At 39.2% G+C, this 72,089-nt stretch overlaps 6 protein-coding genes across 6 annotated transcripts in view; 1 reads left to right on the top strand and 5 right to left on the bottom strand.

Moving 5' to 3' along the window:
• Window positions 1-1,431: 1,431 nt before the first annotated feature.
• LOC137286354 (sialate O-acetylesterase-like) lies at window positions 1,432-6,066 on the bottom strand. Its single transcript, XM_067818162.1, has 9 exons — window positions 5,924-6,066; window positions 5,389-5,723; window positions 4,747-4,885; window positions 4,286-4,448; window positions 4,012-4,097; window positions 3,701-3,831; window positions 3,155-3,309; window positions 2,747-2,942; window positions 1,432-1,732 (listed from the first exon to the last, which is right to left on the bottom strand). The coding sequence occupies exons 1-9, from the start codon at window positions 5,958-5,960 to the stop codon at window positions 1,493-1,495; spliced, it is 1,482 nt and encodes a 493-aa protein (XP_067674263.1). The 5' UTR covers window positions 5,961-6,066; the 3' UTR covers window positions 1,432-1,492.
• A 1,006-nt stretch (window positions 6,067-7,072) lies between these two features.
• LOC137287944 (uncharacterized) lies at window positions 7,073-8,871 on the bottom strand. Its single transcript, XM_067820315.1, has 2 exons — window positions 8,850-8,871; window positions 7,073-8,112 (listed from the first exon to the last, which is right to left on the bottom strand). The coding sequence occupies exons 1-2, from the start codon at window positions 8,869-8,871 to the stop codon at window positions 7,073-7,075; spliced, it is 1,062 nt and encodes a 353-aa protein (XP_067676416.1).
• A 14,579-nt stretch (window positions 8,872-23,450) lies between these two features.
• On the bottom strand, window positions 23,451-25,122 carry LOC137287622 (uncharacterized). Its single transcript, XM_067820000.1, has 2 exons — window positions 24,429-25,122; window positions 23,451-24,001 (listed from the first exon to the last, which is right to left on the bottom strand). Exons 1-2 carry the CDS (start codon window positions 25,120-25,122, stop codon window positions 23,451-23,453), a joined length of 1,245 nt encoding a protein of 414 aa, XP_067676101.1.
• Window positions 25,123-33,064: 7,942 nt separating this feature from the next.
• Window positions 33,065-38,736, bottom strand: LOC137287304 (sialate O-acetylesterase-like). The gene is made up of 9 exons (XM_067819542.1): window positions 38,676-38,736; window positions 38,062-38,396; window positions 37,693-37,831; window positions 36,894-37,128; window positions 36,335-36,420; window positions 35,467-35,597; window positions 34,409-34,563; window positions 33,675-33,870; window positions 33,065-33,402 (listed from the first exon to the last, which is right to left on the bottom strand). The coding sequence occupies exons 1-9, from the start codon at window positions 38,710-38,712 to the stop codon at window positions 33,163-33,165; spliced, it is 1,554 nt and encodes a 517-aa protein (XP_067675643.1). The 5' UTR covers window positions 38,713-38,736; the 3' UTR covers window positions 33,065-33,162.
• A 1,183-nt stretch (window positions 38,737-39,919) lies between these two features.
• Window positions 39,920-49,441, bottom strand: LOC137286553 (sialate O-acetylesterase-like). Its single transcript, XM_067818478.1, has 9 exons — window positions 49,336-49,441; window positions 48,532-48,866; window positions 47,542-47,680; window positions 47,269-47,431; window positions 45,322-45,407; window positions 44,626-44,750; window positions 43,420-43,574; window positions 42,897-43,092; window positions 39,920-40,939 (listed from the first exon to the last, which is right to left on the bottom strand). The coding sequence occupies exons 1-9, from the start codon at window positions 49,370-49,372 to the stop codon at window positions 40,697-40,699; spliced, it is 1,479 nt and encodes a 492-aa protein (XP_067674579.1). The 5' UTR covers window positions 49,373-49,441; the 3' UTR covers window positions 39,920-40,696.
• Window positions 49,442-70,405: 20,964 nt separating this feature from the next.
• LOC137286603 (synaptotagmin-9-like) overlaps window positions 70,406-72,089 on the top strand; it is a 67,210-nt gene continuing 65,526 nt past the window's right edge. Inside the window, exon 1 of the mRNA XM_067818551.1 lies at window positions 70,406-70,665. Within this exon, the coding sequence (XP_067674652.1) occupies window positions 70,647-70,665 (19 nt within the window). The 5' untranslated portion in view covers window positions 70,406-70,646. The remainder of the gene's footprint in view (window positions 70,666-72,089) is intronic.

The raw sequence follows: 72,089 nt of genomic DNA on the forward strand, positions 1-72,089 counted from the left end.
GAAATATTTGATCCATCCGATATCGCGCAAAGGGATTCGCAAGGACATTTGGTGTATCTCATGTGTCAAGACCAAAAATTTTAATTATTAATGTTTACATCTGTATAAGTCATAATGGTGTAGTAATGGAAGTATCGAACGCTGCAATATACATCTCGAACATCTATACCCTAGGAAGTGTTGTTGGTTAAACCGCCTAGCTTATGGAAACGTACAAGACACTACATTGTTCATCATTGATTTGTTGAACTCTGCAAGTAGCGCTATTTCGGATTTGTTTAAGACTAAGCCTCTGCCCGAATGACTTAATTTCTGTACAAGCAATGGTTTGCATGTGGTGAATGGCAGAAAAGTTAATGTGCTATTTTATTGTTTTTCAGCTCACATAATGGGAGAAAAGTTAAATCACATTTGTACCAGCCGCACAGATCATGTGAAGTAATTTTAGGCAATGTTTAATGCACCTCGCCGACCTTTCTAAAACGTCTCACATCTTAAGGCCATGTAAGAAAGAGATACAATATAAAATATTGGATAATAGATTTTAAAGGATTTTAAAGAATGATAGAACATGTTTATGTCAATAAGACGTTCACTGAACACTGAAGGGTTCATGCTATGTGTGTCATATGAATGAACCTCATGGTATGCATCTCAGGGCCGCTCTCCAAGTAATACCTGAAACCCACGACGTATATTCAAACCACGTGAACATACAACTTCTATTTATTTGTATGTACATGCCTGACCAACAAGGTTATTTGATGGTGATGCATTCGATATTGTACCATGGGCTCCTTTTCTAAAGCGACCTTTCCTAAGGTTAAACGTTAGTGAGTTTAGTTTTACGCCGCTCTCAGCAATATCCCAGCTATATGGCGGCAGTCTGTAAATAATCGAGTCTGGTCCAGACAATCCAGTGATCAACAGCATGAACATCGATCTGCACAATTGGGAACTGGTGATTTGTGTCAACCAAGTCAGCGGGCCTGACCACCCGATCCCGTTAGCCGTCTCTTACGACAAGCACAGTAGCCTTTTATGACAAGCATGGGTTGCTGAAGACCTATTCTACTCTGGGACCTTCACAGGCCCTAAGGTTAAACGCAACTCCCATTCTTTAACAACGTAAGTCCTAACAACTTTCAAAGTCAATTTCGCTCAACCATACTTTTTGGTCGCAGTAGTTTTGTTCCTTTATATTCTGGCTAAATCTTCCTATCATCGCCAGTAGCTGAAGGGATAGTGTAAATCCAGCTAGGTTCCATGCATTTAGTCCCCATCGTCCCTAGTATGGTGATCTACCTTCAGTTGTTGATGAATGCTAATTTTAAGTGGTCAAGCGTCAAATTTTCGAAAAGTACCTGTAAAGTACAGCGTGTGTGTCACCAAAGGGAGGTTATGGGAAGCAAAGAAAGAAACATAACAAACCTGAGTAATGTAAGCACTTGTATTTATCAAGGTCATTACAAATGTTTGCACTTATTTTTGTCTAAAACCCTCTTGTTGTGATGTATGGCGGAGCTGGCAAATCTGTATCACTTCCATATATGGCACAGTCTCTGAGATCACAGGGACTTGTGCGCCATTCATATCGGAGACCAACTGGCGACTTGCTCTCACAGCCAGCTACTGATACCGATACAGAGTTTGTGTCCTGGTCTGTGATTGGTGCAGCCACCCACTCATCTGAGTCTGAGCATTCGGTTGTACTCGTGCTGGAACAGCACACCTGAAAAAGATCCACAGGGAATATTATGTCCTTTTGAAAACAAAAAGAGACAAGGCATCAGTAGGTTATAAAATGATATAAAACTAAAATAAAACTCGTGGTTTGCGTATATAGCTCAGGTCACAAATCATTCGAAGTAAAGGTACGCTGAGCGCAGAAAGTCCTCGGATCGTGTTTGGCAGCATGATTAGTGAGAGTTTGTAGGACTTCGATCCTGCTCCTCAACGAAGCACATCTCATAATAGTGCTTATGATGAAATTGTGTTACAGTACGTCTACAGCGTGCAGCTTGTAGGTGAACAGTCGCATTATAAATTCACACTTACATCACCATCGACTCTAAGCATTATGTTTCATGTTCTACCGTAATCTTAACGTAAAACATCTACAACGTCGCGTACGCCTTCGTTTCATACCGACAATATTTTTTACATTATTTTCATCTTTGAAGTGGTTCACGTTGTGCACATTTCATAGGATCACTCTTGTGAGTTAGTATCCCAGTTGCCACGATTATTTGGCCACCAGCTCACCTGTGCTGGTGGGAAACATCCAGCCTAACATTTATCTCCCATCACTTCACATACTGTTTTCCTAAAACACTAACTCACAAGGATATCATAATCGCAGCTGTTAATGTGTGAAACTAAGAAAGAAATATAGAAAGTAACTGCTGATAGAAAACCACAAAAGAGAAAAAAGCCCCCAAAACAATAAAACCTGACCCCCCCCCCGAAAAAAAACACAAAAAACCCCCCCCAAAACAACAACAAACACACACACAAAAATCAAAACAAAACAAAACAAAAACAACCAAACAAAAAAGTAGTATCTATCTCTAAAATTTATTATATTAATTATTTTATATGAACGTATGAACGAGCAATAAGCCACCAGCAATATGTAATGCGACATAGCAGCATGAAGATCTTGTGATCTTTTTAATCTGGACAAATATTTGTAATATCTATATTTCATCATTGGTCCGTTCAAGAAAAAGGATTGAAAATATACCTCAAAGCCGTTGTTGTTGAGAACCTTTACAGGGTTGTCGTCTCCGTAGTTCACGTTTAGGATGTTGTTGACGTTGTTAAGGCTGAATGTTTGAGGCAGAGGACCCTGAAACTTTACCGCTTCCTCTCCATAGGCCACAGCCCTTGCTCCGAGCACCAGACGGGTGGCGATATCCTGCTTATACCGTGGGTGGATTCTGGAAATAGGTAACACCCGTGAAGATCGAAATTGCGCTTTTTCCAGTTATAATTGGAAGTCTAAACCTCTTATTTAGATTTGGAATGATGGTTCTAATCTTTCTTTGCAATAAATTGTATTATCAATGCGATTACATATTCTTTTGTCGAGAAAAGTGAATTCCTAGACAGTGAGAAATGTAACCTCCTTATGGCTTTTTAAACTACTCACGTCCCAAAAGGAGAGTCATAATCAGGGAGATCAATAGCTACAGCCATGAATGTTTTAGGCATCTTGTCGTTGGGCACAAAACCGACATCTGCCGTTTGAGACCACCTGAGTGCGGGGAAACTTCCAACGTCCGTCGATTTGGCATTTGGAGCGAGCTGATTACAGAAGTAATTTTGAAACTTCATGTAGCTAAACGAGCAAACTTTGAAAAATAATCTAAACACTGAATGTACAACGATGCATAACCAACAGCAAATAACAGATGTTATGTATTGCTGATTCTAAAGAATCGTGACAGGACAATCCCTTACACCAAGCTGCCACCATGCAGTGGTCTGAAGTTTAATATTTGTTCAACGACCTCCGATGTAAAAGTATGATACAGGTATCTTACCGGTACACATACAAGAATGTTTGTGACAAGCCTCCATGGCCAGGCTTCAGCTAACTAGGTTCAACACCTACAGTTTGATGTTTGGGTGCATATTTGTCAAAGAGGTTAAAAGAGTTTGGCTTTCAAAGGTTTAGTTCACAATCCTGCACTACCTGGACAAATCCAAAAGGAAACTGGCTGTTTGTCTCCTGTTCTGAACTGGCATGGAATTTTTCTCTCCAATCATTTATCATGGCTGGAAACTGACATTCATAAAGATCTGGATTCCCCGCATTGGACTCCCCTGTGAGAAATAGATCATGCACGACAAATCAAGGTAATGAGGTGACGTAGCGTAGCATAGCTGTATTAATTTCCAATTTAAGTAAAAATACACGCAACAAGTGTAATTTGTAATGTTCAAAGTAAACATTATTCTGGCATCCTCCAGCGTGAGGTTTCATAAAACCAAATGTTGGATTACCTTGATACCATAATGCACCAAATATGGTCATGTCGAGAAACGGGTTGATCATAGCATTCCACAATACTGATTTATCACCTGGGGCTCTGAAAGAAATGGAAAACATCAGAGGTTATATCATTCACAATTTTATCAACATCAAGCAAATGTTACTCCCGTAAAAATCAGATAGAAATATGTCTTTTTCTACGGTGAACATGTGCACAAACCAGTTTCATGGAAAGGCAATAAAGAATACTTGTCAGACGTGTGTTTGAAAACAGTGTTCCCATACCTTCTGTTGTGTGTAGGACATTTGGCAATGGCGTCGGGTGAGGACCAAGCTTCAATGGGCGTCCCACCCCACGCCGAGTCTATCAGCCCAAGGGGATAGTTCCTGTTAGGATATAGATACTCCCCAAACAGCATACACAGACCAGAGAAGGACGACACGGTGTCTGTTCAGCATATGTACACCATAGTTATATTATTAGTCTCAAAAATGAAAAACCTTGTTTGGCTGTAAAAGAGTACGAAAGTACATTTAACTGATTCAGTGAGACTAAAAAGAGCACAAGCCACTTGGGAGTAAAACATTTCAAGATGGAATAGTTCATCATGCTGTTTCAGAGTTCGGTTATACTTTTATATTTTTCTTTTCATAAATATGTATCATAAACCTGTCTGGCATATGCAAAGACCCCTCATAAATATCACTTCTGCACTGGGAAGCATGTCAATGTTGAGATACTCAACCCTCAGTTGGTTCAGTCCATTGTGTGGCAATACTCTGTAGGTCTTCCAAAGGCGTTGTTGATTCCACTTGTGACGTCTTGAAAATTCTGATAGTCTTGAACTTCAAAGCTTCAGCGATTTCCACCGATGAGTTAATGATCTGGAACCAGATGGAAAGTTCGGCTGTGGTTAGTATTTCTTCAGTATATGTTTTCCAACTATTTTCTTCATTTATTGGCAATTTCCCAGCTTTAGACTGATAACTGTTTTCCCAATAGAATGAAGACACAGTGTTCCATTTCATTAGCAGGTACTACTGATCCAAGTATACGATATTAGCAGGACCTGGAGCTTGCATGACAACTGGATATACAACACCGGTTGTCAGTGGTTTGGCATTTAGAAAGTTCTTATCCCTGGTGAGTGAGTTTCATAGTTTAGACTTTGATTATTATTCAAGCTTGGAATTGTCACAAATGAATCACTGAAAGAATCTGAAACGGCAACATTTGAAATGAGATTGTGTAGTGGACACCTTCACTTCAAAGCGATGTACATGTATTACTTTTTAAAGAGCATAAGCACGGGAAAAGGATATTTTGACGTTAGCAATAGACTTTGAATCTTCCCTCTGCACCTGTGTATCAATGACGACTCAGCTACCTGACTCATTGTAAACACCATGTTACTTTGTCCAGAGCACACCCATACGTCACCAAACAGGACGTCTGTCAAAGTTAAGTCTCCTTCCGATGAAGACGCTGTCAAGGTGAAGGGACCAGGGTCAGTGACAGCTGGTAGCTTGGCCTTCCATATTCCCTCATTTCCATTAGGGTCCTTCACGACCTTGACCTTGACCTCTTCTTGGCCACTGACAGTGACCGTAACCTCGTCGCCAATGGTTGCAGCATAGCCCCAGACTATGGCCCTCTGGGGTCCTCTTTGAAGAACCATGTGGTCAGCATAGTATGACGCAAATTTCAGCACGGCGAGCGTACCTTGCCGGAGAAAAGATGTTTTTCAAAGAACATGGAATATATTTAAATAAAACCATTTCTCTGCTCATGCTCGTACGAACTGGAATCTTATCTAATCTGCGTCTGGTTTTTGTTGTATCCTTAAATACTGTTGTTTTACTAGTGTTGCCGATAAAAGATTAAAATACAAATACTGTTAATGATATAATTATTATTCTTACTTGATACGTGCCAGAGAAGTAACAACAGCTGTCTCATGGTGCGAAGCACGAAGTGCTATACCAGCTTTTCAGATACAGGTTATCTTTTTAGGGCAACATAACCGCGTGACATCTGTTTAATCAATGCTAAGAATTATGGGATTGAGAATTTCTTCCACAAAGAACATTTGATCCATGCAGCACTGTCCAAAGGAAGTGAAAGTATCTTATCTTATGTGGAGTAGGCGGTTCAAACGGTGATTCAAACGATCAGCCAAGTGATCAGATATCTATTCTCACTACTTGCCACCACAAGAATAATTATTGAGAATCTTTAGTAATCTGGTGTATTCTTGTGTCAAGACTAGGTTTCTAAATAAGGTTGAAATGCCAGAGCTTACATCTTTACACGCCACTCTGAAGAGTAATCGTAAATTTACTTCAAATCTCTACAAATTATTGGCCCGTTATTGGCATCGTTATGCTACGTTTCTATATATCCCAAAATGACATTCCAATTTTTGAAAGTGTAAGTATCAGACGAGGCAATACATATTCTTATATATTGATTTTTGAGTGTCGTTCTTTTGGATTTGCCTTAAGCCACACGACTCGCTGAATGATCACACAAGACATCCTTTGATACTTATGGCTCACATTATATTCTGAATACATTGTGTTTGATCACAGTCTTTGCAAGGGGCAGACAACTGAGATGTCGCTATGTGAAGACGTATTTAGTGGAAACACAGTCCACGAGATGCATCATATCAAAGGAAAAGTCCTCAGACCTTGAACCGTGTGTAGGTAATAGCAAGGAGGCCTGGGAAACAGGGGTGCTCAAATGTTTTCATTTCATCATTACACTACAACTGCCTGGTTCAAATAAAAATGAAAACGAGTATTATAGCTGTAAAACGTTGCATTATTAAGAAATAAATACACACACTTATCTTTTGACCTCTGCCCGAACATCACTTCCGCAAGTGATGTTCAGGGCATTCATATAACGAAGAAGAAGAAGAAGAAGAAGAAGAAGAAGAAGAAGAAGTTTATTCTCATAAATCACACGAAGTGACACAGAGAACATACAGATGATTTACAATATGAACAGTATGGTTTGTGCAAGTCAACACTAAAAAGAGAATTACAATTTTGCACATGGCAGTCTCATTTGTACAGACATAAACCTTCCTTGATGTATTTAGCTAATTTCAAAGTGAGTGGTTTATAATGTGATTTCATTATTGAGATGAATTTATCTAATGAAGGATTATTACAGAAGTACCTAGGCAGATATTTATTTCTTATCGTTGCTAGACCTGAGCATATTAAAAGGAAGTGGTATTCGTCGCCCACTGCATCATTACATAGTGTGCATTTCCTATCAGAAACAGCGATACTTGTCCATCTTCCAGTTTCTATAGGTAATCTGTGGTTAGCTGTCCTGAAGCGTGTATACCATATTCTAAGATTTGGAGGCAGTTCCAGAAGATTGGGATTTAGATTAGGTACTTCTTTATAAAGAATGTAATATTTGCCTTTTGAGGAAGCATTTGCTGTTGCATTCCATGACTGATAAAACTGATCAATGAGAACCCGTTTAACATTAGTTTTTAAAACATTTGGAGAAACAATAGACTGTGACATCCATACATGGTAAAAGCCAGTATCTCGTAAGATATTTTCTATTGCCGAAAGTAAGTTAAACGTATAATTAGGACAGGCTGACTTCAGGTTATACATGAGAGAGTATATTTTGGATAACAGTTTGTGTGGGAGTACTAGCATTTTACACCAATGAGAAAGCATTCGGATTTTTATAGAGATATCTAGCGGGTATCGGCCCAGCTCGCCGTATACCATGTAATCAGGAGTTGTCATTTTAACCTTAAGAATGTATTTACAAAACTTTAGATGGAGACGTTCTATGAGCTGTGTATTTTCGTATCCCCATACTTCTGAGGCATACAGTAATATGGGTTGCACAATTTGGTCAAACATTTTTAACTGGCAGTCTAGTGGCATATCTAACATTCTTATTTTTCGCAATACTGCATACATGGCTCTGGAAGCTTGAGCATGAAGTCGTTTAATACCTTTACAAAAACGTCCATTATTGTTAAACAAAATACCAAGATAAATGCATTCTTTTACAACCTCAATATTTTCATCATCAAGTTTGAAGAGGTGACATTTTTTACAACTTCCTTTGGAAAATATTACAGCCTTAGTTTTTGATATATTAACATTCAGTTTCCATGTTTTGCAGTATTCTGAGAAAATATTTAATGCATGCTGAAGATCATCACTTGATTCTGCAAGTATTACAGTATCATCTGCGTACAACAGGAGAAACAACTTAATGTACGAACCGATATGATCTTCAAACATACTCCGAGTTGACTTCAGACCAGTAAAGTTGTGTTCAGCAAAGAAAGATTCTAGGTCATTCAAATACAGAGCAAACAGAAATGGTGACAAATTTTCACCCTGTCTCACACCAATATCACAGGAAAAGAAAGGGGATTCGATTCCATCAAATACAATACAGGATTTTATGTTTTGATACATGTTGCGGATAACTCGAAAACATTTTCCATCAATATTATTTCTAATTAATTTTAGCCAGAGACCATAGCGCCAGACAGTATCAAATGCTTTACGAAAGTCGATGAAAACACAAAACAGTTTCTTCCTCATATTTTGATATATCTCTATCAGAGCTTTAAGAATGTATATATTATCTATTGTGGAATAAGATTTCCGAAAGCCAGCTTGTGATTCACTTATCAAATTCGCATTGTCTGAAAACTTTTGTAGGCGCTTGGATAGGATTGCCGTGAACAACTTGCCTAAGCAACTAACAATGGATATCCCCCTGTAGTTATTGGGGTCGGCTTGGCTACCCTTGCTTTTATAAATGGGCTTTATGTAACCGTCTGACCAAGCTTGAGGAAAAACTCCATGATCTAGCACCAGGTTAAACAATTTAACATAGGCTGGTAGCATTACATCAGCAGAGGCTTTGATATATTCATTACGTACATTGTCTAAACCACAGGCTTTGTTGTTTCTTAAATCTTTAATACATGCCGTAATCTCAGCTTCAGTGATCCGGCTGTCTAACACAGCTATCTCAACTGAAAACGCATCACTCATTTCTATATTATCGTTATGGACATCGGTATTCAGGTTTTTAAAATGGTTAAATAATGTGTCGATTTTAATTTCACATGGCTGATCTGCGCTTTTACCAAATGATTTCAGGATACCCCAAAATGTTTTAGGGTCACTGCTTTTTGTCTCACGCAACCGCTGTATACATTTGTTTTTGAATAATTTGTAAGACTTTCTTATAGTTTTTCTGTAGAATTTACTGGCCGAAACGAATAGCTTTCTTTCAACATTGCCTTTATGTAACCCATATAATCTTTTGCGCTTATGGTAATTCTTTCGGGCCAGTTTACATGTTTTATCAAACCATGGTTTTTGATTTGATTTACGTCCTTTTTGGGTACTTTTACACCCAAATGTATTCTTGGCTGCGTCAACAAGTGCTTGTGACATGACATTCGTAATTCCATTTATACAATCTGATACATTACTAGAATCGATAGAGTCAATTAGCTTATCGATTTCATGCAATACATTACTATCAAGCTGGTTTACATAAACGTCACATTTACAGGATTCCCATGGATTCATTTTTATACGTGTAGTACCCTTTTCACTTACTTGTGTAGGATTACATACCTTCACCTCACATCTTAACTTGATTGAAAGAGCACAGTGAACATCTGATAATATTCCATCAAAATCACATATTTCAAAATCCTCTATATGAGGAAAGAACAGAGTCGACACTTACGTGCCAACTTCACTCCGACGCTACAACTAGCAGCAATGCCGGCATGGTTCAAATTCGCGTCGTGCATCTGTGATCTGTTCACGCCCTGGTGACAGCCACGAAACCGCTGACTGCGACAAAGAATGTTTAAGCGTGCAAAGCGTCATGGTCCTCATGGTGCTAAATGCGGTCCTTCGTGGCGAAATGACTCACAAATAATGAAATATAAATAACAAAAAGTGTGTACTACTCGTACCTTGACGCCAAAACGATACCAACAACTGAGGTCCCAGCTCGATCAAATATCACACACTCTGCTGCTACGTGCTCTGTGGCAACATCCTTTGTCACATGTCACGGTAACTTGAAAAGTGTCAAGTCTGAAAAACCTCATTAATGCAGCTTCAGTTGAAAACCCTTTTGGAGTTCTAGACATGCAGGTCACTGTCCTAAGAGGACAGCAGGAGGATTATAACCTCAACACATTCACGTCAAAGATCGGTTGTCGACTTTATTGCAGTGGAACTGCAGAGGATGAATAACTTCAATGAATGAATGAATGAATTAATGAATGAAGAGGTATATTTGAAACGTACAGGTAACTGTATAGAGATAACTGATTGTAAAGGAGATCAAGCTTCCATTTTGGAAGGCTATATTACATCGTCCTATCCCTCATAATACCAATCCTCAAACTGTAGATGTTTGACATAACATGCACGTTGCATTGGCACTGTGCAACCTATGTATATCTCCCTCTTTTGATATCGGACAGTCAGATTTTCAGAATCTGTACGATCAAATTTTCAAAACCATGTATCATCAGGGGCGACCTCAACGGACGCGTTGGAGAAGTACCCACACTAGCACTATAGATAAATTCCTTGAGGAATTAATTTCTGATGATATTATTAAAAATGATTCATCCATTAATGGGAACATATTTATAATTATTCAACCCAAAAAATGATCCATCGTTATCGAGAAGGAACTTTGCCGGGTCCAATTGGTCATGACATGAGACTGTGTTTTGAACACTTCAAACATGACCTTTCCAGGAACAATGAAGATGCTATTCAGTCGTTTTCCGACATACTTAATGACATTACTGACAGAACAATTCCAGTCCCCTGCAATTCTACATATTCGTAAACCATGCTTTAATAATGAATGACTGTAAACATGCCGCAAAGCGAAGGGAAAAAGTCTTAATTTTCTTTCGCAGGCATCCTAGGGTACATAATTTAAATAACGGAAACTTGTTAAATGGCATGGTTCAGAACGCGCCAAAAATAAGCGTCGATCTTCGAGTCACTATATTCCCAAGATAAATTCCAGAATGTCGATTTCAAAGGTTTGGAACATGATACAAGGAATGGTTGAAAACCTACTGTTCACCATCTGAAGGGTGGGGATAATTTACTGCCAGATAAAACCGACATTACCAAGACCTTGGTGAAACTCTTGCCAAGCATTCCTCCTCATCTAATTTTATCCCCTTGTTTCAGAAACATCACAAACAGCAAGAGAAGAAAATAATTGACGGTACCTTACACAATGGAGAAGACTATAATGAATTGTTTTCATTACTTGGGCAAGCTCATGATATAGCAACAGGGGCTGATAATATTCACCATCAACTGTTGAAGCTTTTACCCGAATCGTGTGGAAAATGTTTTTTTAGATATATTTAATAAAATATGGACTTTCAGGAAATTACCACCTTCGTGTCATAAAGCCATCGTTGTCCCAATCACATAACGTGACCAGGACCATACTGATGACCATGGAACGGTTAATAAACAACAGCTCACATGGTATGTTGAAACTAATAACCTTGGAACCAATGTCCAGTGTGGTTTGGGAAAAAAAATCGCAGTACCATTGATCATCTGGTATGATTAGAATCCTTTGCTAAAATGGTGTAGTAAATAATAAACCAAAAGCTGCATCGATATTCTTTGATCTCAAGAAAATATATCCTATCACCTGGAAGAAATGGCACTTCAGAGGATTCACATGACTTTGAACTGAGCGGTCGTTTACCTCTTTCTATATCACAGTTTTAAACAGAGATGCAGTTTCATTTTCAAGTGTGTATAACCGTGTCTGATCATTACAATCAAAGCCAGGGGTTCTCGCAAGGCCGTATTTTGTCTGTCACAATGTTTAGTATTAAGTCAGCATTTTGTTAAAGTTTTGAAATGATTTAACGATGGATAACGGTTTGTGGATGATTTTAATGTTTCTTGTCACGGTAAGAATATGCAAGATGATGAACGACAGCTGCAGCTGTAATTAAATAAAGCAACAGGATATAAACTGCATAAACACCCAGACTATTTTAAAATGGCATTTCCATGAAATTTTTTAGTCCCATTTATTACTTTTACACCAAATCCCTAAAAACAAATGACTGGAGGCAGTCTGTTTATTGAATGTCGTTTCTAATTCATAGTGGGGGATCAAGCTACCCTTCTACACTTATTTAGGTGTTCGAAGCTTCATCATGGATCCATCACATATGGTGGAACCTGAAAAAGCAACCTAAACTATTGAACTCTCTGTCTTGGGTCCTTCAGAACAGTCTCTACGTTGAAGCCGATGACCCATCTCTTGACCAAATCACGGGTAGATTTACTTACTTAAGTATTTGATAAGTTCCGATAAGATATGTTTTTTGTTTGGTCAGGATGTTGGCGATTTCATATAGTATATATACAGTTCCTGGAATAGACTAGTTGATAGTGATGAACAGTATTTCTGGTAAAATAAATCAGTCTTCTCCTTTGATGTACTTTAAATGAATTAAGTCACTTTTGAATGCTAAATATCATGTCAGTTCCATCAAACAAGTAGCTGTTAGAAGAAATATTTGCCTTCTTAGATTAAATGTCCTCCCTTTACGGTGTAACTTAAGAGGTGGCTTCTACACCAGTACTGTCGGAAGTAAGTGTCTCTTCAGATTTCCAGGAACTTGAAAAATATCTTGACCTGAAATGTAATAAATTTGTAGGTGGTAAAATTGTTCACTTTCTACATCAATGCGAAAAAAACCGGACACGTTTCTTTGAAAAATTAGATATTGTTCATATCTCTAATATGAGTTTGGACCGTACCAAATCAAATAAACCTCAGTTTTCTACAAACTTAAATGAACACTAGGCGATGGTAACTGATGTTGAAATAAGCACATCGCTGAGGAAAATTGTCGTGTAAGACCCAGAAGAGTTCATTTCTCTAATATTTGTGAGACGAAGGAAAGGTAATTCTGTTAGAATGTTTCTCAGTTTGAGTGATTACGGTTTTATGACGCTTTTAGCAATATCTCAGCACCGCAGGGCAGGGACCCCAGAAATGGGCTTCTCATATTGTACCCATGTGGGAAATTGAACCAGGATCTTCGGAGTGACGAGCGAACGTTTTACCCACTGCCCTGCCCTTTTCAATGTGCAAAGACGTAACCAATGTATTGAATACATGCTTTTTAAAATGGAATGTTTCCACTCTGGGTAGCATCAATCGCAAATCCAGAATCCGTATCGAACGTGGTCCTATTGTTTACGTTTTGCTGGAACTACGGCTACCATGGAAACGGAACGAAGCGGGAAACATTGCCCTCTTCGCCAAGGTCTGCAGACTGGAGCGAGGGATCAGATCGTCTCGCGCTGTCTATATACACGTTTTTGAACTCGTTCTTCTTTAGATGTTTCTTATTTTCCAGAAGTTCCCTTGTATGATCTGCGCTCTCAAGTTTGATCATTACTTGTCCAGGTTTATCGCCCCTGCGAGATTTCCGTTCTGCACTGATTGCACGGACATCACTCAGTTTAAGACCGTCCCTGAACTCTTGATTGACCCGAGACGTGCTCAGAACCGTACGAGCGCCCGCTCAATTAAACGCAGGGAATCTATCTATTGGATGAGACAGAAACGAAAAAAAACGAGCGAGGAAATAATGATTTCATATCTGTGTTTTTTTAAATATGCATGACAAGACAAGACAGTATGAGCAACAGTCTGTGTTTGATCATGTATTGTCCCTGGATAGTTCTGGAAGGAAAGCTGAAATATATATTTTGCAATATTTCTGTACTAGGTTACTGAAATCTGAGTGACATGCAGCTTTAGCAGTCTTTGAATGTCTAATGTTCGGTTAATGGAGTCATCTGAAAAAGGCCAGCCAGTCTCCTGGCCATGATAATGCGCATACTGCAAATAACCTTCCCATTTGTATAATTGTGGGAAAATGAGCCATGTTTCATATTCTGTGTCAAGCTAAATGTCTATGTACTATACGATGACTGCCTACAATGTTGTGTCTTCAACATTAGATGCCAATGAGATGAGTGAATCTTTAACGTCACATCGGCAATATCTCAGTCATATCGTGACGAAAACAGTTAACATTCAAATGGTATATATGCATATTGTAAAAATGTGTCTACGAAGGACTAAAACAATTTGAATTAAAACTAGCATGGAAAGTTGAAACTAATATCACTATTTAGACAATACAAGATAAAAACAGGATATAGATTGCCAACAATAGGAGTTACATCAACATACTAGGAACTCAACATTACAGGGGTTAAAGGGGCAGCACGATTTTGCATGATTGATAATGTCTCTCAATGACTCTGTGGTCACAATCTTTTGCTTCTTTTAATAGGTTTCCTTTGTATGCAGAAATTCATGTTTGGCAGCTTTTATTATGTTATAATGCTTAATCTGTTCTCCATTTACGGTATACTGGACTCATGCAGCTCCTCATAGAGAGACTGCACTGGTGTGCCCACGAAACAGGCAGCTTTTAATGTGTTATAATGCTTAATGTGTCCTGCATGTGCAGTATACTGGACCCATGCAGCTCCTCACAGAGAGACTGTCACGCCTCTCCAGCAGCACTGGTGTGCCCACGAAACAGGCATGGAAATCTGCTGCAGATTGGATGACTGAAAAAGGCTTTCACCTCACAGGACCTGAATGTGACAACAACTTCCGTAGCATGAAGTCAAGATATTTTAAATCATGCACTAGTTTCAGCATTAGAGCTTCACGTTCAAATTAATCGCACTGAATGCAGTTTGTGTTGTTTGGCCCAGAAAAAATATCTTGCTATCCAAAGATCGAGACACCCGACATTATGGATCCATGAAAAGACAGTAATAACAGATCAAAACGGAATAATACTTGCATCTTTCTTACTGTCATCTTGTCAATGCCGTTTCGTAGGCATAATACATGCTACACTTATATACATTCCATAAGAGGAATTATACAATTACTCATATTAAAATTACATATTCTGATTACGATTTTATCCAAATCGAGCTTTGTTGGTTTACTTCCATTACCATCAAGAATGTTGACTGATAAGAGATTTACGCAACAGTGCGGAACTGTACTAGTTATGAACGTACATGTGCCATCACTGTCTTTTTCATATTCCAGACATTAATGAAACAATCGTCCTCACCCCGGACCGTAGAATACTCGGAGTGGCCGATCAACGTGGGGATATATATTCACTCGTGGAAGATTTGTCACAGGCTGGTGCTGTAGTGGAGCCACTTGCCACACATACACAGAAGGAGAGAAGTGTGGATGTGGAAGAGGAGTTCACGAAGAACCTCAAGCTACTCCAGCTCCTAGACCGACGAGATCATCATCTAGTAACAGGATTTAGTCGGCCATTCTGCTTTGAGGAACTTATATTTTGACATGAATGATATATTTCGAAGCAAAGGGAGGGAAGTACGTTGCCAATCTTTGCTCTCCTCGCTCGCATTTAAGAAGAGTGGCCATATTCTCTATGGTGCGTAACCCCATTATCGCTACAGTTTGCCTATGCATGAAGGACTCCCTTGATAAAGCTACACAAAATGTTACAGTAATCAATGGTATTTCTCGCACTTTTCTTACGTCAAAGTATTTCAGTTTGCAAAATCTGCCCTTCGTTAGTACAAGTGTAAGCGGACAAGGCAAATGCATAATCGCAAGGTGATACTAAGAGCTCCTTAATACACGAGAGTCGTGTACAGATCCGGACAATGCAGAAAGTACGGCAAAAAAATTGAGTTTGTTGTCACACACACCCTGGAAATGAAATTCATTCAGTTAGTAACTTATTTACCCGAAAGGATGGTCTCATCATCCTGAAGTGGGCTCGAAACCAAAGATAGCTGTAGCGGGCAGCGTTTCTACAGTACGGTATGTTGCAGGAAACCTCTCGCGTCTCATCACGGAGTTTTCTTCACGAATGACTGATGCAGCAGCCACAACATCAACAGCATATGATGTATCCATCGTTTCAAATAGTTCGGTTATCGCCACTTGCAAGACAGACTCTTCCAGTTGTGATGCCAGTTTGTTTATTGTAACCAACTGTTCGCGTCCGTTCAGGGTCGATGCGAGCGCTCGCGGGTGGCAATAGCACTCGCGGTTCCGAAGACGCCTTCATTTACACAGAGAGTTTGGGTCGTCCGGCTGACGTTTACCCACCCTGAGTAGAGTTTGATTTCACGCCACATCGGCATTTCAGATCACGTTTGCACTTTTTACCACCCTAACCCTGATATGCCCATCACAACACAGTACTGCCTGCCATCCCCTGTTATCACAGTACTCGGTTACGAGTCGATCGAGGCAATTCTCTTTCTACTGTGACACGATTTTCTATGGAATCGACTTGAGTCATCATATCAGAAATTAGAATGTTAATCGCACTCATTACATTCGCTTTCGATATTCCCCGCTCAGTGTTTGTTGCGACAGGGTTTTGGAATGTTCCACAAGTGCATGTTTTCAGACGTTTGGAAGCACTATGTTCACATATAATGTCACTGGGCACCGATTCGTATTTCTTAGACATCCCTGCATCCACACAGGCTTACGAATCGCACATTGTGTCACAAAATTTTCAAAGTTTAATAAGTCATCAAAATGAGTCAACATGGGGAAAATAGACACCCAGAATGTAGCAGGAGGGTGTGTTTAGTATTTTCAGTGCAATATTTACCACTTTTGACAATGAATGCCTGTTAAAAACGTGGATTTAAACTTCAGTATTCGTGAGCGAGGAAAACCACGTTTTGTCAGATCAGGGGACCTAACTCTAATAAATATAACAGAACACAGCTCTCCACCCATCATTGTTAATTAATCCTGTCAGCAATTAAACTTTTGTTCGACCTCATGAGCAGTGTGCGCCCTCCTATTGCTGCTGCAGTATCCTAGCGTGTTGGATTTTCGATGGATAACGGCAAAATTTACTCGTGAACAAAAAGGAAATACACTATGTGTATATCCTTCAGCCTTACTTTAGACAAGATGCCTTTATTTCATAAACTGTTGCATTCTCATGAATGTCGTGGGTTATCAATCGGTAACCCGTCTCAGCAGTCGAAACACTATTAAGGTCTCACCGGACGTGACGTCACATCCACCTTTCGATCCACTTGGCTGACTGGGTATTTTTAACGATGTTGTAATAGTATGGTACACCATATGTATCAAAACGCTCATGGTTGATTCTTTTATTTGGGTTTGTTGGCCTTGGTCCCATGTACATGCTAAGAAAGTGTACATTTTCCTGGAATAGGAGTAACTATGCAAAGCAATTCAATTAAATGTCTAATGTTGTAATATTTTTCTAAGTAAAGGTTTCTCTTTGATGTAATTAGAACCATTTTCAAGTGTATATCTACAGATACTAGTTAATATACTGTGTTAGCGACGACTAAATTTAACTGACTATTTACAGGAACATCTCTATTTCTTATTACAGTGTAAGCAGCACACTCAAACAAAAATGTGTAACATTTTCATTCACCCTCATCTTCACACATTCTACAAGAGATATCTACATTCGCATGTCTTATATTACACCTTAAAGGGAAGGGATTTAACCCGAGAAGGCAAATAGATCTTCTAATAGTTACTTGTTGGCGACATTTATATAATGTTCAACATTTAAAAGTGAGAGAATTTTATAAAGTACATCAAATGAGAAGAGCTGTAAATCCATGCAAGGACCATGCAGGTAGCAAAAGTAATGTAAGTCCCCATGGTCCCTAGTGTGGTGATCTATCTTCGGTTGTTGGCAATCTATAGCCCATTTTTATATTGTATTGTCCTCTATAATTAAACTGTTTTATATTTACTTACTAGTGCTATCTGTGATATACACTAGTGGTTTTACTGTTCTTCGTCAACAGGGTTTTAGTTTCTTATCTTCATTCATACGACAATGTCATTATTACTTGTTCTCGTCACGACATGGCTGCAATATTGCCGATGTGACGATAAATTTTAACTCACTCACTCCAAAGAGAAGATGATTCATATTAGCAAAACGATACTTTTTCTCACAATCAATTAGTCTTTTCTTAAAACTATATATGACCTTGGAAATATCACCTGCATCCTGACTGTACCAAACAAAACCAAACTCTTAAGAAGTTCACAAATATTTAACAGAAGTAACCCACGTCTCTCTATCAGGTAAATATAATTTCCTCATGAGTAAATACGACTGTTTTGGATAACGATTCGTGGACAACCTCAAGAATTTACAAAAACAGCTTACACAGCTGACATGATAATCAACATACACATTTAATCTAGCCCAGTCTGCCAAAACTCCATTACTAGAATGACGCTGGAACAATATTGTCATGTTGTATAGATAAGACAGAAATTCCTCCTCCGTATCACTCTTACCAAAAGCCCAGCAGATATGATGACACACCCAACAAATTCTACAAGTGTTATGATAACAGCCAGACTTTAAGACTTTGAGTTCTACTGATGAACATCAGAACTACTTTGAAAAGGAACGAGAAGTCTATTCCTGCTTGATTCCAGTGATACTGATTCGTAACCACTCGACCCTTTCCGTAACTTCAAAGAAGACTAGATCCGGGTAGAATAGGTCTTCAGCAACATATGCTTGCTATAAAAGGCGACTATGCTTGTTGTAAGAGGCGACACATGTCATCGGCGACTCATGTCATCGCTTCCCAGATACGCAGATCGATGCTCATGCTGCCGATCACCGGATTGTCTGGTCCAGACTCGATTATTTACAGAGCGCTGCCATATAGCTGGAATACTGTTCAGTGCGGTGTAAAGCTCGCTCACTCAAAGAAGACTCATCCCCTATCGATGCTTGTTACGTACGAAAATACAACAAACCAATCAGGGCGTGAGTAATGGCTGGGGTACTTTAATAAAAATAATCCAGACTACGTAAATCATTTATGTTATGTTAGTGTTCAAAAATCATGAAACATATGTACTATAATATAAACACTAAGAACGTAGCTAACGGAAATGAGCTGTCTAATGTGAAGTATTTGGTAACAACCATGCGATTGACGAGGAGTGATTCAGATACATGAACATGCTTTTGTTGCTCGCACTTGACCAGCTGAGTGTATTTCTGACGATGTTGCAGGCTTGTTGTGCAGATTATACGTGCGCTGCTAACAGTTTTAGGAAATATAATAATATGAATCGCTACGAGTTTCCAAATCATAATATTATATCTATATGTCACTGACCAACCTCAACTGGGAGTTAACTAGAAAGCTGTGTTTTAACACTCTTTACGAACTTATGTTTTTATGTGACCGATTTGATCCACCATGTTTTATTGAGACTTGCCCGCGAACATTTCCACACAGAGATGAGATGTTGTGAAAAAAACTACACATGTATCAGAGGACAGAAGTGAAAAAAGAAGTAAAGAATGAAGCATTGTGTATATATGTAAACGTGTATTGCCAAAATCTGAAACAACTATCTTCTTTTGGTAGCTATCTGTTTTGGTCCAGCCCCGCAGCGTAGTCTGTCCTGTGATATACTACAACAAATTGTAACCTCCGGGGTGATTACGACAAATTTTAACCTCTCAGGTGATTACATGTGACTTTTCATTCGCTGCACGTTTCATGATATCCTATGCTGTGAAGCATTTCATTATGAAAGATTATTGCTTATATAATTCCAAAATATTTGAAATTTACAAACATCTTTAATTTTGAACGCCTATGTTGTAGTTTCTTGTTTTATAGAATATAAACCTGTTTGTCAAAATATATGTGGAACATATTTACAAAAATGCGGCAGTTACCAGCAGTTATGTTAGCCATTCTTGTCATGCAAATTAATAACAATACTGTGTTTGCGTTTTTATGCAGAAAAAGCCAAATTGACAAAATACATTAGCCTAACCCTTAAGTAAATATCAATCCAACACGAACCATTGAAATGACATTTTTACACGTCATTTCTTTCATTTTGCGCCTATGTTCATAGGATCTATACTCTTGAACCAATTCCGAAATTACTATTAAGGTAATCACCAGTTTGATAAGTGTACAGCCTTGTTACACCCTGCGTAATACCGGTACGTAATGACGCCATTCGGGTGAGGGCGGTGTTGGGTAACCTAGTGGTTAAAGCGTTCGTTCGTCACGCCGAAGGCTCGGGTTCGATTCCCTCAAGGATACAATGTATGAAGCCCGTTTTCAGAGATATATTGCTGGAATATTGTTAAAATGACTGTCCATTTTAATGAGGGCGTGGATGCAGCAATCTGCTTTTCGGCACCACTTGAATTACCTTCTCCTTTTTCACACCAAATGTCTTTACTACATAGACACACTACAGATTTGAAATTGCATCATTGATATATTTGATCTGAACAGGTAGAGTAATTAAGCAATTGCAACTATTTGTGAACTATCATACAGACATATAGTTCACACAGACATTGTCATATCGACATGACTCGACGAATTCATTGTCCGTGATCTTCCCAAACCTGAACTTGCAAGAGTCGCTTTAATATAAATGGCACTTAAACTGTTTGTGATGAATGCAACTGTCTTTTACAAGAACTAAATTCTTCTGTGTTCTCCAGCACCGGGAACATTCAAGCGTGCGAATCGGTACGGTAGTACTAGTGCCATATTATATTTGTAACTATATTGAACAGCAAAAGAAAAAAACCCTCAAATTTCGAACAAAATGAAATCTCTTAAAATTAATTTAAGCGTTCATGTTGGTGTCTTCCATTGACAAAAATCAGAGCTGCGTTACTTTTGCTGTTCAGTATATGTTATCTGTTTGCATGTAGACGTTCCAATCGTGGTGGAAGATTCCAAATGCATGTGATGTTTGTGTTCGCTCTGAAACGTCGTGTAAAGAATAAATACCGTTGTTTTCCATAAAACGTCTCACGTATTCTAGCTTATAGAACTGTCAAGAGCTGTTAACACTACACACTAGCCGCTTACAAACTGACATACACCTGTGCTAGTGAGACCTTTAAATTCTATGTTTTGCCATCGAAAGGTGCCGTCTTTCTGGTCATATCTGCGACAAACTTGCAGCAAATACGATATGTCTGTGGCCTCCTGTCATAAATTACGAATCAGCCATACATGGATATCTCGCAATCGTCTAAATTTATCTGAGGTGTGAATTACATAAACAACCTCATGATCATCGAGTTAGCATTCCCGTTTGCTCCAAAGGAGACGAGCAGTTAGTTTGCAGCCCCTGTGTTCGTCTTTGGATGCTAATATGCCTTTAATCAATTTACTGACCCGACAATATAAACGAGAGGGAATGCATATGCACGTTTTCCTGCATAAAACTGTGCTCAGCTTGTATCCTTCTGTTCAGGAGTGCCAGGTCACATTATCAAACATCATTGCAACAGAATTAATTATCTTTATAGCCCCTGGAATAATCACGTGCCAGTATCGCTCTCACTAGGCACCCCTAGGTCAAATCTTCCAAAGCGAGCGTGTTTGACACCCTCGACTTGGCTCTTAAACCCTGTCATCGCTCCCTTGTGGCTGTATCCTTTAATGGAAAAGTCTAAGGTTGTAAATATCACAACGTAACATATTGTGACTGGCGGTTATTTTGCGGGTGTCTTCTTGTATGTGCAAGATCCTTCTGGGATCTCCCTTAGGTAATGTCGTTCTTTATCTTCAACACCCTACGGGCGGTTCCCTTAGGCAGTGACCAGTATCTTCAACACGTTACTGGCAGCTCCCTTTGGTCGTATTCTGCTGTGTCTTTACCAACCTACTGACAGTTCTATCAGGCAGTGAGTATAGCTTCAAACTTTAAATACATATGTGAATCTTCTATCATGAAGGCCCTCAGCCGAAATATCAGTTGTGGACAAAGACAAAACACAAGAGAATGGCACTGTACAAGGTAGTATCCTAAACCCAGCCCATTTAAACTGTAGATTATAAGATGACCTTTGTGAGTGATTATCTTCTTAAGTAAAAACTTCAAACAACTTTGTGTCTACACCTAATAAAGCTTTCCGACTGGCACTAAGTTAAGTCCAATCCCAGGCCAAGAAATATGTTTTAGTGGACCATGAAAAAATACCATATGCACTCAATGTATCCAAAATATGAACCCAAAGCACACTAAGTACCGCTTGACTGTTTGTAGTGGAAACGTACAGAGGTATTATCGCAATTTCAACCGAAACGTAAACCAAATAAAGTGAAATTAAGATTGAAAATCCTCATACTTTTTACCTTGCCCATTGAAAATTTAATTTAAGTGTCAGAATTTTATTCAATTTAGGATAAAAGTTGTTTAACAACTGATACATATTCAAACGGTTGTTATTGGTTTGTATGTGTAGTAGGTATAACTGTGAAACAAATGCACGAAGGGTACGTGATGAGCGTTACTCCTACTTGTTCTCGGTGTTTCATTAAATGTGCATACCCCTTGTAATACAAACAAATAAAACGATTTGAAACTATGGTCGTTTGTTAAATTCCCTTTATCCTAAGTTGAATAAAATCCTGAGATTTAAATGTTCATTTGGCAAGGTAAAATCATGATGATTCATAATTTCAGTTCCACCTTTTCGATTTACCTTTTTAAAGTGATATTCATGGGTACGTTTTCACTGGAAACAGAAAATAGGCCATACATTTGGTTATTACCTCACCCGGAATACCCGTGTTTACAAATTAATAAATGGCGCCTAACATGTAAGACCTAAACACCCACCGCTCCCAATTAAGCCAATCAAAGCACACTCAGCTTTGGGCTGAGTATAGTGGCAGATGACTTGGATGTCTTGGGCTATGTTGATGTGCCCCCTTATGTACTACAACTGAAGCGAATCGTGCATGCCTTGAATCAAGCTAAGACTGTGCTTATCCCGTTCCCGATTGGATTATATCATTGTGCATGTTTTGATGCAATATTATGCTTATTTAGGTTTTATTACCACATAACATATAGTGAGCAAATGTAGTGGAACGTGAGTACTTAAGATGAACATCACATGAACATCTGTTCACAAATTGTAATCCTGTTGTGTTCATTCTTCTGTTTCATTTTTGCTACTTTAAACTCACCAAGGGCTTGTAACTGAACAAAACGCCTAATCCTTGGAAGAGGATGTCGATTAGATTAGATTTGAATATTCCTCAATACTAGGTTTTTCAAGCATCACAAAGATCGGGGATACTTAAAGGTAAGTAAGTTCGAATAAACTATGTTAGTGCGTGTTAGTACATCATTTCACACATGAGTACGAAGTCAAACGGCGCTGTTTATATGATTTTCGTATTCCTTTTCTTGTCTCATAAAAGCTATCAAAAGAGTCAGTAAGACAAACAACTCCAAGATGTTTCACCACAATCCTTTATTTTTCAGTTCGTGTAGATAACTCAGCAGTAAATTTGCTTTCGCTACATTTATTCCAAGTCCATAGTGCTCGCCATCAAAACTCGCCATTCCATCGGTCATGCCAAAAGTGTTGAAAACAGGAACGTTCCAAGATTTAAGGAAAGGATCCATGTTGTTATTGAAGCGTTTAACGCTATCATAAGATTGGGACGACACCTTTGGAGACTTCATGATACCTGGAGCATGACTAGCTGCCCATAGAAACTTTGGCCAAGGTCTGGTATTGTTGTGTATGTACTTGAGTGTTGGTAGCACATACTTCTGTTGGATTACTTTGTGGTCGTAATGACTGTGAATTCCTATGCCAGTAAAAAGTAATGACTTGTTGTTTAATGTTTCGACTCGTTCTTTCAAATGTGGACCATACCCCGCAAAGAAGAAGTACTTCATTTCTAAGTAAACTGTACCATTGCAGGCATGAATCCCATACTTTAGATGCAGCCGACATACTTTTTCTGTGAACATGTACATTCCACTACACATGTTTCTGATATCTGAAAGAAATAAATTTGAATTGATTAAAAACATTTAAATGTGTTAAGGCAAATGCAGCAATTGAGCATTTATATATTTCTTTAATCACCAATGAAACTGTGTATCAACTACTTATTGAGTAATGTCTTTCTGATCACATATGTGAGTGAGTGAGTTTACTTTTACGCCGCACTCGGCAATATTCAGGAATATGGCTCCGGTCTGTAAATGATCGAGTCTGGATAGACAATCCAGTGATCAACGGCATGACCAACGATATACGCAATTGGAATGCGGTGACTTGTGTCAACCTGGTCAGCGAACCTGACCGCCCCATCAAGATAGTCACCTCTTACGACAAGCATGGGCTGCTGAAGACTAATTCTAACACTCTATTTAAGGGTAGAATTATTCTGTGAACCGAACATATCGATATTTTCAACTTACCTGGTCGCACATTATCCCTCATAGCTCCATCTTTCATATTTCCTGTAACAATAAGCAGCATAGCTGTGTATACATGACGAACCAGAGAATCCCCAGCAAAGAGAACCGTGCTACCATTGAGGATGCTGCAAGCCTCATCGGCGCTGTGTTCCTTGTAGACATATTGGGCGTCTGATGGGATCCAGGTGGAATATTCAGCATGTTTCTGGTTCCTCATGTCATAACAGTCGGGACAGACACATTCTTCCACAGACTTCATGGCACATTTGTTGTTGAAGCAGCAAGGGGTTGATCCTTTAGGATCACACAAGGCTCTTATCCACTCAGCAGATTTAGATTTGATGTGGGTAACATTTCCACAGAGGCCGTCAGTCCTTTGATAATTCGTGGGGAAACGGTATCGGGCATTTGCGTCAGAAAGAAATTTCGATATTTGTTCGTCTTCTGTTTTCGTCAGAGGTCTTGTTTTCCAGTTTCCCGTCAATAAATGGGACAGGATGCTCGATTGTTGATTATATGAAGTGGCGATTTTGGATGACGGATATACCGGTGTACTGATTGCGCGACGGTTCTGTTCAAATGCATTGCCTGATGATTCGCTTGGTACACTTGATGAGGAGTACAAGTATTTGACAAGAACCACACACCATGTTATCAGTATCATCATCATAAACTTCCTCTTGTACGAAGCCATCGTTCCGATTCTGTGAAAGCAAAGAACCAGATATTTTATTTTCATGGCATTTCTCAGGATACATTTTAAATACGTTTAGCAGACTTTTGTATGGATCTGGACTTAATTTCCTATCATTGTTTGACATTCTGGGTTTTTCACCGAGAACAGGAAACCAAAGGAAAACTTGCTTCATCTAGAGATTGGCGCGTATGTGCGCGCGTGCGCTTGGGAGTGCGTGTGGCGAAGGGACTGTGAGACGGACTAACTACGTTCTCCGAAATTCATTACAGATATTTTCATGGTTTGTTTGGCACAGGTTCGAAAATATGCAAGTTCTCATGATAGCGCTGAAACATCGCTGTTCATTGAAAGATCAACTGTAAAATATGATTCTCCAGTTTTGCCTCTGTATTCAAGTGTATTTACTAATCCGACAACGTCTGTATGTTCATGGAATTCTGAACAACATAGTGTGACGATGGGATTTAATTGTGTTGTAGCCAGGACAATATCCAATCAGTGACTTATTGATCATTGTGATTATAGGCTTTTTGTACTTGGTAACACGCCGATGTGTAGAAAAGAAAATCCTTTTTACCAAAATATTTCTGCTTGAATCCCTCAATCTGTAAATTCATTTTCCTCATGAAATGTGATTATCAACCACTCATCCTCAAATTATACAAATATATAAAACAGTGTTTGCGCCGCTTCAGATGATATCGTGAACATTTTATTTATATTTACATACACCTGTATGTTCTCCATATGCCTTTTTGCGCGTTTATTTTTGAGAATATAATTCTGATCTCTGTTGGTCTGTTCCGCAGTATACCACGATTAATCGATTCTGGCCAAATGTGTATGCTGTGGATGTATAGTGTATACGTATTTGCTGACATACTATATGATGTGGTCACAGGACATTTACAGAATGTATAATTGCCTAGTTTACCTTCACGGAAATTTTCAGCTCACCAATTTCATTATGGCTGTTACACGTTTGGGTGTTTGAGACATGTGCATTGCACCAACAGCCCTTGTAACATACAGAAGCAAACATTGGTAGGTACTGAGTTGGCGGGGATCTAGTAAATCTCTAATTTTTGTTTGTTTGAATAAGTAAAGAGGTATAGAGTTTGTGACAGCATCAACCACAATAAGAATATGCGTGTATGTCAAGACCAAATTGTTCCGATCACAGTATCATTCGGGAGCATGTCCTAATCTTGAATAACAACAGGTACATGAAGTTCAGAGATATTTTCTTTTTTTTTTCATCTCGGGATATCTATTGGCAGAAAATGATAAGATGAAAATGGACATGGTGAACCAATGTTAATTTTATGTTTAATATTCATAACTGATTGTCGTACACGAGTGGTTGAACAACTTTTACCCTTTTATTTGATGCAGGGTTTATTTGGATAGCGATATGCGCCCTGGTGTTTTTTTCACCATTAAGATTGCTCTTTTCAAACATAAGGGATTGATAATGTTACATCGAAAAGTATCTGTTGTCAGTATCGTCCTATTTCTGGTATTTGGTGTTAAGCTTTTAGATTATTATCACACACTTTACTTTTCCATCCCGATTTTGATATTGCTGTGTCTCATTCGTTGTTGAAGGTTTTCACCCATGATAGCTTGAAAATGTTTGATTTGACCCACTTGCTAAAATATTTATTTTGTTTTCTCTATTTTATTGCTGGATTAAACCCGACCTGCCATTTTCGTGCCCAGTTTGACGTATTCTAGTGATACCCTTTGCTGCAGATTGTATTCTCTGTGCCTCCGACAATATTTGTTTTTATGTAATTTAAACTTTAATATTTCGATTCCGAAGTGTAACAGTTAATGACTGTTTAAACTCTGTTTTCTAAATAACCTTTGAACCATGTCAGAGGATCTCCTTGGATGCCGTAACCGCTAAGTTTATGGATGAAACCTTCAGACCATACCACCCCTCACACAGCCCCTAACACACACCCCTCTCACAGCCCCCTCACACACACCCCTCACACCCACACACCCACACACCCGGCTCTAGTTTCTAGGCATCAGGTCTGTTCATCATATACTTTTTACGGAGCTTCATTTCCACTAAATGCAGTGGTACTCTGACGCTTTAACATTGCACTTGTTAGAGCTGTTCTTCTCATACACGTCATAATGTGATCATGTATATTCTAAACATATTGTGAACGATTACATTAATTTTATATCTATAAATTACCGGTTAATTATGAACTACCAATCCTCTCATAGACTAAGCAGAAAACATTTGCTAAGGGTATGATTGTTTCCTAATATGTATCACTTAATAAAACACTGAAATTAACGCAGAAACAATTACGAAATATACGAGTTACTTACGATCGGCACGAGAGTGGACGAATGAGACGGAGAACGACAGAAGAAGTATTTGGTCTGTAGCATCATTTTATGTAGTATGCAGTGTATGTGCGATGAGCTGGAACTGATAGCAGTCTGTGATATACGCAACCGGTATATACTGTCATTGATTTTGGTACTTACCCGGGGGATATTAATCCCGGGGCAGTATTCCCCTAGGGCAGATGTGTCGATACTTTTGAAGACAACCTGTGCACCCTGTCTTCATGCATTGATTAACAGTTTTGGCTGAGGGGTAGAATTTACGTCCGATTCCATGAGTTTCACAATAAACTAGAAGTATGTGTGATCGGTATCATGTATCCAAGACACAATATCAGGCCCCCAGCTGCCCCCCCCCCCATGCATTAAGTCAGTTTACTTGCCAAACTATCTATTAAACGTGTCGTGCACGAGGGACTCCTAATTACCCTTCAATACACTACGTGTTACCTGCCCGAAACTCACTACCCATCAGATTATCTTTAGAAACAACAACGACCTACCATATTCATCTATACTGCCGACATATTAAGACCAAGTTGACAACAATGCCATGTTGTTAGAAACAGGAGTGATTTAGGAGCTAATAGAAAGAAACGGCCTGGTAATGATAATTTTAGAGTGAAAATTTGAGATGAATTTGCTGACAAGCTTGCCAATTTATACATGGATTTCGTAGCCTGATTCCATGACGTTTACAATGATTTTGCGAATTAATTATTACGCTGATAATGCATCTGAAGATATGTCTAAATCATTGAAAGTAATATTTGTGTTTTTTTTAATAGATTACTGCCAAAATGTCGCTTCGTCCTACCAGTACTTAGGACAAATATCCATCTTCTACAATATAACAAAGTACTTCAGGCATTTTTGTTTGTAAACTGCCGTTTTGGAAAGCAACAGCGGAACTAACCACAGACACTGTAGGATTGATTTCTTTTAAATGTCAGTAATATCAGTTTTCTGATATCCATATGGTAATGAAAGGCACTTAGTCATGCTATTATACCTGCCACACAGTCGACAAATTAAGCGCTGTTACGTCACGTCCTTGACCAAACGACGATACGGTCAACCGTGACCATCAGCGCCCTATCAATATCGACCTCACTCACATGTTTTTGTAAGGGTTGCAGGTATTTTCCTTCCTCCCCCACCACCCTTGTCATTACTGTTGTTCAGAAATGAGTCATCTGTATCTTCTCTAATTCACGGGTACTCTCCCCATTCCCGATTGTTTGGCATAGAACCCCCATTTCACAAATAGTCAGTCCGTCACTGTCATTTAGGCTAGTTTGGAGAAGCTAAATGATAATCATACATGACTAAGAAGACAAACAGAAACCCCTACCCACCCTACCCCAACTATTGCTGAATCACCATGTGAATGACTAACGCCCAAATGTATGTAATGAAAGACAATGTTCTATACATATTGGTTCTCAATTACCATGTGCTATGTACATATTGATTAGTTAGTCATCAGACAGAATTTTGTTCATCTACTTATTACATACCCAAATGAGTACTACACACTTCACTACGTTATAGCTGTCATTCTACACCATTTAAATAATCTTATTCAGTGTAATTATGAATGCATTTTGTCTTCATGTCTTAACTGTCCATAGAAATCCACAGGACACAAGGCATGATATAAGTCTAAAAAGTACTAATGTTTAGGCGCTGGCCATGTAAGGAAGAAGGGAACATATACAGAGTTAAACTCACAGTATGAACCCTGAATGAGTGATGAGTGAGGAGTGATTTATGTCTAGGGGTTATGAATAAGTATGCATGAGGAGGTAGTAGAGTAGTGATGAGAGAAGGGGTGTCAGCTGTAGGAAATCAGGTACAGGGCAACCACAGGCAAAAGAGCCATCACGCCATTGCCTGCGGACCCTGGAGAGACACCAGGTGTTTGTCGCTCTACGGCAGGGTTAGCTGATGGATTCCACCGTCTACCTGTCCCTTGGCCACGGACGGGTCCACAGACGTGCTCGATACCCATGGGAGAGTGTTAAGAGCGATCATTCACTCTTTCGGAAGTTCCGGTAGTATAGGGCCAGCTAACCTAAGGAAAATGTGAGTAGATGGATGACGTCATTAGAGGATAAGGTGAATACACTTGAGTAGTCTTGGGTTGAGGCTGAATGGGTGCAAAGAAGGCACTATAAAGAGTGAATGCATAAAACCAAATATATAAACGGCCAGTACTCCAGTGAAAAATAAGTCTGGTTAAGTACTTGTTTCCTCTTTTCATTTCCCACGTTTATACCTATTTATTTTCAAACGTATTTCTAGAACTATATACATTTTTTATGCAGAAAATCAACCACGCCACCTCAATCAGGCTCCACCCCACTACAGCCAAAGACTGTACCCGTCTCTTGGGGGTCAGGTGTAAGTAGAACTGGTTAGGCTCCCCTCTCATTAAATAGAAATAGTTATGCTTCCCCTGCCCCCACCTTTCTATTTGTCGCCGCTTGATCGTACCTATACGGACGTCTGCAAGTAAACACACAACATACACACCAATGATGGTCTGTCGCATGTACATCATTGGCTACTACACATTTTACATACCATTGTTTTGTCACTTATTGTCATTGTAGCATGCACGTGTGTATATGTTATTAGTTGATATTGTCAAAAAATGGATCCACGGTCTATCTTGAAACCTCCATTTATGTCCATTTTCATATGGCCACTAATAGAGTTTGTCCTCTATGACCACCAAAAAACTTACTACGTAAATGGATTGTATAAAACCTTCCATGTATGTCTATCTTATATTGCAATTAATTGATGTGTCTTCCATGTCTATCACTTCAAATTATCATGTAAGTGGAATATGTCATAACTTCCATGTACAGTCGAACCCCGTTTATCCGGACGTTTTGGTGTCACTCGAATATCGTCCGGATAGCGAGACGTCCGGTTAACTGGATCAAACAACCAAAACGTGAAAATTGAGTGAAAGCCAAAACAAATCACGCACGTATATCAATAAATCAACAGTAAGAAGTAATAACAGTGAATCATCATAACATATAGGTGTACTGATAATACATGGAAGGCGTAACGCAGGTTACCATTTGTCAGGTTGTCTCGGACGTAATTGTGTAGCGTGTGGAGCTTCAGATGGTGAGTTAGATGAAAAACATATATCGATGACAAAAAGTTTCTATTTTGCCAATTGCATGTTTTTATTTTTGTTAATTTTAAATGCCCTAAAAACATACGACATCGCGTCGAACTGATGCTGTCTGCAGAAAGTAAACTTCCGGACGGGATCACATGACTTAGGTCATGTGACAGGCTATTTTTAACTTATATACAGTTCAGTTATAGTGTAGTTTTCCTTAATCATACTAAACATGTGTTTTCTTTACTGATGAGATGTTCTTACACGCGCCAAATCCTAATGAACAACCCGAGTGACACGCGTCACTAGTGTTTTGATGGCTAATTAATCAGTTTTCCCTCGATATGTTTTTATCGCCATGGATTTTATTTGTCAAATCTATTCTAGGTGATTGTGGTTTGTCCTATGTGTGGTTTAATCCTTACAATTCTGAACATCAATGGCAAACTTCCACAGTTTTCAAAAGATTGTCTGATCAGTTTACACAGAAATGGCAGGCTGACCGGTCAACTTCGCATGAAGATTACATGTACTGTTGTATAAAACCCACGTTCGGTTTGGAGGAATACTTATTTCTTTCATCAAAATTGTCCCGCCCTCTTCTTAATCTCCGTACATGTAATCATCATATGCCCGTGGAAACTGGTAGATTGTCAAATATTCCTTTTGAAAACAGATTGTGTGAACTGTGTGATACGCCACACGTTGGCGATGAATTTCATTACCTTTTCCAATGTCAATATGTTAAGAAAGAAAGAGAGTTGTATATGCAACGTTTCTATTATGTTAATCCCAACTTTCAGAAGCTTGAATTGCTACTTGGGCAACTGTCACACCACCGCATATCATATATCCGCAAATTAGCCAAGTTTATAAAATGCATACACTCCACCTTCATCTAGAAATATTTCTGTTGTCCCCACAAGACATTGTAAAAGTGAACAGCCACATTATATTATAATTATAAACATATGTACGTTTATGTACCACGGTGAGTGGTCTTTGGAATAAACTTTATTGATTGATTGGTAACTGATATTAGCACTGGTCCGTGACATACCATTGTCCCTGGGTAATACCCGTCATAGTTGCAGGCAGCTAATAGGTGACCAGCCGGCCCCCCAACTGAATATGAACGTGTTGGCCGCTAAAAATAACACGGACAAAAGGACCAAGTCCTTACAGGCATTGTAATGAACAAAAGCAATCACGTTAAGATAACATATGCAACGCACATTCTGGCCAGTTAATAAGTAGGGACCAAATTAAGATCACTACCGATGGCCCATCACTGACCGGGAGCTAAGGGGGAACAACTAGAACAAAGACCAAGTCTGACCAACCTTATATAACGTCACAGGCAATGGGCATAGGGCCGAGAGAGAAGCTGTAGAAACGTGTGTGTACCTGACAATTGTACTGTCTTACCTCTAAACAAACCCTCTTATTCTGATTATGAGAATTAAGAAGAGAAACTGTAACAGTGAATGACAACACAGCTTTGTACACCAGCCTTGTAATTCTTTTGGACTTTGGGAAATCTTCATATTTGAAGATATTTTCCCAGTGACCATTTCTTGACAGAGGTACTCTACTCACCCAGAGTATAGGAGATGAATAGGCATAAACAATATAATCTAAGTATAAGCTTTGATTAAGCCTGCCTGCTTATACAGAGAAGTTGGCATTTAGTAGTTTGCAACTGTTTCGTGAAAACTTGATAAGCGATAGAACAGAAATAGATGGGCCACAGTGTTTTAAAAACTGGTCGTGCTACGTTTGACAAGTGTCGAAACTGACTGTTTTTGTAAAATTTATGGAATAACCAGATGGTTAGCCTGATGGCTTATCACTGCACCCCAACACCCATACACCCCAACACGACTTGCGCATGTAAATCATTGGTTTGTCTGGTTCAAATTCAATTATTGCTGAGAGGGGTTGGTGACCAATTATAAATTCTTGCAGTTATGTCTCGCCCTTAATGTGAGTGCGTATGCCTTTGGCAATGTTTCAAGCAATATCTCATGAAGGTAGGGACATGAAGGTAGTGTAATATTCCTGACAATTAATGGTAGATATTTCAACTTAAATCAGTACTTACTTAAACGAAGGCTTTACGTATTCCTACATCTGATGGCGTGATTTGTTATTATCGAAGAGTGAATTATAGTAACAACCTGTCCATATCCTTGCTTTATATAATGCTGTCCATTCAGGTAATTACAAGATCAAGGCAGGAATTGCAAAAAACTTCACCGGAGAGGGTATGTGTAGCCCTTTCACTGAAGCTTGGTAATATTGTGTTGAAGGTCTTCGCTGCTTTGAGAAGACGAAAGATGTACTTCATTTCCGAGAAAGAGAACCCAATGATGTAAATATGAACATGATAAAAGGAACATAACGCATGCGATTGGGAATCCATTACCATTTGTGAATGGAAAGGTTACATTTTTCACAACGCGTTAGTCCGAAACTATGGAAGATTGTATTAGAATTATATGAAAAGTCTAAAACCCTCTTTTGGTAATGTAGGGCGGGGCTGGCAAATCTGTATCGCTACCATATATGGCACAATCCCTGAGATCACAGGGACTTGTGCGCCATTCATATCGGAGACCAACTGGTGACTTGCTCTCACAGCCAGCTACTGATACCGATACAGAGTTTGTGTCCTGGTCTGTGATTGGTGCAGCCACCCATTCATCTGAGTCTGCGCATTCGGTTGTACTGGTTCCGGAACAGCACACCTGCGATGAAATCAAAGTATGACCTCGTCTTGAATTAAGATATCAGTTGTATTAGCTAAAACACTGAACGCGCTAATGTAAGTCTAGACGTGTGATTAGGTTTTAGTTAATCATAGTAACTAACTGAGTGTGTATCGTATGCATCATTGTCAGTGGGAGGCTCTATCGGGTTAAGTCCTCACATAAAATGTGAAAGATTGCCTACATTTATAACTGTTTTCGGTAGATATTATAAGTATCTTCTGAAAACACACGATGACATGCCAGAATACCTCAAAGCCGTTGTTGTTAAGAACCTTTATAGGGATGTCGTCTCCGTAGTTCACGTTAAGGATGTTGTTGACGTTGTTAAGCCTGAATGTTTGGGGGAAAGGACCCTGAAACTTTACTCCTTCCTCTCCATAGGCCACAGCCCTTGCCCCGAGCACCAGACGGGAGGCGATATCTTGCTTATACCGTGGGTGGATTCTGGAAATTATCAACAGACATAACCGAGGATATTATATTTTCATGAATGGGGAGTGGAGTAGCCTAGTTTTAATTGCTCTTTCGTCACGATGAAGACTTGGGTTTAACTCCCCACATGAGTTCAGTGTGTGAAGACCATGTTAGTTGTTGATCTTATTGGTTGATTGTTGATATTGGTTATTGGTGCCGCATGCAACCATATATTTTCTAGCTGTATGGTTGCCGTTATGATTTATCTTGGACCGACAATCCAATGCGTCAAATTTGGAGCATTGATCCACAATTTAAACTGCATGTCGTAGACGTATTTAACTATCTTGATAAATTGATGAATGTATTGATTGTGATTTCTTGATGTTTTGTGACGCATTCAACAATATTCTATAGCTGTATGATGGCCGTTATAATTTAGCATGGACCACACAGTCCATTTGGTCGCACATGGGGCATGTGATCCATGAAGTTAAACTGCATGTCGTAGGCTTATTTTACTATCTTGACAAATCGGTGAATTTGTTGTTTTCGCATGAATACTTACGATCCAAATGGGGAATCATAGTCAGGAAGGTCCATGGCTACAGCCATAAAGGTGTTCGACATCTTTTCATTTGGAGCAAATCCGAACTTAGCAGTTTGAGACCATCTTATTGCAGGAAAATCTCCAACCTCCGAAGATTTGGCATTTGGAGCAAGCTGTTAAAAGTTAAGTTATCTTTAATGTAAAGGAGGTATGCATCAGATCTGTCGAACAGCACTGAAAGCATGTTTAATCATCTGTAAGATGATTGTGGAACTATTCATTTGACACTTTTAATGCAACAATAGCATCGACAGAATGAATAGTCATGCATGCGTTGATATGCTCTGATAAAGGACTATATGAAATCTGAGGTCTGTAAGGTGGATTTTACGTTTTATGCACAAAAGTACAGAGTTACTCAGTATCTCTATCTTGTTTATTTTTCCGTTTTGTTTGAATTGTACAATCCTGCTCATTGATACTGTGTATAGTTTTCACTGTTAACGTTTTCGGTGAACAGTTAGAAAGAAGAAATGTACCACCGCTACAACTCCAACATTTGCACATATAGAAATATGTTCACATATTAATGATCCATTAACTTCATCATTCCGTAAACTGCAGGACAAGGGAAAGTATATAATCCACTTTGATGCTGCTTCAAGGTTATTCGGTGCTGATGTAATGAACACAATGAAGACGTTACTTTCATGACCAGTTGCATGGATTCTGCAATTACTACACATTCAGTTGAATAACATGTCAACCTGTGAAAATCTGGGTTAGAACCCGTCTTCAGCAACCCATGCTTGTCGTAAGAGGTGGCAAACGGGATCGGGTGGTCAGACTCGCTGACTTGGTTGACACATGCCATTGTATCCCAATTGCGTAGATCAGTGGTCAAGATGATGATCACTGGATTGACTGGTCCTAACTCGATTATTTACCTACAGGCACCATATAGCTGGAATAGTGCTATTGTAATTATTGGATCTGTTCCGTCCGTTGTCAAGGCCACATTTTCATTTACTCGGCAGTTTAGTTCACTGAAATACTTTATACATGTCGTCAATCACCTGGACAAATCCAAAAGGGAATTGGATATCCGTCTCTTTTTCGGAGCTATCGTGAAATTTCTTTCTCCAGTCATTTATCATTGCAGGAAACTGACATGCGTATAGATCCGGGTACCAGACATTTGACTCCCCTGTGAAAGATGAATAACGGGTGGTCTTATTACGGAATTCAAATAACAACAACAAAACCCTCTCCACATCAATAAGAAATCTCTGACACATGGTGCAATTGTGACTATACGATCGTATCCTGATCATGTATTTGTTTCAGCAGTATAACAGATGTCCGATCCTGCTTGTAAACATATGCAATGTCTAGTCAATTGTATGGAAACACATTCGTCGCACCATCGATTTGCACATTCGACTTGCACCATCTGGTGAATATATCGATAGTTCAGTCAATGAATATTATACAACAATAAACATGTGTTTTCAGTAAACATGGTCGCCTGTTCCATTATTTGAAACTCATGATCAGGTGACTGTCAAGCAACAGAGACAAAGTGCTATTTATAGACGATCACCCCGCTAAGCGCCTCATGCTACCACGATGTTCAGTAGTACTTGACACTGCGTGATCCCGCTTACCCAAATGCTTCTAATGCACTGTAACAAGTATTTTCACTTTAGTAAACTATCATTGTTTCTACGCTCAAGCACTGAAATGGTTTGTTATTTCATAGACCCGTCGAAATAAGAAGAGCTATCTGAATGGAACTGGTACATTCACAAAAAGATTCACAACTTCTGTTTCCGGCGGAGGCATTAAAAAGGAGAGGTAGAAACTAGTTTTGATATAGACAAGTTGACACTCTTAGGAAAATATGCAAATTAATATTGTTGAATAGACTGGTATTGTACTTACCTTGATACCACAATGCACCAGATATCGTCATGTCGAGTAATGGGTTGATCATGGCATTCCACAGTACGTACTTGTCGAGTGGGGATCTAAATATTCACCGAGAATGATTGCTATAACATTGTCATAAAACACAGACCTAGAGGCAACTCACGGATTAACGGGTGGGGGGCAACAAACATGATTGCATAACAACATGCAGTTCATAGTTAAAAGAGGCCCATTCTCACATACTTCATTAGATCACATTTAGCTAAGAAAATACTTATATATTTTAGACCCGTGAAGGTCCCAGGGTAGAATAGGCCTTCAGCAAACCCATGCTTGCCATAAAAAGCGACTATGCTTGCTGTAAGAGGCGACTAACGGGATCGGGTGGTCAGGCTCGCTGACTTGGTTGACACATGTCATCGGTTCCCAATTGCGCAGATCGATGCCCATGTTGTTGGTCACTGGATTGTCTCGTCCGCTGCCACATAGCTGGAATTTTGCTCAGTGCGACGTAAAATTAAACTCACCCAATCACCCAATCACTCCCCTATCTATTTTAACATATTCAAACCTTGGCATTACTGGACCATCATTGCCGTCATACATGATGTCCGAGTTTAAATATTCCTCTTCGCTTAAATATGTATTATTCGGTGTGGGACATTCTGCGATGGCATCTGGCGAGGACCAGGCTTCAATTGGGGTGCCTCCATATGTCGAGTCTATTAGTCCAAGGGGATAGTTCCTATTGGGTTGAATATATTCTCCAAACAGCATGCACAGTGCCGAGAAGCGCGACACATCAGCTGTTTGAAATATAACAAATCAAATCTAGTAAGATTAATGGTTTCGCTTATGAAGACAAGAAGAATTTGACGGTATATATGTTACAGTCAGATTGTAGGGTAGGCTATTTCGCGTCTTTTTGTGCAACAGTCTATATACTTTATTCATTTCTTGAAATTTCATATGCGGTGGACAAGGGGTTTGTGAGGTGTGGCTGCTCTGCACATAGCAGGTGTGAAGAGGTGTAATGCTTCAAAGCCAAGCTGAAGTGCAATAGTCGCTTTTGATTGTTGTAACACAAAATGACGGGAAATGGAGGCTCTCTTAGTCATTTCACGAAATGATTGAAACCTGTGTTCATTTCACGAAATGGCTGATTTCACAGTCTGACTGTAACATATATTTCATGCATGTGTAAATAATGAATACACACATAGTGCATTTCCTTCGTACAATACATGCATACTTTTTTAACACATGCACAACGTGAGAAAACTTGAAACAGCTAACAGATTGTTCGTGTGGTCTCTAATAATATTGAAGACAGGTTAATATGCATATTGATTTGAAATGGTTATTTCTACCTTCATTTGGATCTGTCCATTGGAAGGCTAAACTCTGCAAGTCTTCCAGTGGAGTGGGTGATTCCACCATTGACACTTCAATAATTCTTATAGTTTTAAACTTAAGAGATTCTGCTATTTCTGCTGATGAGTTTATGACCTGAAACAAGATGGCAAAATCATTCAGCTACGACCTCGTTTGAAGTAATACGAAGATGACATACATATTTCAAATTTCGACAATGCTAGAAAATATTAATGTATATTACTTTAATATAACAAAGTATAACGCATCGTCTACTATGACCACGCGGTCTTAGTTTGGTGTAAAAAATGACCCCCAAATTAATTGTAATTAGCGAAATTAATTCTTTTGCAAAACGCAGGTACCTGACTCATAGGCATCTCCATATTACTTTGTCCAGAGCACACCCATACGTCACCAAACAGGACGTCTGTAAGAGTTAAGTCTCCTTCCGATGATGACGCTGTCAAGGTGAAGGGACCAGGGTCAGTGACAGCTGGTAGCTTGGCCTTCCATATTCCCTCATTTCCATTAGGGTCCTTCACGACCTTGACCTTGACTTCTTCTTGGCCACTGACGGTGACCGTAACCTCGTCGCCAATGGTTGCAGCATAGCCCCAGACTATGGCCCTCTGGGGTCCTCTTTGAAGAACCATGTGGTCAGCATAGTATGACGCAAATTTCAGTACGGCGAGCGTACCTTGCCGGAGAAAAGATGTTTTTCAGTGAGTATGGAATATATATATATAATTAATACTATTTCTATTACCTCCAGACATCACTGCGAAAAGCAGGTCTATTCTTTGAACATCAAATATCTTTGGATGTCTGATTGAGGTCTCACTCTTTGTTACCTCAAACATAATACAAAGTTTGTTGTTCACACAGCAAAGAGACAAGAACTGGTGTAGTGTTAGCTGTTGTGTTTCGTTATGTGTCCTGTGTAGAATAGTAAGAATAAAAAAATAATAGTACTTACTTGAAAATTGTAACACTAAGACCAATAGTTGTTTCATGATGCGACCCGTTTTATCTAAATTTGAGATATGACTTATCTTTGTGGGAAATGACATTTTATAGTGCCCAATACTGACCTCGTCCCATTTCAGATTGTGTTTTATCAGGTATACTTTAGACAAAAGTATTGCAACACGTCATAATTTCATATTTCATAGTCATATATTTCATTTCATTTATGTTATCTTTAACGAAAAGAAGGAACTTATCCAAACCTCAATATAACTTAGTACCTTGATAAAATTACCCTCAAAGAATAATGTAATAACAAGCCTGAAAGCAATAGAAAAACCAAACAAAACGGAAAACATCTGTAGTGTATTCAGAAAAATATTAATAAAGGTCCTTTTTGTAGTGATGAAATAGTTTGACCGACTGTCTTAACAGGCGCTGTCTGTCATTGTCAAGAATCGGGCAATCCTCTAGAAGTCATATAATTATTGATAACCGCACCCAGTGTCTAACTTCTGCAAACAGCCGCAACATCCCCGACACTCCTCTTTGGCTGTGTCTGACCTTGAATTTGACGTTGAGGTGTTGACGGAGGGCTTGTTGCACTGCTCTGCTCTGCTCTAAGAAAGTGGATTTTCATTTAGCGAGAGCCATAATGTCCAAAAGATGTCTTGGTGTAAGGAATCACCTCTATGTGCTTAGAGGATGGCCATCGAAATGTGGCACAAGATCCCGTTCTAGGATGTCAGTGGTGCTTTATTGTCGCTTGAGATTTTGTTTGATCGTCACAAGGAAACGTCTGCAGACATGTGTGAGACAACCCCACCAATGGTACTTCCTCTAAGGTATCCCATGTAAATGCAGTGTTACTACGTTGTTCACTGGGAATAATTTACTAGCTGTCAGTACAGGATGCGACATATTTACTTATGAACAATGAACTCATTTGATTGTATAAGTTAAGGAGGCGTAAAAACTGTTATTCAAACTTGATTGGTGCTTAATGACTTACAGACGTTTCATGCCTTATGCTCGTGTTTGATCGCAGCGCGTATGGCTATTTTAGTGTTTTTTACATGTGTATTTGAATAATATGACTATGACGTGTTCAATTCTGATAGAAGTATATTTTCAGCCTCCAGGAATTCAGGAAACAAGGCCATATAGTGGGAAATTTGGAATTATAGTAGGGCAAAACACCCAAAACAAAATATCCTGTTATTCACTTAACTAGTATCAATATTGATGTAAGTATTTTACTAAAAGGCTTGTTATTACATCCCAAGTTATACATTCTCGAAATAATGGTGAAGATCAAGTATCTGAATTTGACAGTGTGGGCCGAAGGTACTGGAGTCTGTACTTACCTTAGAAATAGTAATTCAATTTTTCAATGACATTGTTCCTATTCATAGCTTTCTGTCGTTTTAGCACTTTCTAATCTAGACTTATCATATGGGGACACTACGCATGCCACTAACAGACTATCAGTAACGAGTTTTTTATGGAAGCTACGACAGGACCAAAATCCGGATAGTACACCTTTGAAATAAACGTAAATAAAGTAGAAAATGACCGGATTTACGTATGTTTGCAGATATTTCCATTCGATGGCTGATTGGCTTAGATCTCTGGCATTGTATGAGCTGCATCAGTCTGAGCGTTTGGGTAAAAACCCAAGCTCGAGTCCCAAATGGATAAAAACCCGAAAGTACCTTAATCTATAGTAACCAATTTCCTAAACAAGAAACAAGAAATTGAAAGTTTTCACGTGCCTATCCAGAGAAATTAGGTCTATATCTACAGGCAACATTTCAGACAATAAATTGGAACGGGCGAAATATAATAATGCTATTTAACAAATAGACACGGAAATACTCACTGGTCACTTCAGTCTTTTACTGAAAACGTACTTAATATATAATATTACATTATTGAACATCTCATTTATAGACATATCACCAGTAAAAATACAGCCTGCACCCAGTATTCAACAGAATACACTACTATACACAGCATACTCATCACAGGCTAGTTAAAACCATTTTCTTTGATATATGGCGGTGCTGGCAAGTCTGTGTCTTTTCCATATATGGCACAGTCTCTGAGATCACATGGGCTAGTGCGCCACTGATATCGTAGACCAACTGGTGACTTGCTCTCACAGCCAGCTACTGATACCGATACAGAGTTTGTGTTCTGGTCACTGATTGGTGCAGCAACCCACTCATCTGAGTCTGTGCATTTCGTTGTATTCTGACTGGAACAGCACACCTGAAAGTTATAAACTCAGTAAAACACGTTTGGTTATGTTTCTCTTCTTCAGTTTTATGCTAGGATATTACATTATCATACAGCTATAAGAATATTATAGATATACGAAATAACTGGCATATCAAACAATTAAGCAACGATACTGATATAAAAAGGAGTAAACTGCTCTATCTGCTGTTCCAAAGAGGTATACATGGTAAGGTACATAACCTTTAAACAAATATTTACAAGAATGTTAAAGGCTTCAGTTCGGTGCAGTAAAACAACCATGACTAGTATGTTTAACACATCATGTGGAGCAAGACAAGGGTGTATATTGTCACCAGTATTATTTATAATGTATATTGATGAACTTGTGAATGAAATAATGAAATCTGATGACGCTGGCATATTCATTGATGAATCGTTAAAAAGCATTGTCAATATTTCTCTTTGCTGATGATGTAGCCATATTTGCAGACTCTGTTATCAACCTTCAAAAGAAAATAGATATTTTAGTAAGATATTGTGAGAAATGGGGATTCACTATAAGCAAAACAAAAAAACAAAAAAACAAACAAAAAAAAAACCAACCAAAGTTGTTGTTTTTAAGAAGGGAGGAGTTTTGTCTAAATATGAAAAATGGTTTATTAATGGGCAACGCATTGAAACCACATCTTATTACAAGTATCTCGGCATTATATTCTCCTGTAGAAACATGTTTGCAAAAGCATGTGAGACACTTTCCCAACAAGCAGAAAAGGCCCTTTACCCAATCAAACGCTTTATCAACAAAGTACAAAATCTCCCAGTTGAGGCAGCATTTACGCTATTTGATGGCAAGACTAAGCCTATTCTTTTATACGGGGTGGAACTCTGGTGATGTGAAAAACGTAAACCAATTCATGTTTTTGTAAATACGTATTACAGACTGGCTCTTGTGCATCAGGTAAAGCCGCGCTGGCAGAATGTGGCCGTTATCCAATTGAAATTTATGCCCATATTAGCCTTTTGTCGTTTTGGATCAGGATCTTACGCCAACCTCCATACAGATACACAAGGAAATGTTATGAAATGTTAAAAAGACTAGATGATAATGGAATTGGGTATCAAAAGTGAGAATGTTATTATTTAGATATGGCTTCGGCTACGTGTGGATAGCACAAAATGTTAGTAATTTGAAATGCTTTCTTGACAATTTTAAACAGCACTCAAAAGATATCTATTACCAAGACTGGCATCAACACGTGGTCCTTTCCCAATCATTCACACTCTATGCAAGAATAAAGACTGATTATTCTCTTGAAAATTATCTGAAAGCTATTGGCTCAAAAGATTTACGGAGATGTTTGACAAGGATTCGTTGTAATGTACATGATTTCAATGTTAATTCTTATAGACACTCCAAAACTTATGAAACTGCGTTTTGTACTTCTTGTGGGACTGAACTAGAAGATGAATTCCATATCACACTGGTGTGTCCTCCCGACAATGAATATCGTGCTAGATATTTACCGGACTATTGTCATACACACCCTCGTGTCCAAATGTTTCTTGAATTGATGAAAACAAGCGATAACAATATACTTTTAAGACTATGTATCTTTTTTTAAAAAGTGTTTGTACTCCGATCGAAACAAAAAAAGCTGTGAAGATATAATCATATTAATTGTACTAAGATCCACATTTACAGTGTGCCGCATATGTATGTTTCTACCTCACTGTTTAGACATGTTGTACTGTTGGCCTCATGGCCATCTATACCTAATAAAGAATCTGAATCTGAAATCTGTTGCAAAAAGTGTTGCATACACATGCTAAGGAACATTTGTGGATGTTTGAGTTGAGTTTTAAGTCGCTATTCTCACAATATCACGACAGGAGACATCAGATATGGGGAATAGAACCTGGACCTTCGACCTGACGAGCGAGCGCTTTAACCGCATGGCTATCCCACTGCCACAGGTTCGACAAGTACCTCAAAACCCTGGTTGTTAAGAACATCGAGTGGGTTGTTTGGACCGTAGGTGATCTTCAGAGTCTGTTGATCGTTGTCAAGACCGAACGTCTTGGGGAAGGGGCCTTGAAATTTCACCCCTGACTCTTTGTAACCAACTGCTCGTGCCCCTAGAACTAAGCGATGGGCGACATCCTGCTTGTATCGACCGTGAATTCTAAAAAATACAAATTAGATTATTTTGTCAATACATGAAATATGTAAACATCTATGAATGCGGCTATACAAAATATTCTTTTACGACAAAAGCTTTTGATGATCTGATCTATTGTGATCATTCTGATCACTGGATTATCTCGTCCAGACTCGATTATTCATAAACCGCTACAATATGACTGGAGTACTTCTGAGCGCGGCGTGAAACTGAACTCACTCACTTACTCAATTTGTAATATAATCAATTCAACAAATCCTTTCTCTGAACATTGTTTTGTTTTCAGTATCCCGTCAGTGATTACAGGACAACATGTAATGATTCACGTACGTTCCATAAGGGGAATTGTAGTCTGGGAGATCCATGGCTACAGCCATGAACGTTTGTGGCATCTTTTTATTGGGAGCAAACCCAAATCCGGCGGTCTGGGCCCATCGTTGTTCGGGGAAGAATCCAACCTTGTCCGTCTTTTCATTAGCGGCCAGCTAAACAGATCTAGAACTAGGTGATAAGGCTCCTTTAAGTCAATGTTAAGGAGCGTGTCCGGCATTGCGGCTTCATTTCTTAAAACATGTCTCTACACCTCTCCCGATAATGATTTGAAATAACACTGGGGCCATGGATGATGCAGTGAAATGGATTACAGTAACATTGTTGTCAGCAATGATTATGCATTAATGCTGAGGACTAAACTTACATCCCTAATTCTCAAGATTCGAACACACTATGGATGAGCAGGGATTTACATTGCCATTAGCAATATTCCAGCAATATCACGGTGGATGACACCAGCAGAGAATGCACTGGGCTACCCACCACTAACAGCATATGGTGCCATATATTATCAATGTTAAGTGCAAGTTTAATCTCATCCAATACGAGATGTCAAGGGCAGATTTAGTTTACGGCGCCAAATATGCCGTTTGCTAGAATTTGATAGTGTGCTTGGACAAAGCAAGACAGATATAAATCTCGCACAATCGGAATATATATTTTCACTACAAACTACGCATGTAAAATGAACAGAAATAATTTAGTTGTAATTAAATAATCTGTTTCGATTTCTGGTGCCGTTCGTGCTTAATATTTGAAACATGATCGGCGGATGAACTCACTTGCGTTTTAGCTTACTGCACAGCCAGTTATGTTAAATATGGCTTTCCTGGTTACATATACTTCGCCTCCACTTCATGTAATAATTACATTCCCGCTTGACAACGATACAGAAATATGGAACAAACGTTACACTCACGGAATAAATAATTTTGTTATCCATAAAGTTCGTCCGTATTGTACTTCTTATATTCTAAAATGCCACAGTGATTCAAACAACATTTCTGTAAAATTCATTTTGACCACGGACGTAAGACAAATTGGCCTCGACACAACACACTTAAGAATGTCAATTTAATACCACGTAAAATGTTTTTGCCAATCAAATTTAACATATATCGACTATTCATGTGGATATTGCTAGTTGAACATGTGATATTCGTTAAATGTTAAGGAAAGAAATAAATGCCTTTCATAAACTACCTGGGCAAATCCAAAAGGAAAAAGAGCGTCTGTTTCACCTTCTGAACCAGCAGCAAATTTCTCTCTCCAGTCTTGAATCATAGCTGGGAATTGGCACTTATATAACTTTGGTATGCCACCCTCACCTGGTTTAGTATAAATAACAGTTTGTATAGTAATATTGTTACTTGTACTAACTTAATATATACGTGCCTGTAAGGTTCGGTTAGAAATGGTCTTCAGCAACTCATGCTTGTCTTTAAAGGCAAGTAATGTATTGGAGGGATATACGTTTTAAACACACACGTTTTCAAGATACATCATGTTTAAATAAGGAATATGTTTAATACACATCGCAGACCAGCATCGTCTTCAACTAGCGTTAGCGTTACCTGTTTCAAACACCTAGTTTTACTTATACCATGTCCTTCCTGATGAAGAAAGCGCCCAGAATAGAGAGAGGTAATGTGTGCTTTATGGCCCAGCGTGAAATAGATATAGGTCATTTACTACATCACATACAAGATGGTCCAAGATTGCTCCCGCAATTCTAGACTGATTATGGCATTACATGCAATGTGTGTGGCTCCTTGAAACTGTGATATATCACATACCTTGGCACCAGATTGCTCCAAATATTGTCATGTGTTACAGTGGATTGATTATGGCATTAAATGCAATATGCGTAGTCCCTCGAAACTTTGATGCATCACATACCTTGGTACCAGATTGCTCCAAATATTGCCATGTCTAACAGTGGATTGATCATTGCATTCCACGCCGCACTTTTATTCTTTGGTCCGCTGGAATGCATATGCATCAAATGTATTAACTATTTTTGATGTATTTAAAAGGCTTTGGACTATGTTTTCCACAGTGGCTAAAATGTTCGCTCGTCACATCGAAGGCCGGATTCGATTCCCCATTGGGTACAATGTGTGAAGCCCATTTCTGGTGTCCTTCGACGTGATATTGTTAGCATTTTGTTAAAAACGACGTAAAATTCAATCACTTTTCCATAGAGTGAATGAGTGGGTGAGTTTAGTTTTACGCCGCACTCAGCAATATTCCAGCTATATGGCGGCGATCTGTAAATAATCGAGTCTGGACCAGACAATCCAGTGACCAACAACATGAGCATCGATCTGCTCAATTGGGAACCGATGACATGTGCCAACCAACTGAGCATGCCTGACTACCCAATCCCGTAAGTCGCCTCTTACAACAAGTATAGTCGCTTTTTATGGCAAGCATGGGTTGCTTTTCCATATTCTTACGTAATGTACGTAACTACTGCCGAGGATAAACTGACTCATGAATAATTACAGAATTATATGCATGAAATGTGAACAATGCAACAGAACAGAATTTACAAACCGAAGTGCATTTTCAACATTTTACTATAATCCCTTCGGTAGACATGTTTTTATTTAGATATCTGAAAATGCGCACGTAAACTTACATTTCTCTGCAAACCAGTCTTTGTGTTTCAGCACTGTGTTCAATATATGTTGTCGTAGAATGATTCAGATATTTTGGTGTGAGTCACTGTCCTTGACGTTTCCCAAGTGTCTGATACATTGCATATGTGCCTACTTATTGTCTGGCAGTTGTGTGACGTATTTCAATCCCTCCTGGATACCGCGACGAATTTTGCAAAGTGAAGTAATTTCTTCATCCCAGCTTTTTAGAGGTTTGCCAAATATTTCTGCATTTTATAACTACAGCCCCCTATCTTCAAAAAGTAGATTTTATGAAAATAATTGCAGTGTCAAATTCAATCACTATTATTGTAAGGTGCTTAAGGGAAGATAACCTTGTGAATAATTCATCTCTATTCGTGAATATTTTTATGATGTTATAACAAATGTCTCACTTAGATCTTTCGTCACCAATCATTTTACCATACTTTTCGTTTCTGTTGATAATCAAACTTTATTCAACTTTCAAAATAAGTAAATTCCATGGCAGAAAAATGACAAATTTCACAAGTATTCTGTATTAAATTACAATTTCCTGCGGACAAGACATTTCTACATCAAAGGTATTTTCCGCGAATATTCTGTAACCGCATAATCCAGGAGTCCAATCCAATTAAATCCAGTGAGTTGGAGAATTTTCTGGAGTTTTTACCTAAAGTGTATAATGTTAGGTAACTGTTGCCTCTCATCTCACACATTACGTTTCAAGTTACAAGATAGGCCTTCAGCAACTGTTGCTTGCCATAGAAGGCGACTCAGCTTGTCGTAAGAGCGACTAACGGGATCGGGTGGTCAGGCTCGCTGACTTGGGTGACATATGTCATCGGTTCCCAATTGCGCAGATCGATGCTCATGTTGTTGATCACTGGATTGTCTGATCCCGACTCGATTATTTACAGACCGCCGCCATATAGCTGGAATATTGCAGAGTGCGGCGTAAAACCCAACTCACTCACTCACTCACTCAAGTTACGAGAGGACCATCGATTATGTTCCGTTGGTCATTTTGACCATGGATTTTCAGCTTTGACCATAGCTTCCGATATATTAATATTATTGATAGAGTTCATCATCAAGAAGTACTTTTCAAGGGATAACTGCTGAATTAGATTTAACTAGCGTATCTTCACGTTACAAAGTCGTATTAAAAACTGTCGTATTAAAAAGTGAAACGATATCTCACCTCACTTGATGTTCGGGGCATTTTGCTAGTGCATCAGGCGAGGACCATGTTTCGATAGGAGTTCCTCCCCATGCCGACTCGACTAGGCCTACCGGGTAGTTCCTGTGCGGGTAGAGGTATTCGCCGAATAACCAGCAAACTGCAGAGAAACTCGACACAGTATCTGGAACACAGTGAGACACAATATTGCCTCTTTGTTGTATGAATGTGATTGTTAATCATAAGCAGTGATAGCTATCGTGTATGTTGTGTGTTCGTGACATGCTGAATCACCTTCTGTGGGTGCTGTCCAAGGCGTTGACACATTCACAAGGTCTCCGATTGGTGAAGGGGATTCGACTTGGCCAACTTTAAATATCCTGATATTCTTGAACTTCAAAGCTTCCGTAACTTCAGCTGATGCGTTTATGACCTGCAAACAGCATGTACATCTAACCACACGTAAATCCTCAAGACACAAAAAACATTAAAATATTGACGGTTTTGTATTAAATTTAGGAATTTTCAAATATGGGACTTTAACTAAACAACCCTAAACAGAAATCGTTTCACTTTTACCGAAAACTCCATCTTGATCAACATCTGAAGCAATTCACCCATCCAGATGTAAAATTGTGTGTCCAGGCTTTATTATACATTAATGCTACGTGTATTTTTCCTTTTACAGCCATGGATTGAGCGGTGTAAATTTCCCTTATTAATGCTATGTTTTACAGATTTAAATAAACGAATGCAGTAAAGACAGTTTTGGCGACCTTGGCAGAGTGTGTCTGGTTAAGCTCGTCATCATCTCTTGACTACATTACATGCAGTCCACACGGCGCATGGGATTTCACCCAGCACGCGCTACCTTGTCTAACCCACCACGAACATTTCAGAGAATATGACGATTCCGCAACATTGCAACCTTCTGATTATCCCAGAGTGCCAGAAGGACTGTGCTCCCAGTGGAGAATCCTGGCAGAGTCCTGATCTGTCTGAAGGGATCTGGACGTACCAAACCAATGGCACCAAGCCTGACGACATTGGACGTGAAATGCAAAAGTGCCATATGAAAGTCAGCATATTAATCATGGTATAATTCTCCTTGGTATTTTTAATAGAAGCAGTATTAGTTGTAGCTTTTCATGTGTATTCGTCGTAGTATTAGTACTGGTAGGTGTGGTGGTGGCGGTAGTAGTAGTAGTAGTAGTAGTAGTAGTAGTAGTAGTAGTAGTAGTAGTATGATTTACTGCATGATTACATCCGTTCGGACATACATACTCGACTAAGTGCAAATCCCATATTGCTTTGGCCAGAGCACACCCACACATCTCCAAACAAAACATCACTGAGAGTGATCTCCCCTTCGCTTGATGTGACTTTCACCATGTGTGGACCTGGGTCTGTGACGGACGGAAGCTTAACCTTCCAGAGTCCCTCTGTTCCAGATGGGTCATTGACAACTGTTGTCGTCACTGTTGCAGCACCGCTGACCTCAACTGTGACCTCGTCTCCTATTACTTTAGCTTTGCCCCACATTACCGCCCTCTGTGGCCCTCGTTGTAACACCATGTGGTCTCCATAGTATGACGCCAATTTCAGTTCGCCTGCTGCGCCTAACAATCAGAGTGCGTGAGAGCAATATGGTAAATATTGTAGCTTCTGATTTCATGATCATCTGAGTGAGTGAGGTTTTACGCCCCTTTAGAATTCCAATACTATAACGGCGGTGTACACCAGAATTGGCTTCACACATTGCATTTGTGGGGAATTTGCTCATAAATAAGTGCTGTGTGGAAGAGGTACATGTAAAAAGCATCGTCTTTATAAAATAACATGTCATTTGTGGTAGATTACAATACTAATGTAGTGTAAAATAAAACATAAAATACTTGTTACATCAAGCTGGAATGAAACTACACTTTCTATTACTTCTGTATAAACGTCTTCGCCAATATCCAAACATGAGACAAATAAATAAATAAATAAATAAATAAATAAATAAATAAATAAATAAATAAATAAATAAATAAATAAATAAATAAATAAATACGCAACTAATTAAGCTAATAGATACATAATTACCTGAAAATATTAACAGGAATACCAAAACAGTCTTCATGTTTGTCAAGTTGTAATGAGAGGTGAGATATCAGCCTTGGCGTTGTTAAAGCACCTGACTGGGGTCAGTGTAGATAAAGGATTCTATATCTGTTTGAAATCTTAAACATTTTGCTCTACTTGTTCGTTTGCCCTTGTGCTCATTATGTGTGTAATTCTGATACATCATCGCGCTTTTCAAGGTTGTCTCAGTCTTTCTGGAAACTTTCGTTTATACCATAAACAATGGAGATAGATATTGTTCAGACAAGGCAGTCGGTGTGTGCTTCTCAAATCATTTTACGTGTCTACCATATATTCATTTATGTGACTACCATATTCTCTATTTCTTATGTACTTTGACGGTGTTCATCGCCAACCCCTTTTGTTATGATACCATAATAAACGTGATGTAAAAGCATTAAAGATACAGTTGATCTGACGTATAATTTCATATGGCATTTGTACAGTGATGTATCTCTATAATCTATACAACTGAACCAAATATACTTGTGCAATATACCATAACGAACGTGGGTCAAGGTTCATGGATAAACAAAACTGACATTCTCCCGTCACTAATGGCAGCATCTGTGAAAAAAGTCAGCTAAAGGAAGCGCCCGACAAATATTCCATTGATGCATATGTACAGCCATTGGTGTTGCTGCACATGCTTCATTGTCAATAAATTCGTTTTGGAAGAGTTTTTCAGTTTTGATTTAAGACAATACGTGGGATAATAAAAAAATGCCTAATTTTGTACTCTTAGGTTCAAGTTAAGTTCGCTTCGATAATGTTCCAGAGGTCAGACTCTTAATTTACAATCGGATGACAGCGTATTCCGTCACTCTGTTTAACTTCCTGGACGTGCATATAAACTAGAAAAGCCAGCTGCAAAATGTGTAACTGACATTCTTATTTAAATTGCACACTAGACCTGCCTCCCCTGGGTACCGTTATATATAACCTTAGCACTATAGCTGCCTCAAGGCTATGGGCGTTAAGGTAGCCTTAGCGATAATATTCTGGTGTGCACCTATTCCGAACGGTACATCAAGCTGGCATCTTCGTGGTGGAGTTTTTACCAGCTTCGATGTCTGCGAAGAAGTTTGAGACAACAAAAAATGAATGTAATGCAAAGAGTACGAACTATCAAGGTCTTTGAATTGAAACTGGTACCCGTTGCTCCATTCCTGAAAAAAATAATGGAACGAGCGACAATGACAATGGAGCGACGTCACAAATTTAATAATTCAATTAAATTTAATATATGACATACGTTCCCTACGTAATAGAAATAAGAGGCCGAGCACGCTTTGCATTAGTTGTAGGTAACGGCCACATTGCTGGAATAATGGCATGTGTGGCATTAAGCAAAATCACAGTTGTCGTGGTTTTCCCGTGTGACCATCTGCTGTAAAATATGATGGCTATTCGAATGTGCGATAAAAGGAACATATCTAGATAAAACCTCACCCTATCGGTTACCTGCAGGTGAATTGAACCCATTGAATTGGTTCACATAAGCAGTGTAAAGACATATACATACATATTATGTGAAGTCGCAATGATGCTCTTAAGCTAGTGGCTTGTTTTAAGAATTAGTTATGTACGCTGAGGAAGACACATAAAAGAACACCACTTCGTCGCAGTATTTACTCAGTGATCAGTGATCTAACGACATCTACGTTCAATGTCCGATCAAAGCCAAACTGATACCAGTGGTATGACTATGAATATTCACTTGCAGTTTTTCCTACGACGGAAGACCTGCTCTCGTAATTTGTAAACAAGATATAACGCATGGTTATATACGAGTTGAAAATGTGTTTCATTGGTTACCGGTCATAAAAACAGTCCATGATGCATAATCTAAGTTTGGGATACAGAACACACTGCTGTATATGCATGGCATACGACGAATATGTATTCCGCGATACATACATGTTACATGTGGTGGACATGATATTTTAAACATAATATACATCCAAGATATGTGTTGTATACATGGTATATCATCCAGTATACACGAGGTATGTATAAAATAATATATACGGTGTAATGAAAAACGTCGGTGAATATATATAAATAGTAATTTCAGTAGGAGATTTAGGGGTAGCAGAAGATGAACGATGTAGAGCCCTTCCAACTTATGTATATTAAACGGAGAATGCATGACTTAAGAGGTATATGATAGACATGGATGCATTAGGCGATTCAAAGTTGGTAGAAAATGCATGGTGTACAGTCCATTCATGTTATGCATGGTAAAGTGGGTATGCATTGGCACGACTGGTTTATAAACCACCGGGATAAAGAATGTTATCACTTTTAAAGTAGTTGTACTAAATACACAACCTCTGGTAAAGGTTTGATTGAATACAAGCAGAAGACATTTGCCAAAACGCAACGTGGCCTCGATCATATCCCAGCTGTCTGAAACCATTGTGTTAATCGTTCATGTTTTAAAACGAGAAAAACACGTCATAGACGGAGGCTTTTTGTCAAATGAACGTCGAGCATTTGTTGAATGAATACCGATGTTGAAACCAACAAGCATGTAGTAGCTAAAACTCCCGCCACATATATGCTACGACTTACCGAAGCGCAACCAGACAGGGCGATCAGGGGCTTAACAGGGTAGCTGGCAAGAACCGTCAACTGCACCAGACCGCCAACCGCTTCAAGCATACATAGATATCTTTATCTCTCACCGGCCAAAGAACGCTACATCAGGCAAATCCACCTCCGGAACAGATTCATGACACGCCATCAGGAGATAAACGGTCCATCAACGACTTGGTATGGCTGGTGTACGGGTCTGCCGCCCCTTCCGTGTCTTTGACCAGTCTACACCGTCAACGCCAGTAGAAGCGACTTGACTCGGAGTGAGTGCTCCTTACAGATAAAAGTCGGTACAGTCGGTTCAGAAACGATGGCAGAGTTGGTGTTTTTCAACGTGGAGGAGAGTGACTGGTGCCAAATTTTCATCCGTTCGACGAGGGAGGCACCATGATATGGGGTGTCATTTGTGGCCTGAGAACAACAAGACTGGTTATACATCCGAAGAAATCTGAATGTCCACCGATACAGTGACTGTTGATATCTCTTATGGATCCATTGTCCAGCACAACAGCTCATAGATTCACGCCAATAGAATTGTTCGTTGATACCTGCACAACGTTGACGTCAAAATATTGCGTAGCCAGCGCGTTTCCCAGACGTGAACCCTACTGAACATCTTTGGAATTATCTTGACAGAATGTACCACCTCCAGCGAACCGACAGGAATCAGACTGTCTTGGACTAATGGAACAGGTTTCCTGCTGACATCATCCGCCGACTGACAACGTCAACGTCTGTTGGCGTGCATGCGATGACTGGTCACATCCGCTGTTGATGACGTGTGTCCTGACTCCTGTGTCATTATGTGACCTTTTAAAACACCTTTTGAATAAATTTGTGATTTTTTTTATTGAGACACTTTGGCTCTTTCGTAATGAACTGCGACAAATGCAAGACCATGATTACAATGAATTTTCAGTCACATTGCTGGCAAGTGAATTCCGTATGTAAATAATGATCATTACTCACTCTCACTTTCTGTTTTTTGATCGAGTGAAGTCGGTGATTGCTTTCTATTGCCCGGTATTTAGTATATGTTATTCTTGATAACCGTGGCACAGAGGACATGCTTTGCACATTATTCCTGAGGAGGGTTGGTAAACAAGATGTGCAGGACACTCATGCATGCTAATTGAACGGCATGCTGACATACCATTCATCATATTCGGGTCTTTAAATTATGTTGGGAAGTTGAGTAGGTTGTTGGATAAAGCGTTCGCTCGTCAAGTCGAAGACCCGGGTTCGATTCCCAGTGTGTGGAGCCCATTTCTAGTGTCCTGGAATATTGCTAGAATATTGCTAAACGCGACCTAAAACTGAAACTCACCCAGCCACTCTTCAACGCATTTAACTGGTTTGCATCTGACATAAGAATGTTTTTGTGTTTTCACGTACGTGCACGTGTGTGCATCTCTCCTTTTACGTGCGCGTACGTGTACGCCAACAGGATCTGTTTAAATCAAACCAATCCGACTTATGCAACAAACGAAGCAACCGAAATACAGAAAGGTAATCACAAATGTAATGCTGTAATTACACTGAGACACATATGGCCAGCGCTGTGACCTAGCTGACAATAAAGATGGTCACTGACGACAGCACCCCGGGAATAGAATGAGTATCAAAGAAATTGGATACACCATTGTAATGAACTATCTTGTCCATCGACATTTATACATTACATTGTAACCCGTAGGGACCTAATTGCCCATTTATTTCTCCTTAACCTACTTTTCCCAACGGACTCTCGTCCGCTCTTCGGTAGTCAGTTATCAGCACACGGTGTCATGACGTTAGTGGCAGTAGACTGAGGATTTATTTTATAATGGCAGACATGTTTGGACAGTTCATGAACTGTCTGTACTCTTGTCTGACAAAGGTGACAAAGGGATAATGCACATGGTTAACTGATTGCATGTAAAACATAAAAGTACTTTGATACTTAGAATATATCTTCAGCCAAGTGCACAATGGGCGATCTTTTTGAATTTATCTTCCCGTTAGTAATCCGCGAGGTGCGCTGATCCGGACGGTCCAACCTTAAACTGACAGCGCATGTCATATGCGCCATACGTGTTACTATCACACTTAGAGACAGTTAACCAGTATAGCCTTCACCGTCACCGGGAACGTTCACGCTGGTGCACGGACAGCATATCTTTTCCCTTTTATGATTATATATCAAGTGTTATGTCCTGAAATATTGATTCTAATATTAATAGTATGATTCTATGATAAACCTGGGATAGGCAGGACTGTTTACATTGCAAGTATGAATCGCGAAATGGCAGTCCGAAGCGAGGCGGTGGAATCAGCCGATCGTTTTCAGGTCTTGTTTTGTTTGTTGACGTTTTGCAGTCGGTAATTTACGTCTGGCACTAGATGTCTCAGTATCACACATTTAAAACTGCAGTGTATTTTCATTGTATATGTACTCAAATCGTCTAAGTATTACGGCCGATATGGCTGCATTCATGGAATTCACTAAGGTGCGGAGTTGATGCGATGTAACACTGAAAGTCTTGTTATGTAAATTTTATTAAGTCGTTCATGATGGGATTGAGATTTCTGACAATACAGATACTTAACGGGTAAAGAGGAAAGTGAGAAACAATGGTGACGTAATTGTAAAATAACAGTAACGGACGAATTCTGGCAGTTATCGCCTACATGTAGCCAACTTGCAAATGCGATATATTGGGCATAACTAAAATCCCTACTGTACTTTTTTTTATGACAGTAACGGTTTGTGATGCATGAAATATTAATTTACTGTATAGATAAATAATAAACAAAAATATTGCAAATTTCTACAATGACTGCATTTTTATTATCCTCAATTAAGTGTATAAATTAAAACGTTTTTCTTAAGTTTTAATAAAGGAAATAATATTAAAATATTAATTTATTAAATATACAAAGCAAAACTACCATTAGGTTAAGTACACATTTAAGGGCACTTTCCAAATGTCATTTTCATTACACAACTAGACGGTACATATATTCATATTGATAATAAATTTCAATCTCTAATAGAGATGGTACTGTTAAGTGTTGTCAGCATCTAATGGTTTACATTTTTCTGCAGTGTTTACATACATCTTGTCTTCACAATAATCGGATTATTGTAACAGTTATGAAAAAGCTCATATTTCATTTTTTAGACCTCGCTCTTTCGGTTTTGTTGCATTCTATTGATTTTTCAAATTCCGACACAAATATAACAATAAAGTCAATATCTTTTCCCACTTTACATTGTATTTGCACTGTACAATGTTGTAAATCTATCTGATTCTTTGTATGCTGGTGCATGTATACTTTAATATTACATTACACATGCATGACATTATTCAGTCATTGTACATTGTACTGTTATTTGTTATGATCTAAATAAATGCATCAACATATCTTCATATAATAATTGTGGGGTTAAATTCAAATTTATATCATAAAAAACCATATATTTGATAATAAACACATTTTCTGTGTTTATTCCTAACAAACAGACATAACCTAAAGTTTTCTTTTAGAACTGTTGAATAAAAATCAGAAAGTTAGAGTTGAAGTCAGAAAGTACATGGTCTGTCATGAGAAATACTTTGTCAATTTAATGTTACCATAACAAGAAACATATGAAATGTCATGTTATGACACATCCTCTTGGGTGGTCAGAATTATATGCTGTTCGTTGTGAGAAATCTCTGTAAATATATTAAGAGCATTAAGTGGTGCTAAACTGTTATAAGAAATGAATCAGTAAATTCACGTATATAACAGGACGCACAACACTGACTGGTGGACATGTTTTACAAGGAGTAAGTATTTTATTTCAACTATGATCACAGGTTTTTCTGATGCAACCGTCAGACTGCTTGGATAATAGATGCATGACACTTGTATAAGGATACATAAAAATATACAGTAGTGTCAGAATTTTAAACCAAAATGGATTCAGATTAGTAAGAACTGCTGCTAAAAACGTAATATTATGTTTCTAACTAACTGTTACATTCTATACGGAATTTCTTCAATTGTCATGTGTAATAATCAGAAATTCTCAATAAAGAACTTCCAGGGAGTACTATTTACCTCCGATTTTCTTTTACGTTCTTTTACGTGGTAGTATAGGAACTATTTGTAAGATTTTAATGTGCCAATAGTTAAAGAATTACCGCTGGGAATAACATAAGGGCTGATAACGCATAAAAAAGAATTTTCATTATTTCACAGATGCTACGACACCCGAGACTTGATCTGTCTCGCGTTCTGTCGTAGGAAATGCAATGACAATACAGCAACTTTTCATGGCTTTTTCCCTGGTATCTTCTATCGTGTCAGTTCGTACTGCATTTGGAAATTAAACAAGCGATGCCTTTCTAAACTAAAAAATCAAAGCAAAACATGTGTCCGTTAATGACTTTTCGTCGTAAACGATCTTTTTTTCAATGAAGGTGACCTCGGCAGTGCGTTTGCTGGGCTCTGTCTTTACATGTAGCAAGTTCTTGCAGCGCACTTTGAGTCGGGAACCAGACCGGAAGCGAGAAGTTGGACCGTCGCTTATATCATATCAAAAGGAGAGTTATCGCCCCTTCCAACAAAAAGATCGCCCATTGGGTGGTTTCTGTAGGCATCACAGTTTGAAACCTATTTCGGCACTGTCATCAAGTACCTCCATAAGAAAGGGTTAACAGATACCAAGGCTGCCACTGCGTCAGCTTCAATGAAATACGCTCCTAACGCGCCTCTGTCCACACGGAGTTAGAGAGGGTAAGAAAGAGCCATGGCTATGTTTAAACATCAGGAGGACCACCGCTGCCACCATTCAGAAAAATGTTGATAAAATAAGACATGATTATAGATGATCAACGACCCACTGCCCTTCTATGAATGTAGTGCCATTCTTATGAGCGATTCAATATCGAACTGAGAAACGAACTGTACAAGGGTTCCATCATGCTTTGTTCCGAACCTTCTAATTGCTAATGAGAAATATACCTGTGATCTATAAGAATTAACGCAAACTACATTTTACCCCATAACAATGGGATGATTTAAGCTTTTCTGTAATGAGACAAAGGAATCTTACAGGTGGACTGCCTACCGAAAGGTCGGACCATTAGTAGTGCAATAATATCGTGATATATCCATGTCACTGCATACAATTTTCATTTCATAGGCAGTGAAACACAAAGCACGAGTTGCTGTATCCGAACAATGCAGACAACTGTTTCTAGATTAAATATATTGCCTAACCTTTTATGAAGATAGTCCCCCAGCTGAAATATACAAAACAAACAGCAAACGAAAAGCAAACGCGGACAGAACGTTTCCAGCTGATTGGACGCTCAAAAGCTTTTAGTGTTTTGATTGTTGTTTCGACTTTGGGTGGAAGTGTTGATCCCAAGTTTTCATTCATTTCAACAACCCTTCTGGGTCAGCAACGAACAGACCTTGATTATCTCGCTACATGTTGTGACTAGAGTGTGTCTGTATCAGATATCAGATGCTTTGAAACCCAATAGGCTGATTTTTCTTCATGGCGAAAGCTTTTGTCATAATGAAGTGTGGATTCTTCTGGGAAATGCTAACCGAACTATCAGTTTTACGATAGGGTTGTCGGTAATTCTCTTGCTACGTTTAAAGTCTGATGTTGCCTCTTTATAAGGGCAAAGAGTTAACTTTGTATTCATAATGTAGCCTTTGTTCTGCGAGCACTTCAACAGCACACGTTCCCCAACAGCACACATTCACCATTTGTTAACACAGCGAACCAATTTGTTCAAGTATTGCTTGTGAACATATACGTCTATTCATTTAATGACCACAATCAGAGATTTCATCGTTACGCCACGGACGCTGTGGGAGGCTCAAAACTTATCAATCAAACCTGTGATGTTTTTTTATTGTCTCACTAGTCAAATGTGTACAAATGTTAAGAAATGGCTAGTTTCCACAACAAAAATATTACATCTTAACGTACAGATCCAACATTCCCGAGGGTCCGAAAGGTTTCCTATCTTAATTCGTCATTTTACGAAACATGGTTCCGGGTTAGAATATTGGCTGTCACTAAAACATGGTTGTCTTAAGAGGTGACTAACGGGATCGGGTGGTCGGGCTCGGTGACTTGGTTGACACATGTCATCAGTATCCAAGTTGTGCATAAGAGGTGACTAACGGGATCGGGTGGTCGGACTCGGTGACTTGGTTGACACATGTCATCAGTATCCAAGTTGTGCATAAGAGGTGACTAACGGGATCGGGTGGTCGGACTCGGTGACTTGGTTGACACATGTCATCAGTATCCAAGTTGTGCATATCGATATCGTCGATCACGGTATTTTCAAGACTCGATTATTTACAGACCACCGGGGGCGGTGGGGTGGCCCAGTGGTTAAAGCGTTCGCTCGTCACGCCGAAGACCCGGGTTCGATTCCCCACGTGGGTACAATGTGTGAGGCCCATTTTCTGGTGTCCCACGCCGTGATATCGTTGGAATATTGCTAAAAGCGGTGTAAAACCAAACTCACTCACTCACTCACTCACTACAGACCACCGTCATATAGATGGAATATTGCTGAGTGTGGAGTAAATCTAAACTCCACCACTCACTTATTCAACTTAGGTATGATATCTAATTAATATGGCATTAGAATGGCACTAATCCTCTGTTGTACCCATGAGTCATGATCACTCACTCACTTACTCATTCACGAGTTTCGGACATCTTTTATCTTTAGAGTTCTAAGTTGTTTCCAAGCGTATCTAACGTTCGAGTGGTATTTTGACCATAGGACCTTGCAAAAAGCTCCACCAAAAATTATTCTGAGGGATAAAATTAATCATATAAAAGGACAAGTGTTCCTTTTCATTTTTCCAAGTTTCTTCAGAAATTGTGCCTCGCATGGGCTGTGAAGCTTTAGAAACTTGGAAGTGAATAAGGAAATACTTGCGCTTTCATGTGACCTCTTACTTTTTCCCTACAGTATATATTGTCACTGCTCGATATCCTTCTTCACATATACCAAGATTCTCTGTTTACGTCACAGGTTATTGCAAGTATGACCAATATTCCCCTTAATACAATAAATATAACGCATCACATTGTTTACAAGAGCTTAACAACACAAATAGAGATGTGGCGTTAAGGGGTAGTTTTTAGTCTTTTGTGGTAATAAGGGAATGTGTTATGAAAAGATGACACGGTGAGTAAGTGCGTGAGTTTGCATCGCTTTTAGCAATAATCCAGCAATATCACGGCCGAGGATACCATTAATGGACTTCACACAGTGTACCCATGTGCGGAATCGAACCTGGGTCTCCGGAGTGACGAACAAACGCTTTAACCACCAGGCTACCCCACCGACGCAGATGAATGGATCAGCTTCATAAATGAAGGCTACAAAACTGACACATACTTCCACTGTAATATCCCATGACGACCCATTATTATGTGAATATCGACGGACTGCATTCCGGATCAATGAACCGTTATTACATGTTGCACAATAGTATAACACTCACAGGGTGCCTGGATCAGATTCCACTAACAGTTACATAAACCCAGGTTAAGAAACCATGAAATCTGAATCGATACACACAATTAAGATAACAGACAAAGCAGGAACATCAGCTGCAGATGATTAATATTTATAAATGAATTATTGAGCTGAACGTTATATATTGGCTCAGATAAACAAACACCTCGTTGACTCTACTTCGCATTTATGTTGAAAAGCTTCGTGAAGGTTGATTTAATTGTGGTCACGTCGTTGCCTTTCCGGGACATCAATAATCTCCAAGGTAAAATTACAGATATTTCATTAGCCATATTCCCAACGAGGATCTGATGTTGAAAACGCCACTGAATAATGTTACCAGGTACGCACATGAATTCTGATGACAATATAAGAAAAATACTGATTCTGAAATTGCGGTTAATCGAAGCTACTTTCCATGATATGATCTCCTCCCAGCGTAATGTGATGGGGCGGTGGTGTAGCCTAATAGTCCAAGGCACACTGACCATCCGAATTAGAATTCCCACATGGTTACAATATGTGAAGCCCGTGTCTCCCACCATGATATTGCTGGTAGTTTGCTAAATGTGACGTAAAATAACATGCACATATTCACTCACTTACTGTGACAGGTGGTTTATGATTTTTACTTGGTGGGACCATTTATAAAATGGTGCAGACAGACTATGATTACGATTTATGATCTTGTTTGGCGGCGGAGAGTAGTTAGTTGGGTGACCATGATCGGCATCTCAACCCCTGAGCTTTTCTTGGGCTTTGGTCCATTCTGACACAACACATGTGGTGTCTCCAGGTACTATTCCTCTATTCATCAAGCTGTAAATGGGTACCCGATAAGATTTAAATAGATGGTGATTGTTAGCCTTCTAGTCCCTCATGCGTACTTGGATCGTGTGCACCCCAGGGAGCTAAGGAAGAAAATCGATTGGAATATCGTTGGTCAAGTGAACAGGCAAATGGTAAGATCTATCATGGCCTAATTTCATTATAAACTCGAGCTGTCTTAAGTTAGAGAATGCGCTATACAAATTCATAGCATAACTCAATAATACCCACAGCGGCATTTCAACGCAACCGTAGTCGTAATCTACTCAACTGGAGACTGTGCGCCTCGAACCCCAAAGGCACCTTAATACAGAGATAACGTCTAGTTTCAGTAAGACTCGAGAGGCTTGCTATCAACATTTGTATATGTGTATCATCTATTCTTTTTTTATTTCATTTTTTAAACTAAAAAGGCCAAAGGTTCAAATGTACGTTTGTTTTTCAAAGATTTACTAACAATCTGTACATAACAGATGTGAATCTCTCTTCAATGCAAGCTATTACTCTAAGTCAGTATTTTTTAATTTCGTATATTAATCTTTCAGATATTCAGATAACAAGTGCAACTCACCCAACTCGCCATATGGCTGAGATACTGCAGATGTGACGGTAAATTTAACTCACTTACAGTTTCGGGAATCCGAGATGAACTCTTTCGACTGCATTCGCTTCCATCAATCCCAAAACTCATCAGTCACCGCAATAACTCAGAATAGGTGCTACAGAAGATTTAAATAACTGTAATTGTTGCCGTTAATAATTGCCGTAACAAAAGGTCTAAGAAATCTCCTCAGAACCAGCAAAATATAACACTGACAAGTCTAAAATATTCAATATTATGTATTGGACAGACAAGAGCAAGATACAAAGATTCACAATAAAGGTTTCTAGTACAATGCCTCTGAGTCTCTCTCTCTCTCTCTCTCTCTCTCTCTCTCTGTGTGTGTGTGTGTGTGTACGGAACCTTCGCAATTGGCCTCGCGTTAACCAACAGTCAAAACACACCAAAGGAAGGCAACTCTAAAGCGTTACCTGAAAGGCGTGCCGCTAAAAGACTATTACCGATGATACGAAATGTGAAATGTGACCGATAATAACTATCACTCAAAACTCTAAACATCGTGACCCAATAATAACTGTGACTTAACCAATAAAAATACAAATTGCAGAAAATACACTGTCGCAACATAATTTAGCAGAGACTTAGATATGTTTGTTGTTATTTTGAACTTGATACAAAGAGCTCTCATACTTTGTTCAGTTAATGTTTTCTGGCATTCCGAAAGGCTGATGAAAATACAGTACACTCTTACTTTTGCTTAAAATGAGAGACAAATTCGACATCCTCCCCTTTGTAAAACCAAGCTTCATTTTTTTCCTAATGTACCAATTGTCCTAAAAACAACATCCTTAGTTTTTGCAACGTTAACAGATAGACCTCATTTGTCACAATAACTTGAAAGGACGTTTAAGCCATTTTCGAAAACCTATTGCTATTACTGAATAGGACCATGTCAGCAGCACATAAAAATATCATAAATCGCAACTGCTCTAAACTAATACCCAGTGTCTGCAGTTGTTGCTAAACAGTGAACAATGCAATTTAAAAAAAAGCAAAATAAAAGATCTGAAAGATTTTCACCTTGTCTAACTCCGAAATCATATCTGAAAAAACTAGAATGACAGCTATCACTGCCTTTAACACAAGACGTGACTTGTTAAACTGTATGATTTGAAACCTCCTACTGATGAGTTCAAACGCTTTACATAAGTCGCAATATGATGTCGAGCCATTATTAAGTGATATATTTATGTAACAGTAATATACAATCTGTAGTTTTCTCACCCAACCCAGTCTGCTCTTATATTATTACCCCATAAATATCACACCACGTCTTGAGTCTACTGTTTAAATTATTAGTGACATGTTTTCTTAGACACAAGACTTGTGATTCACAAGACACTCTATATCTTCGGTAGTCACACCACTTGACAATAATCTCGGGTAAACAGTTTTCATTACCTCGTCCGAATAACTACTCTGCAATACTGACATAAATTCAGATCGTCTCGACTCTTTCCATCTGTAAGTCGGTTTACAGTGTGCAGAAACATTAGTCAATGAGTCACATCTGAAACAAATAACTGCTTGAATGGGATTGGTGGTCTGAAAATCCTGAAACTGAAAAAAAGGCGTGATTTTATTAAATGCCTCTAGATGTACTGAAATGTAGTCACGAACACTCTGGCCATTCTTTTTACAGAATGTAAATTTACCTTCCATTCACTACTCTTTATTGATACATTTTACATACATGAGACACACGGTGGTCTCATTGATTCACACACATGGCTCCAAAAAACATCCAATATTACTAAGAAAAACATCCAATATTACTAAGAAAGATTTTTTCAGTGTTAATATCTACGTGACGTAATCTACAGGCAACGGAACAAACTCCATATCTGTACATTCATCAAACGTACTATAATCAGGTTTGGTACCTGCCCGTGACTTGAGGTCTCAAATAACACACACGTCACCTGCCCGTTTATATTTAGTAAGATATTCAGATGGAATGTCATATTTATCGAGCCCAGTGTTCAACGACTATTAAGTCGAAGGCACAGCATGAGAGAAAAATAAATAGATATCTGTGTCTAAATGAAATAACTGCTTATGAAAACATAAAATCACCGTGTCTTCTGATGGGCATTCAATTCTTGCAACTCCATATAAATAATATCAAGAAAATAAGCTGTTAACTCAAATCTCTCTCCGCCTTCTGGGAACCCACTTGTTGAAAAACACAATAACCATTCAAATTAATGTTACTGATCTTGTCAGTCCAAGTTTCACTGAGCAGGATGATATCATACCCCCAGTTTATCAACAAAGGGAATGTCCTGAGCTTTCTGCTCACATTTGCGTAGATTTTCCATCATGGACAGAATCGTGCTAATGAGTGTATGCGAGAGATCTGTAGGAAGTTGGCTTGTTTGTTCGGCGAAATCGCAACATTACTTATTACTGGATCTCTGACACCATAACGTATTTATCAGGGTACTTTACGTGAGACCATTTACCTTTCACTGGAGCTTCGCTTGCTTTCATATAATGTACCTGGTGAATAAATAAAAACAGTTCATTTTATCATCAGCCACTGAATCAGATGTATATGTAGTTTATTATTATTAGCGTATTATTATTAGCGTCATGTTTTACGTACTAAGATGAAAAATGCAGCTGCTAGCACAGTCAAGCTGGCACGACAACGTGAGTTCAGGGCCCTTGACCCGTTTACATGCAGGCCAGAGTGCAATCGGGACTTCTCCCGGGAAACGCTGCCTTGTAGAACCCACCAAAACTTTTCCGCAAGACTCAACAGCAATGTTGCCTTCAGTATTACTCAGATTGTCAGAAAGGATGTGAACCTGGTGCAGAACCTGGCACTCTCCTGATCTGCTCCAAGAGTTCAAGTGGCACCAAACCAAGGGCACCGAGAACAATTGGGAACCTGACGACAATATACTTAGGATACAAGCAAGACATTTCAAAATTAGAATTTTAATTAGATATTTAGAATGTTTTTCCTGAATCTTGTCAATCACCTTTGCTGTCAAGAGAGACAGAAAATTCAATGGTATAAATGAATTCATGGGCTTTATCAAAAAGGCCAAGATCAGGTTTGATGGCTGGAAATCTTCTAAGGCTTTATAAGGGCCTATTCCATAGACGTTTGAAAGCATGATGCCCTGGACCTCGGAGTCAAAGCCATAGGCATGGCAAAAAGGTAGTAGAAGCATCGAGCCATGCCATCATGTCTTTTAAGATATGGTGCATGTGCCAAGGGAGGGCATCCACTGAAAAGGTTTTGCATAGTCTCTGTAAAGTCATTGCACAATCGACATTTCATGCAAATATTTTCTTTTAGAATCACATTTTGGCGATTACGAGTGGGAAGTGACAAAAACAAAAAGAAAGCCCTCAGTTTCACATTTATGACCAGCCGACTCCATTCAGGCGAAAGAATCTATTTACTGGATAACTGTTCTCTTCCACACATTGCATGTACGCACGATGCAATTGTTTCTCAGAAGGTTTCTCCACAAATGACCGACCCCGGGCAAACTTGGTGTAGGACTTCACCATGTCCAGCAGTAAATCGCCGTCAACAAAATCAGCCTCAAATTTCAGATTCTGTCCACCGACCTTGGCAAGCTTAAAATAGCTAAGGAATATTATTTGGTGTCATTGTGAGTCTTGACATGCATCACCAGAGGATAATCCGATAAATAAATATGTGGAAAACTAAATGAATTCTATCAGGAAAAGACTCCACATTTATCAAACCTCGACTCAGGCATTGACTGACACATATAAGCGATTAAGAGAGGAACGAGGGTAGTTGGTTCTGTTACCAGATATGCTCCTTCATGTCAGGCGGTCAAGGCTCTGAATGTCTTGTTTTGTCCAATCAACTACTGCAAAGGAGTGGGAAAGGGTTGGCATAGCAAAAGTATTGGTGCCTTTGACGTTGTGTCGAGCATGTAGCTCTGAACTCCAGATTTTCTTTAAGCAAAATTTATATTTTGACCGAAGATTAGACTGTGCAGTGGTAGACGTAGCAGTAGACCTAGTAGTAGACATAATGCTAGACGCATTAGTGCTAGTAGACGTAGTAATCACAAACACAGTAGACTACGTAGAAGTAGACTACGCAGTAGTAGACGTAGTAGCAGTAGTAAACAACTAATGTCATGCTACGAAAGGCCATACGCACGTGAAATAAACTGTCATACTTGACACTATGGTTTTGTCTCCTTTTGTCACAGTCGCAAACTGATTGTCATTACTAGCAATCAAAAGTGGACCAAATATACTGTTCCGAAGTAAAATCTGACTAATTTGAATTCTCCGGATTTCGGATTAAACTCGCATGGCGTTCATATGCCACGTTGACGCTGCACAACTGGCCTATAGCTCGTCTCGTCTCCTTTCACTTAAATTCAGTAGTAATTCATGAAAGTAGTAATGATAGTTACAAGTTAAAAATGAATCTGCTAAACTGATCGAAAATGCTTCAGTACCCATTGCATTTGACCAAATGTTTCCAAAATATACTTCTTTTTGTGTGTTTTTTTATCGTTACAATTTTTTGTTTCTCCTCGAAGAAGCCCAGTCTTCAGCAGCCCATGCTTGTCGTAAAAGGTAACTAAAGGCAGGTCACTCACTGGCCACTGATTGACATCGTCTCCCAGTTGTGTATATCGATGCTCATGCTGTTGATCACTGGGTTTTACAGACTCCATTATTTCAGACCACCGCCACATAGCTGGACTATTGCTGAATGCGGCGTTTACCAAGCCGCCAAACAACCAGCCAAACAACCAGCCTCGATGTAAAGTCCAGTTTGACGTACCAGCTGATGAACAGCGTTATTAAGGACGAGCCAACCTATTTGGGGGCTAAATTAAATATTTTACTCATGTAGTCCATATCCTATAACTCACGGTCGATCACTTAGCCACAGAGCAGTCTTCTAGCACAGTAGGAACTCGGGTAAGGTGACTGCAAGGTCGCATAGGTAGGTCTAATCATCTTGGATACGTTCAAATGAGTCTGGGAGACAAGTAGCTGTCTGGATAGATAAGGAAGATCCAAAAGGTCAAACGTGAGTATATTATACATAGTACCATTGTTTCTTTATCGATAGTATTTCCACACCAGCTGATACATACGATTGCGAAAAAAAACACTGCTGTGCTTATTTCAACTGATTAATACTCGTCCTAGTGTCACCTTTCCAGGATTTGTGTTTCTTAGCCGTCCCAAAATACGACTATCTCTTCTTACAATCACAGGCATTTGATTAGTCAGTGGATAGTGGGCTTCATCGGAGAAGTTAACACCTAGGATAGTCATCACTTCGGGTCTGCTGACAGTAGGTGAAACAGTGGGTTGGTTACATCAAGAAACACGAACGATGAGACACGAACATTTTCTGACTGTTTGCTCATGACCAAGGATGACAGACCCTCGCTATCACCTTTTCGTTTCCTTGAAATTAAACGGGAATACCTGTAACGGTTACATCTAAATATATACCCGCTACCAAATGTGATACAGTTTTCACCATTATAGTCCGTATCTGTCTGCCCTTTCTGCAGTGCCAGCGACCAAGATGAACAATTTCAGGTTCGTGGGTCTCCTTTTTCATTCTTTAGGAATTGTTTGCTTCTATAAAAAAGTGTATGTGGTCCGAGACAAAACGTTTATAAGGCACCATAAAACCATGACTGTTACCCATTGTAGTTATATGTGTGGCATATATTTGAAAACAAGACCTAATAGAAACTGATCATTTCATTCCACTGTGACATACATGTGAATTTCTCTGCAGTCGCTAAGAGCCGAGTCTTGTCTCACAGTCAGCATGACCACACATTTACAAAGCGAATGTTTATGAGGTGACCTTTGTGGCAGTCATGGGAACTGGGAGCTATCCATCTCCTGGAATTATCGGTATACTACCACTGTTGTACCCACGGCAAGACCGTGTATTAGACTTGTCGATTTATTGGATTTCCGTATTTGACCAGTGTTTCGTCAGGCGAATGTTACCTGTTTGTGCGCATTTAGCGACCAATATTCGGATGACTAATTCTCGCGTGGACGTCTATAGCCTTATAATTATATGGCAAAAACATGCAATATTTCAGTTGCACTTGACTGGGTCTAGGAGAGGCCCATGCTGTTACCACACGCGTTAACGTAACGTAAATGTGTCGTTAAAGAAAATATTATTCAACTTCTGCAGCTGTTGTATTTGCAGCATAGAAACGCGGTGGCATGAAGACGCCATTGGTATCGATACGATGACCTTTCGCCACAAACGCTGCTCGCAAGGTCATGACGTTCCATTTGGGCGACGTGGTAGCCTATTGGCTAAAACGTTCGTACGTCACGCCCGGGTTCGATTCCTCAGATGTGTATCATGTGTGAAGCCCATCTCTGGTGTCCCTGTCGTCATATTGCTGGAATAATACTAAAAGCGGCGTAAAAGTAAACTCACTCACGTACTCATTTCGTTCCATGAGTCATACTTGTACCGGAATATATGACTAATACTATGGATGAGTGAATTGGATTTAACCTCACTTTGGATGATATTTTCCGTTCTATCAGCGTGCGCTTAAGGAAGGAAATGTTGTTCTCAGGGGGCGAATGAAGGTGGAGGTGTTATGAAGGTAACCAAGGATATGGTCGATTCGGGATTCGAACCCACGTTTGTGCATGGTTTCTCACGTGTACACATGTCACAGTGGCTCCTCAAGTAACTTAAATAACCGCGCACAAAAGAAAATATCTGTAGCTGATTGTACAGGGAATACTACGAAACCTCATTACCATCTGAAATTGAAAACTGTTTGATGATCGCGATTTTTTTCCCATAATGCCATTACCTAGCTGAACGAGTCATCTGAACCTTGCAATGTAATGTACTCTTTCTTTTCGGTTTCCATTCTGGCGTTACCAATTCGAAAGGTATTTCGTGTTTTAGAAATCAAAGACAGGTGTCTAAGTGTGTTGTGTAATTGTTGTGGAATCTGATGAACCGACATTATCAACAGTCAAAAAATGATTGTCGGGAATACTTTATCGATTCTCACGAACATTCAAAGTGCAAACGATTCAAAGTTCCGTAACGTGACATACAAATATATGTATTTATTCATAATGGATGTCTAGGCTCATTCATGTGCAATTTAAATTATTAACACACCACTACCTTTATCATGAAGTCATGAACATTCGTGACGGAGTTCCTGACAGACTAACCATCATGCTTGGTAAACGGATACCCCCAGCAGTGACACTGCCTCAACGGCTCATGAACAACATGCAACATTATGTTCTTGTTGTGATCCAACTACAAGCATTTTCAAACGAAGCCACCTTCAGGTGAGTGAGTGAGTGAGTTTTACGCCGCGCTTAGCAATATTCCAGCAGTCTCACGGCGGGGGAAACCAGAAATGGACTCTACAATGTGCCCATGTGGGCATCGAACACGAGAGTGCTCCCTTATGAAGATGGAAACGCGGGTTCGATTTCCACATGGGCACAATGCGTGAAGTCCATTACTGGTGTCGTTAGCTGTGATGCTGTTAGAATATTGCTAAGCGCGGCGTAAAACTCATTAACTCACTCACCTGAAGGTAGACTTCGTTTGAAAATTCATGTCGTATATCACAACAATAGCATTATGCTGCATGTGGCTTATATGCCGTTAAGGTAGTACCACTTCCGGGAGTATCAGTTTACCAAGTACGATGATTAGTCTATCAGGAACCGCGGCTGGTAATGGTTGTGCTATATTGACTGGAAGCGTCGGTTCCGCCTGTGTCAATAGGATGGTCAAACCGAAAACCGACCATCAACGAGAACACGTGACACACTGACGAGGAAACCACGACTACAGTGTTTTATAAATAAAATATATTCTGTTACGAATAGTTATTACATGCGATTTGATCCTGGTGATCAGCTACTGAAATTAAACAGACAGGATGAAATAGACAAGAGATGATGATAGCCGTCGGAGATTGATAGCAGTGTAAAGTAGGTTGTAAACGGATGATATTGTCTGCGAACATTAAACATCCGACAAAGTGCTAATTTCACTCTACCACGGAGTAGGCAGTGCGTAGTGACATTGATGAAAACAATGTCTGGCTATGACCTCGACAATGGATTGTTGCCAAAACAATTTAGCTAAAAAACAACACATACCATCTGAAAAGTACACTGAACTGTCAAGTGGCAAATCATGTTTTGAAACAACTAAATTGATTGATTGAAGGAGAGAAAGAGAGAGAGTGAGAGAGAGAAAGAGGGAGTGGGAGAGAGACAGAGAGAGAGACAGAGAGAGAGAGAGAGAGAGAGAGAGAGAGAGAGAGAGAGAGAGAGAGAGAGAGAGAGAGAGAGAATTTGCTCTCTTGCTGATTTAAGTGAATTTGAATTATTGTTCTGTGTCAACATTTGCAAGAAACGCAGTGGATTGTAAATGTCTGAGGCTTCCGTGATTGGAGATTATCGCCCCCCTATTAGACTGACAAACCGTAATTGTGATATTGTATAATGCGTTAAACACAACGTACTTGCATCCCTGTAGACAAGCAAACAGCAGGGTATTATGAAATCGCGGGTGGGGAGGCATGGTTGTTGACAAAGAAGTAGCAGGTACTAGCGCTCGTTATTAGATAAAGTACATGATTGTGTCCGATATTAGCACGTAATCTTCTGGTTATTCCCGAGGTAAATGAGTTGAATAATTGACTATGGCATGTCGAGTCCCAGGAACAATCCCATAAATAATCCAGATTCCTGTTACTTTTGGTTCGAATTCCACATTTGTCCATCATCATGATTCGTGTCAGTATCATACCTAATCTTTGTGATCAGGTGACGTAAAACCAAACTCCCTCACTCACTGTACAAAGGATGCTGCATTTTTGGTCAGTCATCTTTTTGGTCAGAAGAAAGTGACGTGAAAAAGGTTGTTGCAGGAAATAAACACTGTGTGTCATCAATGTGTTTGAGCTGGTAGTTTTGTATTTTACATATTGTATAACAAATTAGATATGATGTTGCAGTCCATGTTCATATATTATCGAGAATACATATTGGCATTAACAGAAGTCGCAGCAATCCTTCGCCTTCAGAGAATTGTCTGAGATTATAATTAGTAGTGAAAAGTCGCACTGTCCTCCCTTTTAATTCAATTTCCTGTTGTGAGCAGCGAGACTCAAGTCTAAGCATGGACACCTCTAGGAGGCCAATACGCCAAGCGCCATGTGTCCATATTGTCAATCGATATCTACAAACCCACATGCGATCAGCTTAAACACTCGACTTCCCATGTTGGCGGTATACTACAACAAACCCCGTCCCATGATCGATTTCTGGCAGTATACACCTGATAAGTAAAATGAGAGGGGGATGTCCCCGAACCGTCCCTCCCAAGCTGGTTTGACTGTACTAGATGACTCTGCGTTACCATAGATACTGCCATATCAGTAGGAGTCGCAGAGAGTGGCTCAGTGCCATCTACAGGCTGTTTGCAATGAAAGATTCATCGTAAGGATGGCGATGCACATATAGTCACTGTCATCGCAACGCTCATGTCATTTAGCATCACAGCGTGCATGAAAGTCATTGCAATGCTAGGGACGACGTAGAATACGACACATTCACTCTGGCAACTTCAGCAGCTTGGAGAATACCAGCAGCTTGTGAACACGATGATCCCTCATCCAACAGGTGAGTGTCTTTGAAAGGCATTGTCATTTTTTACGAATCACTTCTTGACAGTTTGTTGTTCTTGTGCATTAAATGCAATACAGTCAACGTATGCTGTATTTGAAATCCAGGGGGAATACCACCCTTTAACGGTTGCTCTAAATATACGTCAGAGGCGATGATTTACACTCAACGCGGCAGTTTCCCGCGAGTGACATTCCATCCACATCGTGGCAAGCACAACTAAGTGCCTCTGCTTGATTGGCAACATATTATTCCGCGTTTTGTATGATACCATATGGTTATTCGTTGATATATGACCTGATTGACATCAACAGGAGGAATGATGATTCAGGAACTCATTTGTGCTTTGCTAATAGGTACCGCGAAGTTATTCAGGTTGTCCCGAACCACCGTGGGTGTAATCCTGTAAAGATATGTGTACATTTCATGAAACAGTAATGTCAATTAAGATGAACTGAAAGTCGAAAATTGAATCAATATTTCTGCTTATACGTGGAAACACCCCCGCCAGGAGATGCTTCATAATTTATTTAAATACATTCAACAATAACTTTGCACATTTTTCACAAGCGGGGAATATTTTCAGACTGATTTAATTGTTTCTTTTAGCGTTTCCGTACCTTTAGGAAGAAATATCGGTAGTGTTTTCAACTTCACAGATACAGTGAACTGACGTAGCACTGAACACGGGAATGACAAAATTTTAATCTCTCCTGGCTCTCTCTCATTAGAAAGAGACCGTAACAAACGTCCTATTCGACTTTAATCATATCAACACGAGCCTTTGCTGTGCCCTAAAAGGGTCGTTATTATTGGAAGTCCTCACCATTACAAACCAGAAACCATGAATCTGAAGCATGCAAAAACGATGCAAGTTTAGCGTGATCTGGTCACTCTTCGCGTTGCTGCCATCACCGCCAAGACTCATCCCGAGTTTGACGAGACACAGAGTCTTCTGTAAATGTTCACTTGGGAACGTACACATCGCGACAATATATCAATAGTCTTTTATATGTATAAGAATTTCATTTATTTACATATTCGTAATTTTCTCAAACATCTTGTTTTCACACATATTTTTAAATATTGTTTCAAATTCAGCTTTCAGTACAATCCATTTAATGTTCTCTTAGAGTAAGGGCGTAAAGTCGTATGAAGAACAATCCACCACAGATTCCTCTGGAGATAAAGTAGGTTTATGTGAAATCTGAAAGTTGACGTATGTTAACATGGATAAACTCGAGGATTGGACTCGTTGATCTAATTTCCACTAGAATGGGAAGTGGCTTACAATGTTAAGATGACTAGTACCCTTCGTTACATTATCGTTAAGGATATCATGACTCACTTGACCGACAACATTATTTGTGGGCCATTAATTGATGATAGTGTTTAGCAATCAAGTTGGGATCTACGGGCCG

Source organism: Haliotis asinina, chromosome 6 (assembly GCF_037392515.1).
Source record: "Haliotis asinina isolate JCU_RB_2024 chromosome 6, JCU_Hal_asi_v2, whole genome shotgun sequence".
Classification (NCBI taxonomy): domain Eukaryota; kingdom Metazoa; phylum Mollusca; class Gastropoda; order Lepetellida; family Haliotidae; genus Haliotis; species Haliotis asinina.

What these genes read in the sequence shown, in the direction of transcription:
- LOC137287622 (XM_067820000.1), bottom strand. Translation starts at nt 25,122, where the DNA reads ATGGCTTCGTACAAGAGGAAGTTTATGATGATGATACTGATAACATGG. An exon ending in GAGGGATAATGTGCGACCAG is followed by an intron (nt 24,002 to 24,428) that starts GTAAGTTGAAAA and finishes TATTTCTTTCAG; the next exon opens with ATATCAGAAACATGTGTAGT.
- LOC137287944 (XM_067820315.1), bottom strand. Translation starts at nt 8,871, where the DNA reads ATGGAGTTTTTCCTCAAGCTTG. An exon ending in GGAGTTTTTCCTCAAGCTTG is followed by an intron (nt 8,113 to 8,849) that starts GTCAGACGGTTA and finishes TATTTTCCAAAG; the next exon opens with GAAGTTGTAAAAAATGTCAC.
- LOC137286354 (XM_067818162.1), bottom strand. Translation starts at nt 5,960, where the DNA reads ATGAGACAGCTGTTGTTACTTCTCTGGCACGTATCAA. An exon ending in ATGGACTGAACCAACTGAGG is followed by an intron (nt 4,449 to 4,746) that starts GTTGAGTATCTC and finishes TATGCTGAACAG; the next exon opens with ACACCGTGTCGTCCTTCTCT. An exon ending in TGGTGCATTATGGTATCAAG is followed by an intron (nt 3,832 to 4,011) that starts GTAATCCAACAT and finishes TATTTCTCACAG; the next exon opens with GGGAGTCCAATGCGGGGAAT.
- LOC137286553 (XM_067818478.1), bottom strand. Translation starts at nt 49,372, where the DNA reads ATGAAGACTGTTTTGGTATTCCTGTTAATATTTTCAG. An exon ending in TGGGATTTGCACTTAGTCGA is followed by an intron (nt 47,681 to 48,531) that starts GTATGTATGTCC and finishes TGCTGTTTGCAG; the next exon opens with GTCATAAACGCATCAGCTGA. An exon ending in TTAACAACCAGGGTTTTGAG is followed by an intron (nt 40,940 to 42,896) that starts GTACTTGTCGAA and finishes TATAACTTTCAG; the next exon opens with GTGTGCTGTTCCAGTCAGAA.
- LOC137287304 (XM_067819542.1), bottom strand. Translation starts at nt 38,712, where the DNA reads ATGAAACAACTATTGGTCTTAGTGTTACAATTTTCAA. An exon ending in GATGGTCCAGTAATGCCAAG is followed by an intron (nt 36,421 to 36,893) that starts GTTTGAATATGT and finishes GTGAATATTTAG; the next exon opens with ATCCCCACTCGACAAGTACG. An exon ending in TATGATTCCCCATTTGGATC is followed by an intron (nt 33,871 to 34,408) that starts GTAAGTATTCAT and finishes GATAATTTCCAG; the next exon opens with AATCCACCCACGGTATAAGC.